The 67186-nt window shown below is 33.7% G+C and overlaps 1 protein-coding gene across 1 annotated transcript; it reads right to left on the reverse strand.

Annotated features, from left to right (window-relative positions):
* Window positions 1–51183: 51183 nt before the first annotated feature.
* LOC114756537 (MDIS1-interacting receptor like kinase 2-like) lies at window positions 51184–60011 on the reverse strand. The gene is made up of 3 exons (XM_028945487.1): window positions 59886–60011; window positions 51525–52143; window positions 51184–51410 (listed from the first exon to the last, which is right to left on the reverse strand). Exons 1-3 carry the CDS (start codon window positions 60009–60011, stop codon window positions 51184–51186), a joined length of 972 nt encoding a protein of 323 aa, XP_028801320.1.
* Window positions 60012–67186: the final 7175 nt, after the last annotated feature.

Genomic DNA, 67186 nt, shown 5'->3' on the forward strand with positions numbered 1-67186 from the left:
AAGATATGTAAGTCACCAGTAAGAGTAAGACTATTAGAAGACAAGTCCAAATAGGTGAGATTTTGAAGAGCTCTTATCTGTGATGGAATAATCCCTGTCAATAGAGGTATTAGTTTGTGTGGAAAGAGATACAATATATTATAATTTAGTGAATTTGCAAGGTAAGAGTAGAAATGAAAGATATGCAAGTCACTAGTAAGACTGTCAGAAGACAGGTCCAGATAAGCGAGATTTTAAAGAGCTTCTATTTGGGATAGAATGATCCTAGTCAACAGAGGTATTAGGTTGTGTTAAGGTAAATATAATATTTAAAAATTTAGTGAACTTGTAAGGTAAGAGTAAAAATGGAAGATACATAACTCACCAGTAAGATTATTATAAGACAAGTTCAAATAAGTGAGGTGTTGAAGAACTCCCATCTGTGATGGAATGACCCCTGTCAATAGAGGTATCAGATCATGTGGAGTTAAATACAATATTTGAAAATTTTGTGAATTCACAAAGTAAGAGTAGAAATGGATGATACATAACTCACCAGTAAGATTGTTATAAGACCAATCCAAATAAGTGACATGTTGAAGAGCTCCTATTTGTGATGGAATGATCCCTGTTAATAGAGGTATTAGGTTGTGTGGAGATAAATATAATATTTTAAAATTTAGTGAATTTGTAAGGTAAGAGTAGAAATGGAATATATATAACTCACTAGTAAGACTATTAGAAGACAAGTCCAGATAAGTGACATTTTGAAGAGCACCTATTTAGGATGGAATAATCTCTGTCAATCGAGGCATTAGATTGTGTGGAGGTAAATATAATATTTGAAACTTTAGTGAATTCACAAGATAAGAGTAGAAATGGAAGATACACAACTCACCAGTAATCCTGTTAGATGACAAATCTAGATAATTGAGATTTTGAAGATCTCTTATCAATGATGGACTGATCCCTGTTAATAGAGGTATTAAGTTGTGTGGAGGTAAATACAATATTTCAAAATTTAGTGCATTTACAAGGTAAGAGTAGAAATAGAGGATATATAACTCACCGGTAAGATGGTTAGAACACAAGTTTAAATAATTGAGATTTTGAAGAGCTCTTATCTGTGATGGAATGATCCCTGTCAATAGAGGAATTAGGTTGTGTGGATGTAAATATAATATTTCTAAATTTAGTGAAGTTACAATATAAGAGTATAAATGGAAGGTATATAACTCACCAGTAAGATTGTTAAAAGATAGGTCCAAATAAGTGAGATTTTGAAGAGCTCTTATCTGTGATAGAATGATCGCTGTCCATAGAGGTATTAGGTTGCGTGGAGGTAAATATAATGTTTCAAAATTTAGTGAATTTGTAAGGTAAGAGTAGAAATAGAAGATTTATAACTTACTAGTAAGACTGTTAGAAGACATGTCTAGATGGATAAGTTTATGAAGAGATCCTATCTGGCATGGAATAGTATCTATCAAACCCATTCCAGAAAGTATGAGACGTTCCAGATTGGGAAATGTAGTGAAATTGAAATCTGCTAGCTGATGGTATTGTGTAGTCATCTACTGATGATTCATCTCAACAAGGCTTCCAAAATCATTGCAAAATATGCCTTCCCAGTGACAAGGGTCTGACAAGTTATGGGCGCTGTTGCAAAAATTCCACCATTTGGTTTGAAGCAAAGCACGTTTCTCCTCTTCTATCATGGCAGCTAATGCTACACCATTAATGTGGAAGCAAGTTATTACGGCAAAGCATAATAAAATACCACTCTCATCACACCCATCTTCGGTTCATTTGTCTACACAAAGCGATCATAAAATGAATGCATCCATAGAGTCTTTATATATAGAGCAATATTATTGAATCTCCCTTCGACGCGTCAAAGTGGTTGGAGTATGTCAATTAAATGGCAAAAGGAGATAATCATATCATGTGAGATTGTCCTAGTTGTTAATAACTGGTCCTGGTCAATATTAAAGTCTTTAGTCTTTGGAGTTATTATAGTGAAAATAGACATGAAATTGCCAAACATGAGATGATGAATGCCACAGCATAGTTGTCACACCTCTCTTTATATCCTATTATACATTAATTAGAACCAATATAAGTTGTTTCGTAACATTTCTAGATGAAAAGTTTGAAATTCAGGATTTTACTGTTCATCCTGTCCGTACATTATTCATCCGAAAATGGGTCAGCTTTGAAAATTCATAACTAAATTTAGAAAATTTGAAACGAAGTGGTTCCAATTTTCATGTGAAGATTGCTAAGAGTTATATCGAATAAAAATACTCATTAGGCTCAATTCTATCCAGAATAATTCCAGGACATTCGTCAAAGTGTAGTGTTTATTTGGTAAACTTTTGAATTTTCAGTATTTTTGCCCAAATCTAGAAGGGCATAGCTCCTAGCGCACAACTCCAAATTTAATGAATTATCACCTGTTTAAAGCTAGAAATGAGATCTATTTTCCTGTAAAATTTCATTCCCAAATTCGAACAATTGCCCATGATTTCATGTGCCACAAGTTTTATCCCCTTCCAACTTGTATATTGCCATCTGAGCCTTCCTCTCTGACGAACACTCTAAGATGTTGATAATCTTTTCTAGCCGATTTATCTAATCCTTGGCTACTTGAACATTGAAAGTTCGCTCAAAAGTATAAGGGTTGTGTTTTGTAAACTTCACAATCCACTACTGTAGCGTATCAGGTTCTGTAGCAGGTTGGAGTCTCATAGGAGCAGGTTCTTATGGTTGCTGTGGTGGTATGGGCTGGCCTATCCTAGCTATTCCTTGCCCGGGTTGTTGTAACTGTGCTAGTGTAGTTGCTACTGCTGTAGCTATAGCAGCATCCCTCTCTTGCTCCTGCCTAACTTGTGTGGCTTGTATCTCAGCCATACTCCTTTGTTGTTTCTCTAACATTTCCATTATCCATTCAATCGGATCAACAGGGGGTGTTGATGACTCTCCCCTGGTATCGGGTCTCCTACCTCTTGATCCTCGTCTTCCTCTTACCATTTTGTTATTTTCGTCTCAACTATAAGAGGAACAGAATCATTAATTTATATAAACACTACTTGTATTACTTTTTCAATATATATACACGGCACAGTTAACAAAAAGTAAGGTCACAGCCCACCACATACAGTATAATATACAGTCATCCTATAATCACGGCACAGAAGCAAAAAAAAGGAAAAGTAGTAACAATAAAGAGCTCTAAGTCATCTAATAACTAATGGAAGGTACGGGACACGGAGCATCCATAAATCCTTTGGATCTCCTCTTGCCAAACTCTAGTTCTTGGTAAAATCTCCATCAGTGATCGGCTCTAAAGAGCATCATTAGTATTTGGATTCTCCTCAATGACTTCATTGTATAGTAGTCTCACATAAAGGAGAAAATCCAAATAGGTGATACCATACTGATTCTGGGTCTGGTCTATATGCCTTCCCGGTTTTCGTAGCTCCCTTAGGATGCTATCATAGTCTTTAAACTCTTTCTTTGTCAGTAAGGGTCTCTTCTTGACTGGTAAATCCTTAACCTTGATCTATTTCGGCTTCATAGGTCGAATAGGCACTGCCTTGATGGCACTGGGACCCGCTTCGTCATGATGTGGCTGAGGTCTTGTGGTGCTCTGTGCATCCCCTTTCTCTAACCAGATCAGGTCATTAGAGTTCTCTTTCGAAATTATGTCCTCTATCTCCCAAAGAGGTTGGTAATATCCCGGTGGTAGAGTCGGGTCATCGAGGTCGGAAACATGTGGATGGTACCAGTCTAGGTACGGCTTCCTCGGCATCCTCTGGTTTACAGTTTCCACAGAGTCATCACTACAGCAGGCCATGGCTTATCCTGCACTCAACTTAGTCTATAACACACCATTCTACCTAGATATAATTCAACTAGAAGCATTCAATCAATAATCAAACAAACAGTTCACAATCAATTAACAATATTCAATCATTGTGCACAATACATACAGTCAATACAGTGCACAGAAACAGAGCCAAAACCTGGCTCTGATACCAAAAAATGTCACACCTCTCTTTATATCCCATTATACATTAATTGGAACCAATATAAATTGTTTCATAACATTTCCGGATAAAAAATTTAAAATTTAGGATTTTACTGTTCATCCTGTCCGTACACTGTTCATTTGAAAATGGGTCAAATTTGAAAATTCATAACTAAATCTAAAAAAATTGAAACAAAGTGGTTCTAATTTTCATGTGAAGACTGCTAAGACTTCTATGGAGGAAAAATACTCATTAGGTCCAATTTTATCCAGAATAATTCCAGGAAATTCATCAAAGTGTACTGTTTATTTGGTAAATTTTCAAATTTTTAGTATTTTTGCCCAACTTTAGAAGGGCATAGCTCTTAGCACACAACTTCAAATTTAATGAATTATCATTTGTTTTAAATCTAGAAATGAGATCTATTTTCCTGTAAAATTTTATGCCCAAATTCGAACAATTGCCCATAATTTCACGTGCCACAAGTTTGACACCATTTAGGGAGATTTTATCCCCTAATACTACTTTCTTTAATTTATTTCTCCCTTTCCTTTTTCCTATGCTCTTTTGACATTATACCATTTATAATTTGAGCATGAGGGCATGTCACACAAACATAATTTGCATCACATAATCATTCATAATCTACAATCTCAACATAAAGTTCACTATTACCTTTCACAACATAACATAATAGCATCTATTCCATAATGCTCCTTTATCCTAAGATTATCTCCTTTCCTTGCTCCATACTTGGTCCACTTCCTAATTGGTGTATAAAATAACATAGGAGGAATGAGATTTCAAAGAAATCTCAGTAGCATATGAATTATAATTATCATGTAAATCAATGCAAGTTTAATTATGACATGTTAATGCAATCATTCCCAACTCATAGGAATACATACCAAAGACCATGCAAGGAGAGGAACACCCTATTATCCACATTGACATACCACAAAGCATTTGGCCAAAGCATAACCAATGTCAATCAAACAATTAAGGTCACCACAAAGTTCCTCCCATCCAAGCAACAACAATCACAACAAACAAGCAAGATAAACAATCAAATTATAATTCAAAGCTGCCTTTGTAAAGCTTGTCCACTTAATTCCTCCAAGGAGCAATGTTCTCCTTAATCCCTCCTCTAAATGCCTTAGTGTTTCCTTGAAGTAAGTTAGATGATTCCTTGGCTAAAACTCTTCAAAATTTTTGAAAAATATGGCTGGATGAACAGTGGCAGAGTTTCCCCTTATTTTCCCAATTTTCTAATAGTTTCTTTGTATTTTCAAGGGGTATATATAGAAAAATGTGGTTCTGCCCTTCCTCCTCCATGTTTGGCCAAATTGGACAGCTCATGGAAGTTATGTGGCAATCATCAAGTGTCCAAAATATTCAAATCACTCCAAGTGGCCATAAACTAGATTTTTCCATGCAAATATCTCTTAATTTTTGCATTTTTCTTTAATTAATTGAAGCCTCCAGATTCTGCACAAAATCTGGCCCTTATTGGTCTCAATGTGGGCCCCACAAATGGTTTGCGCTGGTCCAAAAAGATGGCCCACAAACCGAATTACAATCTCAAACCAATTTGAAACTTTATCAGTTAATATTCACTAGTAACATTCCATAATTTTTTCAGACCACCAAAAATTCATTTCTCTCCATGATAACTCACCTTTTAATATAAGAACATGATCTGAAAATTTTCAGAATTTTTTGCCACCTTTAGGTATTTATTTTGAATTTTTCCGGATTGGGCCTTTATCGGTGTCACTGCGGGAAAATAAATTTCCTAAAATTAATTCTTGAGTTTCCAAGGCCTAAAAAAAATTTTATAAATTCAAAGAAACATTTAGACGAATTTTTCATCAATCTCCCAAATTTATTGAGGCCTCTAACTAATTAAAATAATTATTTTCTTCCAATTTTCCAATAATTTCCTGAAAAACTCTGTTTACGAGAAATTCTGTAACAATTCATCTTTACCGGATTTTCACCTTTTGGACCTCAAATGAGTTTCCAAAACCTCTACTCTACATTTTTCCCATTTTTCAGAGATTTTCTGGAATTTTTCTCAAATTTTTCTTTTTTGTCCTTCCTAGACCGATGATTATGAAAATGTCAGTTCAGACCTTTTTGAGGTTTCATATCAAAAGTTGTTTTATCTCCCTGTCTAGTTCCTACATTGACCCTCATCCCAATTTTTGATCCTTTATTGTTAGATGAAAATTTTTGGGATGTGACAATAGTGGTCCCATGAAACTTCGAATTATATAACCCATTATTTTTAACTTTTAGGATTATACCATCTCTAGGTCCGTAATATAAGAGTTCATTTGACTTTTATTTTGCTCCTAAATATAAGATTTTAATCCACTTTGTCTTTCATATTTATCTTCTTTTTCCCAAGATGGTCCTTGTAACAATGGTGGTTTTAACCAATATACTTGATTATTAAGGATATTTTAGGAAAAACAACTATTTAATATAAATAATTAACATAACTAATTTTTTTAATCTATTCAAATTAATCAACTAGCTTTTATATTAAGGATCAGAGGTAGTATTTTTAAAGACAAAGCAAATTATATATAGAAATATACCTTTTCTTACCACTAGTTGCTATGAAACAGAGCATGTTTCTCCTCTGCTATCATGGAGGGGGCAATATTATGGAAGAAATTAATGGCAAGGCATAGTTGTAAAATCACTATTACTATCGCTGTGCTTATTGTTGGAGGAGTCGACATAATATTGGAGAATGTCACTGATTCATGTAACGTGATCACCAAATGAGTGCGGAGGCTGAGTCTCCATAGGAGCATAAATTTAGTTTTCTTAAAATTATAACTTTTAGCTGACATATAAAGAAACGTGTTAAATAACTTTTACTATTAATGTTTCTATGCTCAACTTTAATGTTTTTATGCTTGTGTGATTTTATGCTCAACTTTAATATTTTTACAACTACTTTTAGAATAAGTTTTGAATGCAGAAAATAAATAAAAATATAATATTCTTTGTCTCTTCCCTAATTTTGTAAAACAAAAGGGAGCAAAATAAAAAAAAATGTTTTGATTTTTTTTTGTTTTTAGAACAAATTTTAATTTTGTTATGGAAAAGCTTAATAAAAATACTGCTATCACACCCATTTTTATTTAATTTGTTTCCACAAAGTGATGATCACAGAATAAATGCGGTCTCAGAGTCTTCATATATTATAGAGAAGTATTGAAATGATAGAGGGCAGACGCGTGTCATAGCTTTGCATGTATTGTTATGCGCTCTTTGTTTCTCCTTTACAATGAAAGTTATGCACTCTTTATTATTCACTTTGGTTATTAACTGATAGGGTGTTTATTAGTATTATGATAATCATATTTAAATTATTCACATCATAAATTATAGAAATGACTTTTAGATATTATTTATCACATTTTTAGTTTACTCAAAATATGTACTTTTTTTAATCATAAAAAATAGGGTTAAGGGTATTTTATATCAAAACTTTACCCAACATTATAAACTTTCTTTAGGTTCAAATATATCAATCTAAGTTTAAAAAGAAGTCAATTATGTTAGTGTTGTTAAAATTAATAAACGCTCTTTTTTTTTGGCTGTGGGACTCAATTTTTTAAATAAAAGTACCAAAATACCCTCAATTAAAACCAAAAAAATTAAGGGTCACATGAACTTATACAAAAAATCCACCAAACACCATATGATATTTGTAAAAATACCAAAATGTACTCAATTTCGAGGGGCTGGTGCATTAGAATGTGGTAGAGATTATTAACTATAATAAATTTTATAATTAAAATAACTAATATAAAAAAGTTTAAGCTTGAATTGAATTGCCTTTCAATGATAAGTTTTTTATATCCCAATCTTTTTTTAGTAGATATTATGGGTATCTTTTGAAAATAACTTATTTATATCAACCACATATGAAGTTGTATGTTTATCCTTTAGTCTATGTTATCAACTTTAACAGTCAACTTGAAATTTTTTTTTACATTTATATTTAATTATTTGAGATAATTTAAGGCTACTTTCAGTAGTTACAAAAATATTTAATTATTAGATATAATATTTATGCTATTAAAATATTTTCATCCATAAGAATTAATAGAATAACTATAACAATTAGCTAGTTTTTATAGAAAGAAAAAATTGGCTCATAAAAAAATTATTGAGAAAGATTAATGGGATGATAAATTTGACAGTCCTTCTAGTTTTACTAAAATTTGAATCAGGTCCTTGTAAATTTTTTTCATTTTATGGGATCCTTATTGTATGCTCAGTTTGGATAGGAGTCCTTCTGTCATTAACTCCGTTAATTTGTATCAGGCGGCATCTTCTTTTCCAGCTTTTCTCCTCTCTCTCTCCCCACTCCTTCACCCAGTCTCCTATCTCTTATTCTCCGGTCTCCATCATTGTCTTTTTACATGCCCCCTTTTCCCAACCACACCCCCAGTTTATGGCCTTCTTCCTCACTCTTCTTCCATTCTCACTCTCTCTCCTTTCTCTCTCTCTCTCTACTACCTTTATGGCGATGAAGAAGAATAGGAGGGTACAAGGGACTGACACGTTTCAAATAATCACCATGCTGCTGTGACATGAATCCCATTCCTTCAAACCTCCTTTTTTATTATTAATTAAACATGTTTTTAATGACGCAATTACAAAGTGACAGCGCAATTAGTTTTAAGGGACCAAAATTTGAGACAACATAAAAGGAGATGGGGAGCAACATTATCGTGATTATCACACAATCCCTTATGCCCTCATCCTATTCTTCTTCATCACCATGAAAGCAGAAGAGAGAGAAAGGAAGGAGAGAGAGTGAGAATGGAAGGGGAGGGGGAGCGAGGAAGAAGGCCGAAGGTGGGGGTGAGGCTGGAAATGGCTTTTATTTTTGTTGGCGAAGGGGGCGCAGAGAAAGAAGATGCCATGCTAGCATAAATCAACGGAGTCAATGACGGAAGGACTCCTATCCAAACTGAGTATACAAAAAGGACTCCATAAAAAGAAAAAAATTTACAAGGACCTAATTTAAAATTTAATAAAATTATAAGGACTGCCAGATATATTATCCCTTTTTTTAATTATAAAGATTGGGGATATACAAATTTATTATAATTAATAATCTTCTAACACACTTTAATGCAATAGTCTTTCAAAATTGGTGGCATTTTGGTATTTTTATTAAAAATTATATGGTATTTGATAAAATTTTAATATAAGTTCATGGGTATTTTTTATCCTTAAACTTTTTTATTTTAATTGAGAATATTTTGATACTTTCATTAAAAAAAATCATGGATCTCATTGCTAAATAAATGAACATTTGTTAATTTTGATGGCATTGGCATTATGGAGCTCTTTCTAACCTTAGATTGATAAATTTAAACCTAAAGAAAATTCATGATGTTGGATAAATCTTTGATATATTTTTATGGATATTTTTTATCATTAACCCGAAAAAATATAAACAGTATGGAAACTATTTTTTCTCTTCACCCAAATTTGATCTATTTATCAAATTGGTTTTTTTTTTTAAACTTTGTACGTGTATAATCTGTGAGATATATAGATGACTGTAATAATTGTAATAGATAGTAGAGTTTTTTTCCCTTCTTTTTTGAGAAATCAAAGAAGAAATAAAAAAATAAAAAAATAATTTTTAATGGTCTTCATCAATATTGAGGTCTTGTACAGTGAAAATGGACATGAAATTGATAAACATATGAATGCCGCAACATATATAGAGGTCCTGCGAAAATTAGCAAACTCATTATTAAAGACGTGTAAGATGGGCACAAATTAGAGTCAAAAGTCTTTGGAGAACATCCAAATTAAGACAATAGACATAAACATAACGTGTGAGAAGGGCAAAATTAAATACAAAACTAGTCTATTGGGTCCCACATAATTGGAATTGGAATACAATAAAGTCTCAGATATGCTTAATAGATTCACACGAAGTAGATGACAATTAATTAGAAAATGCCTAAATTTTTTTAATTAATTGTTTTGAAAAAAATTACCACCCTCCATTATCTTGTAAACCAAATGGGGCAAGCTTACCCTTAACCTAATGTCTAGCTCTAGTGGCCTGAATAGTATCTGCAGCTCCAAGTTGATCAAACACAAAATTTGAACATTTTTAAAATAATAATATTGTAGTCTAGTGGCATACGAAAACTCTATTTTAAATAGAAGGTTACGGTTTTGATATCGCCTGTAATATGATCTTAGGCCTTTAGTAACTACTCAGCTGCCCTTTTCATTGAAAAAGCAAGCTTCAACATCTTTAAATATATTTTTATGCAAGCTAAAAATATACTAACTCCTGATTTTTTGGTTATAGTAATGCTTAAATTTGTATGTATCAATAGTTGGAGATTAGGGATTTGGATGTCCTGTAGTAGGTTCTGTGTGCTCAAGTGTCCCCACCCAGGAAAGAAAAAAAGAAGAAGATAAATGTATTATATAACTAAAAGAATATAAAAATATCATAAAAATGTAGAAAGGAAACTCATGCCCGAAAACATCAACTTTTTATATCTAAAAAAATATTGCTAAAAGATGAGTTACAGATATAAGAATTAGAGTTGTAAATAAGGCATTTAAGTCCCAAGTTTTACTCAGTTATTTACAATTAAAACCGAGATTCTTATATTTGTTAATGTTTTAATAAATATTTGTAACTCATCGTTCAACAGAGAATTTTTGGAACCCAATTATTAAAAAATCAATTTGTGTGTTCTTTTTCTTATATAAGAACAAAATAAATAAGGATAAAGGACCATCAATTTCTTCTTAAGTAGGCACATATATGAACAACAGGGGGGTAGTATTTTCTTTGTAAATCACGGTCACAAATTTTGTCTATTACAATTCATGCAAAACTGCAAAGGATTCAAAAGTCTACAACTAATATTGGTATGGTCTGATCTTAAAAACCATTCCAAACGCGTTTTTTTTTTTAACCTTTTTATGGGTAGATTTGCGACTATGACAGTTTTGTAAACTTAATTATGTGCAACTATATAGAATTATTATTCAGTTTTTATTCCATTATTCATCATTTTAAAGTAATAAAGTGATAAGAAGAATATTTTTATTCAAAAAGATTAAATGATACTCCTTCTAGTCCTATATAGAAGCTTCAAATAACCGAATCATGTTTAACTAACTAACAGTTAAAATTAGTTAAAATAATAACTAGGACATAAACATATTTTTTCCTCTTAATTTTGCCCTTATTTATTAAAAGAGTAAATGCAAGAGGCAATAAATGGAAAAAATAATGAAAGAGAATATATGAGAGTATTTGACCAAAAAAAGAATATATGAGAGTAATATTAATAAGAGAGGGGGAGTATTAAATACAATCAACTAAGGGTATAATAGAAAAAATAATAAATGTTCAGACAAACTAAAAAATAAAGCTTATATTTTGGACTAGACTCTTTCCCAAACGTAAAATTTATGTATAGAACCGGAGGTAGTACCAACAACCAAGTTAAGCGTTAACACACTCTAAATTTACGTAAGAAGCAACTTAAAACAAATATTAAAAGGAAATAAAATCTACAAGGTCAAGAAAGAGGAAATAAAACCTAGCTACATCAATAAAGTAATCTAGACTACAATAAATGTCAGGAGGGATTGGAAAAAATAACTTGAATAATTGTAGCCTCAATTATATAAGTGATAATAAGCTGAGAGAATTGCTATAAAGTCCCAAGTAAAATGAGGAATATAATTACTAGAAAATTCCAGTAAAGTAATGACCTGCAATAGAAACTTTCAAAGTAATAAATAGCAATTATTCACTTGTTACAGGGACTAACTGATAATTATCTTTTTTTCTTGAGACCTCATCGTAATTCTCCCTAATAAATTCCTACAAAATTAATGACAAAAATGACATCAAGAGACATCAATGAGAAAATGGTTGGAGACAACATAGTATGCAATAAGCTCTGATGTAAAACAAAAAAAAAATCATGACATATTAACAATCAAGAAAATTTTTAATAATTAAATTATTTATGTGGGACTGCAGCATGATTTTCCCAAAATACGACATGTGGAATGGGCACAATTGGATACAAAAGGTAGTCTATTGGTCTATAGTTGGTAAAACGGACTAGCAGTACAGATACAGGCTAAGCCAACCCGTGGCGGTGCAAACTGAAGTAGCCTGCAACTTAACACACAAGCCCGCCAAGGCAAGTTGGCAGGCTACTTATAGATATTTTTATTTTTTTTAAAAAAAATTCTAAATTATTTCCGCACACTAATAAATGATCTATCTATTTGTTTCCTTATCTTTGCAATGTATAGCCATATATTTAAAAACTGATAGGAGTGGGCGAGTTAAGAAATATAAAGTTCCCGAGCAATTCAAGTTCAGTTTTAACATAAATTGAAGGTACCCTTTATTATAAGAATGCAAGTAGTGGGCAATTTTAACATTTGTTTTTACTTAAAAACCACATGCTATATACTGAAATCATCATCAAACACAGATTTATTTCTCCATGTCCCTAAAAGCCAAACAGCAACTCCCCAAATGAGTCTCCTTACTGTCATTTTTCTCACAACACAACAAGCTCTGGCATTTGCCTTTGATAGTAACATCTTGAAAGAGCTAAGTGAACTAATTCACCATCCCTCACATGCCATCTGCTTCCTTGGTCAATTATACCTTTTCGCTGACAAATGAATCTCCACAATACATTTAGAGCCCCCCGCTGGGCATTAAGCAGATTCACTTGGCTCCTAATCATATACTTATGATGCAGCACCTTATTATTAGCCCATTGTGCATTGGAGCCCACCACTAGTTTCACCAAACCAATTTAGCTCCAAAAGCCCGGTTGACTGAAGCTAATCTCTTAAATCCTGAGCCAGCTCCATAATTCTGTGGAAGAGTATTAATTCTCTCCCATCTAATCGGATGAAAGCCATGCTGGAGATGATTCTCCCATCTATTTCATTGCAAATACTCATCGGTAGCTTTTAGCATTTTAGCATTTTAGCATCCCCTCAAGCATACTCTGTGCAGAGGAGATTTTCAAGGCACTCTCGTTACTAATTGCAATCCCCCCCCGGGGGTGAGCTGGTATATAAATCAAAGATTCTCAACGGTACTTCGTGTGACACGAAAGAGGATGCCAAAATTTATTTCATAGAGCTGCAAACGTGTGCAGAAACAAGATGTATCGAGTAAGCAAAGATTGAACCATCATTGTAGAAGGTACTGCAAGGAATAGGTTGACTGCACCTTAACATGGCCTGAAATTAGAAAAGCTTGCATTAAAATCAGAAAAGCATCTACAAAACTTGATTAAACCAAAAAGAATGGAATTGAAGATTATGCTGAAGACTGGAGTAGAGGATGCAAAGACCAATAGGTTTCCGCTATTATATCTATATGCAGGTCATGCATTTGATTATGCAAAAGAAATTTTCCCTGAATTCTTTCCATTTCATTGCAAATACTCATCGGTAGCTTAGCAACTTGCGTAGAATATATTGGAACTGTACTTAAGACCGACTTGGCAAGAGTAATTCTTCCTGTAATTAAGAGGCAATTCGCCTTCCAAGCATCAACTTTAGATCTGACTCGGTTGCCTATATATTGAAAGGTCTCTGTAGGTCTTCTATTTCTGGAGAGGGAAGCCCAAGTATATCTACCAATCTCCTCTGCAATCTTCATGCCATTCAGCAAGCTAATTTTCCTCCTTAGAGCCTCAGGAACTTTAGGAGAGAAGAAAATGTGATAACTTGTCTATACAATACGAGACAAACAAGTAGGGTGACTCCTTGGCAGAGTCCCCTCTTTGGAACAAAATAATTAGTAAGATGCCCATTCCAGAGGAGATTATAAGAGGGGGTGGAAACACACTGCATGATGAGATTTATGAAATTACTCTCAGTTCTTGCCTCCGAGAGCACCTTCAGTAAGAAACTCCATTTGATTCAGTAATAGACCTTCTACAAATTAATCTTTAGGGGCATAAAACCTCTCCTGCCTCTGGCTTACCTCATAGTACGCATTAATGAATGCTAGTAAATCTGGGCTGACACTTCAGCTTTTATAACAGAAAAATGAAATAAAATTAAAAATAAAAAGCTCGAGTTTTAAACCTGTTTCACAAAAAAAAATCTTTAATGACAGTTGTTGCAACAAATTTTGAGTTGATGACCTCTGTCTATTTATCATTTTAATTAAGCACTGACCTAAACATGTCATAATTTTAAGCTGTCTATTACTTGTCATTTCAATTAAATACCGACCTAAACGTATTGTGATTCTTTCTCTAATACGCTAATATCTAACGATCACAAGATCTCATTCTCAATACCCAACATTATAAGATTATCCAATTAATTCTGAAGTCCTTCTAAAGAACTGGTGATACGGGATGGGCCAGCCAAAAATGACGAGTTTAGATTGGTAAAATGCCAACCCACCAAGATGTGGGCTATTTCAGTTTGCACTACTTTGAGCCCACACCAATGGGGGCTAGCTCGCGGGTTTGTGGGTTGCCCCACCCACTTTTTTTTTAAAAATCAATCTTTATACATGATCTCACCTAAATATACACTATCTAGTATCTAGTGCAGTGCAACTTTAACATTTCAGATTTTAAAACCCAATTCTCCTTGCCCCACCAACAGTAATAAAAAATAATAAAATTGTAATCATAAAATTTAAAAAAATAAAAACTAAAACTTTAATAATAAGAGAGAGAATTAATGCACATCTTCTTCTCAACATGTTATTTTTATTTAATGCCATAGTTTTAGTTTACACTAACTATCCTCAAAGCATTATGATAATGTATATGTGTGTAAGATTTTTCTCCCAGTAACACGGTTTAATCTTATACCTTGCATGTCGCACCTATATTAGTGCACTAATATGTACAATTATCTTTGGCATAAAAAGCTCAATCCTACATCAAATTAAAAAAAAATTAATACTACGGCCAGTGCTATTTATAACATTTATTTAGATAATTTATATGAACTAAAGAAATATTTAAAAAAATTTCTATTCAAATGACAAACTTATATTCAATAATAAATTTAGTTATTGTTGAAAAATTATTAACTTATGCTTAAAAATCAAGTTTGATCCTCTTAGCTCCTTGGTCCTTGCTTCAATTATGTAACAACAATTTAAAAATAATAATAATAATTTAGGCTAGCTAGCATTTTGCGAGCCCACCAAGATGCTTGAATTTGAGTTGGAATGGTACCGGTTAAAGAGCCAATCATTTAGGTTACAAATGTGTTGTACATTATTTCTTATCAAATAAAAAATTAAGGGTTAATCTACTCTATTAAGTTCTAGACGTAAATACAAATCTAAATTGAATAAATTTGAAATGTGAGAGTAGAAGGTCTATACATAAATCATCAATGATATTGCTATAAGACAAGTCCAGATAAGTGAGATTTTGAAAAGCTCCAATTTGAGTTGGAATGATACCTATTAAAGCCAGTCATTTTGAGTTGCAAACGCATTGTAAGTTATGTCTTATCAAGGTTAATATACTCTGTTAAGCAAGAAACAAAAAATCGGATTCGACACTAAATTGATTAAGGTAGTAGTTCAAGGGTTAATAGGTTAGACTAGGATCAACTTGGAGTGAAACCGGTTATATTAAAATAATATAATTTGATTAAAAATAATAAAATACAACAACATTGATAATCACTAGCAACAAAATATAAGGAAATGCAACAATAGTTTGATTGCAAGAACAACAAAATATAATAATTTTGATAATTTTGATTTTTACAATTCCTTAATAACTAAAATTAGTAGCCATTGATACCAAAAACATTATTAAAATTTATTCAAATTTATAATGAATGAGATATTAAGAGCTAGATGAGAAAAAATATGACTAATAGCAACATAATAATCCAAACTAGGTCATCAGTGGTTCACAACGGTTTTTGTCAGTTTTCATTAGTTCATCCCCCTGTTTGACCATGTTTATACTAGTTCAATTTCTGGCCAATTTATTACTTAAACCAAACCAAACCACTAGTCAATTCATTGATTTGCTGATTGAATTGGTCGGCTCAGTCCAATTTTTTCACTGCTATTAAGCTATAGACATAAATACAAATCTAAATTGAGCAAATTTAGAAGATGAGAATGAAAAGGGCATAACTCACTAACAGGATCTTTGTTAGACAAGTCCAAACCAATAAGATTATGAAGAGGTCCAATTTGAGTTAGAATGGTATCTATCAAATCCAATCATTTGAGTTGCAAATGTGTTGTAATTTATTTCTTATCAAATAAAGGAATTTTAGAACAATTGTGGATTTCTTTTTTTTTTTTTCAGTATTTCTGCATTACCGTTAAAAATGTAGTGTGGGAAAGAGCTAGAAAATTCATTGTAATATTGCCACTGGGAAAATTGTATCGCAAGCTAATGTGTTGCAACTTCAATTTCCTAGTTTTCTAGGATCCTATTTGAATTGGAACCATACCTATCAATCCTTATTTCTCTAAGGTCCAATTCTGTAAAGATTGGTAAGTGCAATAAAGTTGAGATCTACTAGCCAAGGTCTTGGCTTGAAATGGGTCCATATATAAATGGGTGTTATCGAAATAACACTTCCATTATCATTGCAATATATATGGCATCCCCTTCACAAGGGTCGTCTGAAGAGTTGTAGCTATTCCACCAGTTGATCAGAGGGAGTATTATATATTTTGACGCTTTTAATTTGATATAACAAAAATTACACAACCTTACAACTTCTCTTTCTACGTTTTAAACACCTTTTTTTCTTTAAATTCTAGAAAAAGGAAGTGATAGATCATCAATATTTTTCAAAATCAGATAACCGGAGTTCACAGATATAATACTCTTCGTCCAACTGATTAACGCATAAAAAGTCACTGGGGGAAGCTGGGATGGCACCTTACCTATCAAGCCTCTTCCCTTGAGTTTCAAATATTCCAAATTAAGATTGGTATCATTAAGAATAAATGGCAACTTATACCAGCGCATGAGTTGAGTGAGTTTGGTAAGCGTAAATGTTAATTAACTTACTCGTGCATTGTTTTGAGATAAATAAAGCCTGATCAGATTTTGAAGAGTTCCTATCAACATTGGAATGGTACCTATCAATACATGTATTAGATTGTGTGGAGGAAAATATAATAATTCTAAATTGACTGAACTTGCAAGCTGGAAAGAGTGGAAATGAAAAATACATAACCCATTAATAAGATTGTTATTAGACAAGTCAAGATATATGAGACTACGTATCTAAGTTGGAATAGCACCTATTGAACCCCTTTGAGTATCAAATATTGTAGGTTGGGAAACGCAGTAGGTTGAGATCTTCTAACCAAGGGTGCTTTGGAGTGATCCTTGGTTGATTCATCTCATCAACGCTTCCAAAATCATTGCAATATATCTCCCCCAGTGACAAAGGTCTGAGAAGTTGTGGGCACTATCGCTAAAATTCTACCATTTGGTCTGAAGCACAGCATGATTCTCCTCTTCTATTATGGCGGCGGCGGCGGCACCATTAATGTGGAAGCAAGTTACAGCAAAGCTTAATAAAAATACCACTCTATCACACCCATCTTCAATTCATTTGTTTACACAAAGTGATCACGAAATGAGTGCACCCATAGAGTCTTCATATATATATATAGAGAGAGAGAGAGGAATATCAACATCACAAGAGCTTAACTACCATGGCTCTGCAAGTATTGCTATGCGCTCTTTATTTTTAATCACTCTGGTTATTAAGTGATAGTGCGTTTATCATCATCATCATATTTAAATTATTCATATCATAAGTTTCAGAAATGACTTTTAGATATTACCTCAAGTCCTTAATATAAGATTCAATTGCTTAATTTGGATAGATTAAGAAAGCTAATTAATAAATTATTTTAAAGTATTTACATTTTTCATTTTTTTAAAACTAATTTGCCTAACTTACAAATTGATATCTAATATAATTATATACATATATGGTTTTATGAACTCATGCATTGTGATTATGAATATGTTTAAAATGTGTCATAGGCCTATGTGTTTTATGGTTAATGCATAATGGTTATCAAACATGTCACTATGTTATAGAAATGTTAAATTGCAAGCATGTTATGAATGCCAAATTTGCCATGTATGTTTGGGTAGTAATTGTTTGCTAGTGAGATTCTCTCGAATCTCACCCCTCCCTAACTAACCATTTAGGTCAATCAATGATACACAATGACTGCATGAAGGAGAGCATGAAAAGGAAGGAGAAGAAAGCGGAGAATTATTAATGTTAATGATTGGTTAAGGATTTATGTATAATTCTCCTATTATGTAAATTATATATATGAATGCCAATGATGCCATGTATTTTTTTAGAATGTTTATGGAATGAATGGAAATGTGTGAGAATGAATAGGAAAGAATAAGGCCAAGTTATGCATGCCAAAACAATAAAAAGAATTAAAGCAAGAATTGTTTAATGGTTAAAACGTAGGTCCTGGAACAGTCAACTTCTAGATCTAGTTTGACCTATCAAATGAATGAGCTAAACCATGAAATTTAGTGGACGTGTTCTACATCCCAAGCTTTAAAATGAGATATAACTCCTCAATTGGATGTATACACAAGGAGATATGAATTTCCAAAGTTGAGGCACAAAATCTGGAAGTTCCAGAATTAACCAAATGAATAGTAATATTTAATGAATAAATTATATGAATTGGGTAAGCATAAGTCTAGTTTCATTTTTTTTTTCCTTGTGGAGAATTAAAAGAGCTTCAAATAGAATTTTGAATCACATCAATATGATTTTTATAGAATTAGTTATGATTTTTCGAAGTTGGACCTGTAATCCGAAATTTAAACAGTAAATAGTAACCCAAGAACTAATTGAAAAATTTTCAATGTACGGACTTCTTTCGTGATCCGCTTGAACTATAACACTTCCAAACGCATACTCTGAGGGGTTAAAGGAAGGATGTTTCAAAATTTGCTTTGAAAGTTTAAAATTATAGTAATATTACCCCTGCTATTAAAAAATTAGCATTGACTGTTAATATTTTTAACAGTAGGAGGCAACAGTGCTATGATGTTAAACTTTCAGGACGAATTTGCTCTAAATAAAACTTCCAGATGCCCAACGCTTCTAAATGAAAATTTTTGGAGCAAATTTACATTTTAAACCTATATATAAAGGATAGGATAAAGTATGTACAAAAAAGAAATGGATGGCTTGTAATTTATTTAGGCTTCTTCTAGTAATTTTTACTAATTAATATTTTGTTATAAGAAATAAGGAGATTAGAGAGTAGAAAAGAGGACAAGAGATAGAAAAGACAATAACATTTTTCTCATTCACTTTGTTTTATAGAACAAATGTTTTATGCATGGCATCTATTTATAAGCCTCGAAGTGTTGAAGTCCTATATTGTCACATTCCAAATTTTAGGCCTAGAAGTACCAAAATTAGCCTGAAATGAGCAGGTTTTGCAGACCCTTTATGGCAGAGGTCCCAGAGATTCTCTGGAAGGACAGTAGGATTCTCAGAGACTAAATCGAAAAGGAAAAGTTCTCTGGGATTGAAAAAAAGGAAGTTAGAGACTCAGAAGAAGTCTCAAGGCCCAGGAATCAGAAATAGAGATAAATATAGGTCAAAGGTTATGTTGGAGGCCTCAATGAGGTGAATTTTGCGGTTAAGCCAAACCAGAGACAAAATCATAATTTTATAAAGTTTGGGCTGGAAAGAGCAAAAATGAAAATTGTGCCCGAAAATCCTAGAAAAATCTTAAAAAATGAGAAATGCTAGTTTAAGGCCTGAACACTTCAAAAAAAATTCCAAAAAAAGGGGAATAAGGTTCAGAGGCCTGTATGAAGCTAAAAATGATGAAAATACCCCTATAAGGAAATTATGGAATTCTCGAGGTTTTGACTAATTTGAAATATTTTTAAAAATAAATTATTTAAATTATAGAGAGGCTTCAGATAATTGGAAGAAAATGGAAAAAAATACTTGAGAAATTATCACAAGTTTTAAAAATAATTCCATCCCCAAAAAACGAGAGATTGGCTTTAATAGAATTTAAAACCTATTTATACACTATCCGGAAAAAGTCAAAGTCAACTGTCTAGAGATTGACTTTTGACTTAAAAAAATTAGAGAAATTTCCTGTGATGAATAAATAGTATTGGTACTCGGAAATAGATTCTCGGAGTTGTGGATCAATAGAAAGAATTTGGTCAAGATCACTCCAAAACAAATATTATTAATTATTTTAATAGAAGAACAAGGAAAGAGCATCACTCTCTCTTTGAAAATGTTATATAATGCCATGTGGATTTATTTGAGGTGAGAAAATGGTACCATAACATGTCCCAGTAGTCCCGAGAAAGTTAGGACCCCAAGAAGGACCCTATACGATGCAGAATGGCAAGATAAGTAGAGGAATACCTAAGGGTTGTATTTTATATGAATTTTACATTAGTTTCCTCCTTATTTTAATGCCAAAATGATGAAGGAATATGGAGGAGACAATTGTACGATTAGATAGGAAAAGAAGATATTATGTGTACGGTCGGATGCAAGACACGTGTATGGTTGGATTAAAGGCATGTGGCTTGATGATGCAAGCATGATGTCATCAAGATGATGTAAGCATGATGTCATAGGACACATGTTATCACAAGATAAAAAGAGAAAATGGACAATACAGATCAAGCCACATATTTTTAAGATCAACAGCCCAGATTTAGTCTTATTTTTTATAAATACCCCCTCCCCACCCCTCATTTTCATCCAACCTAGAGGAAACCTTGGGGAAGCTCTGGCAAAATGGTTTTTAGAGAGAGAAAGAGGAGGGAGAAAGAAAGGCCAAGTGGTCCCATGCAAGATCAAGCTCTAAAACAAGGTATGTTCATGGTTTTTGATGTAGTTTTCACTACCCTTGTTATTGTTGAGCTTGGTTATGAATTTTAATAATTTTTGGGAGCTTGAAACTCTAGTGGGTTATGCTGCACGAAATTCTTAAGAATAGGAGAAAATAAAATTGATGTTAGAATAATGTTTAAAGGCTTGAAAGGAGCAAGAATAAAGTGGTTTTATATTGAAATTGGTTGAATTTCTTGATTATGTAACTTGAGTAATATTTTGGCTAGGGCTGGTTTTTGGGGCTAGGATTGGATTTTGATGATTTTGATGCTTCCAATGTATTTAAAACGAAAAATTGTGCAAGGTAAAGGTGAGAAACCAAGTTTGGAAGCATTAGAATTGAAAGTGGAATGTTGAACCCTAAGACCTTATGTTCGGCCCGATCAAGTTGAGTAGGGAGGAGTTTGATTTTGATTATTTTGAGCTTGGAAATGGATTTTACATGTAAAATTATGTGGAAATTGTATGTGGAATTAATTTTAGAAAGGTTGGAAATCAAGCTCAAAAGTTAGAACCTAATATAGCTCAAAGAAAACAGAGTATTGATGTTGTTGATTACCATGACTCTAATGAATGAATGGAAATAATGTGTCAGTATATTTAGGGCCATGAGACATCAAGGGAAAGGAATGGCAAAGGTTGAGGAAGCAACTTTAATGGTTAGAAGCAAAAGGAAGCAAGTTGAAGAGCAAGAGAAAACTTATGATAGAAGGTGGTGAACTCACCTTTCTTGTGTGCTTAATGTGTATGTGTGTATGTGTTATGAATGCCATGATGTGACTAAGCTATGCTATTGAATTATGATTGCTATGTTATGTTACGCATGCCTTGGCATTATGTTATGTGAAGATAAATGAATTGGCTTATTTTCCATGGCATTTCACCATGCATAAACGATAAAGTTACATGCACAAAAGCATGTCATACACTTACATCCATCTTGCATGCATAAATGGTAATGTTTGCTACTGAGATTCTCCTGAATCTCACCCTCTCTTAAAAAACCATAACAGGTGATATGATCAAGCGAAGGATACATGAAGTGGAAGCAAGGAAAGAAGAAAAGATTTAGGGAAGTTTGTTGTATTACATTGTATACTGTATATACCAATGTATGTTGTAAATGTGCCATTGACGTTATGTGATGATAAATGATGATGTTGGCTTGTATAATTAGCTATGATAATGTATGGGAATGGTTAGTATATGAATGGAATGGTACTGCATATGGAAAGTCCTAATCATGAATTGTTAGTGCAAGTTAGGGGATAAGCTATCCCTGATTGAGCAACAATTAGTGATAGAGTAGAAGTATGACAAATAACTGACTCTGCCCATAAAATTTGGCAGGATTAAAGTACGCACCTTGAACTTTGAAACAAGTGGTAGATAACTTAAAACAGATGTGTGTGTTAAGAGTTATGATTGCTCAAAGTTGTACTGAAAATCTGGAATTTAACCAGTAAACAGTAACCTGAGAACCAATCCTAAAGTTCAATCTACGGGCTTATTTTGTGAATTGCTTGAACCGTAACACTTCCAAATGTATACTTTGAGGGGTTAAAGATAGGATGTTTCATATACTAAGGTTACAAAGGAATAAAGAATATCATAATAGTATGAACAATAAGAAACTCCTCCTAAGTCATTCATTAGGGAGGTTATGTAGTTTATGACACTTGAAGGTAAGAAATTCTATGAGAATTCCAAGGATCAGAGGTTATGGACATCCACTCATGCAATATTCATAATATATTTCAAGTTCTGGAATCTAAATTATCAATATAACGTGATAGGCGGGGTAGTAATTTATTTAGTGGCCAATAATTTATTGCATGAAGTTACTTCTCTCTTACAATTCAAGTACAAATTCAAAATTCTACAACTACTGCTTAATACTATTATGGTCTTGGTCTTACTTAAAGAGTCTTGCAAACGTGTTCAGCAAAAATTCAAATACGATTTTGAAAACAAATGTCACAACTATTATAATCTACTTTTTTCCTAGTCGCTTTGAAAAATCAAAGGAGAAGGAAAGGATCAGTGTTAATGGTCTTCATCAATATTAAAGTGTACATTAATTAATGGTCCTCATCAATTTTAAAAAACTAATATTAATAATTAAATTAAAATAATAATATTGATTGTTAATATTTTTAACAGTACAGGGACACAATTGCTATGATCTGGTTTTGAACTTCATGAGCAAATTTATACCAAAAAAAAAAAAGTGCCCAGCGTTCCTAAATGAAAACTGCCTAAATAAATTGGTACACCAACCCTTTGTTTTCTTAAATTCAAACAAATGTTTTAACGTCCATTATATTCGTAATAATAAAATTATCTAGCACTTCGATCTATTTATCAAATTGTTTTTTTAAAAACTTTATACGTATTTAATCTGCGTGATATATAGATGAATGTCATAATTATAACAGACAATAGATCTCTTTTCTTTTTTTACATTTTGAAAAATCAAAGAAGAATTAAAACATCATTGTTAATGGGCTTTGTCAACATTAAAGTCTTGTCAGCGAAAATGGGCATGAAATTGCTAAACTTGAGATGAACTTCACAACGTTGTTGATGTTTAAATTCGTATTAGGATTTGCATGTCCTGAAGTGAGGTTTGTGTGCAGTGCTCAAGTACCCCACATCAAAGGGAAAAAAAGAAGATAAATGTACTCTAACTGCACTTGACCATCGCGCACAAAACTCACTAAACTCACAGCAAGGGATCCATATTCTTAAAAAGAAAAAAAATATTGACGAAAGGAAACTAATGTACCCAAACATCAACTTTTTATATCTCGAAAACTTTTGCTAAAAAAATGAGTCACAAATACAAGAATGTAAGTCGTAGATAAGCTCTTATTTAGCTCTCAGATTATTCTCAGTTATTTACGATTAGAACTAAGAATTTTAGATTTGTAACCATTTGAATCAATATTATAACTCACCGTTCAGCAAAATTTCTGGGGTCTAGTTACTGAAAGAAATCAATTCGTGTATTCTTTTTCTTAGAAGAATAAGGGTGAAGGCTCTGCGTGTGTGCGCGCGCGCCTAGGACCATCAATTTCTTCTTGAAGTTGCACATATATAAAGAACTGGAGGGAGTGTGTACCAAGGAAATGGATGATGTGTAATTTATTTAGACTTCTTCCAGTAATTTTTCAGCAATGTATATTTTAAGTTTTGGAATCTGCATTATGAATAACATGATGGATGGGGTCATAATTTCTTGGGAAAATGACAGCAAAATACCATGTGAATTTCAAAAAGACAAATAAGGCACCTGAATAAACAAAATGACAAATAGGGCACTGGGTACCAATGGAATTTAGATTTTTGGCCTAATGACCGAATTGCCCTGATTGTCTCTAAACACTGAGCAGTGTATTCATGCGATAGAGAAAGGGAGAAACTGTTTTCCTTCGACAAAACTAAATCCAATTTCCAACAGTCACCAAAAAGGGTTCTTCGAAATCACGTTGCCGCCGTCGTAGGAGTAGATTGCTGTCGCTGAATTTGGTTACCATCGCTGAAATACACTGCCCTATTTGAAATAACTCGTACTTCCTGAGATTGTCGTCGTCGAAGAGGTCGCTGCAATATTTGGATTATTCATGAGTGGGTAGAAGTTGATGGCGGGATTTGGATTATTCATTTTTGTGGTTGTTTCATGGTGAAATAGGAATAGGATTATTGCATTTGAGGATTCATATTCAGTATTTGGTGAATGATGAAGAAAAATCAGAAAATAGTGGCAAGCAATTAAGTAATGTAATTGATGTCATGTGCTTGCTGGTTTTTGGTAAATCCCATTATGTGAATGGTAGATTTTATTATACATGTAGTTAATTATGAAAGTTAATAGTTCAATGTTTATTGTGATGTACTTCAGGTGCACATTCACTGAATGATTTATTTATGCTTACAAGTTGTCATTCCGATGAAAACAGGTTTACAAAACCCATTGAAGAAGTGGTCACTTTCACTATAATAGTTGTAAATCCCATTATGTGTTTTGTAAAATTCAGTGTGAAATTTTATTGGTGGTGAAAAGTAAGTTACTCATCCCCCGAAAATATGTTACAAAACCTATTAACAAAGCTGTCACTTTTATCACAAAAGTTGTAAATCCCAATATATGTTTTGTAAAATTCAACGTGAAATTTTATTGGTTTTTAGAAACAAGTTACCCATCCCTTGAAAACAGGTTGCAAAAGCCATTTAAGAAGTGATCATTTTTACTATAAAAGTTGTAAATTTCACTCTGTGTTTTGTAAAATTCAGCGTGAAATTTTATTGATTTTTAGAAACAAGTTGCTCATCCCTTGAAAAGAGGTTGCAAAACCCATTAAGAAGTGGTCATTTTTACTACGAAAGTTGTAAATCTCACTATATGTTTTGTAAAATTCAACATAGAATTTTATTGGGTTTTAGAAACAAGTTGTCAATCCCTTGAAAACATGTTGCAAAACCCATTTAAGAAGTGATCATTTTCACTACGAAAGTTGTAAATCTCACTATGTGTTTTGTCAAATTTAGCGTGAAATTTTATTAGTTTTTAGAAACAAGTTGCCCATCCCCTGAAAACAAGTTGCAAAACCCATTGAATAAGTAGTCATTTTCACTACGGAAGTTGTAAATCCCACTATATGTTTTGTCAAATTTAGCGTGGAATTTTATTAATTTTTACAAATAAGTTGTTTATCTTCTGAAAACAGGTTGCAAAACCCATTAACAAAGTGGTCACTTTCACTACGAAAGTTATAAATCACAATATGTGCTTTGTAAAATTCAGGACAAATAGTTTAATAATACTAGAAAACCAAACAGCTTCACATTCTCTGAAAATGGTTTTATGCGAAGAATAGAGACAGAACCAAAAAGAGGAATGCTAGGCAATAACATTTTAAGCTATGTGGAGCTATCGAAAATGCTCTATGAAGAATAATATTCAAGCTTCCTACTTGTTTATCACAGTTGGTGTTACTTCAGCGACCTCTTTGACGGTGACAATCTCAGGGAGTACGAGTTCTTTCAGACAAGGCAATGTATTAACTTTCATAATTAACTACATGTATAATAAAATCTACCATTCATGTAATGGGATTTACCAAAAACCAGCAGGCATAAAACAGCAGTTACATTACGTAATTGCTTGCCACTATTTTCTAATTTCTGCTTCATCATTCACCAAATACTGAATGTGAACCCTCAAATGCAATAATCCTGTTCCTATTTCACCATGAAACAGCCACAAAAATGAATAATCCAAATCCCGCCATCAACTTCGACTCACTCATGAATAATCCATATTAGATATGATTAGTTTTGATGATGTCAAATAATAGAGCAAAAAGTTTACATAAATTATTTATCTCATATTTTGACTAACTATCATACTTAATATCTTGTGTAGTTTCCTCAAGAAAAGAAAGGAGTTATTATGTTGCACTTTGAGTTATGGAGAATGATCAAGAGGAAGAAGAAGAAGAGAGATTGAGAAAAGAAGAACTTGCAAGATCAAATGAAAATATCAAGATTCAAGTTCATAGATTTGATGTTAAATGTTGCTATACTCAATCAGAAGTTTGAATGGCTCAGTCGGAAGCGAAAATATACAATCGGGAAGTTATACCATCATATATTGAGTCACCCTTCATATAAACATGGAAAATAAGCTTCAGAGGTGATTTTCATGGGCAATTATCGATCACTTGATCGATCATCCATTTATCGATCAAGTTATCGATAAAATACATCCTCTGTTATGCTCTGTTCTTCGTTCAGCTCTGACATAGGTTCGGTATTTCTTCAATATCTCTCAAACCATAAATCCGTTTGAGGTGAAACTTGATTCATATGAAACTAGACTCAGAACACGGTTCATGGACACCAAAATCAACTTCAAAGAGTTTCATATGAGGGAGATATGTTGCTCAAAACATTGCAGTAAGGATTAACGCCTTGATTCCGACCTTTAGTCATTGTGATGAAGATAACTTTTCAACCACAACGAATTTTGGGGTGATTCTTGTTGCATTAGAAAGTAGACTCAAAGAGATTTCTGGGGATAGGTCATTTTCAAAATTTGGAGTTGAATTGGAAGATTTATGATCACCCAAAGTTGACCTTCGTTTTGCTGGAATCAGACTTCGAATTTATTGAGGCAAAGACCAGAAGTTCTACACTGAACGATTAAGTTCTCAAGCAACATGCTACTCAAACATGTTATTGAGTAAAAGCTCCAGAAGAGATGAAGAAATGAAAAGCCATTATCATATGTTACTCGAGCCTGATCAAGCGACTACATACTCATCGAGTTACTGGTACTATCTCCTCAAGTCTTCTCTTCTATCTTCATACATATTATTAAGGTTTTATCAGTAACATATTGGATAAATGATTTTTGGATAATATTATAGATGAATATGTTTATCGATCACTTGATCGATAACTGTCAAGTTTTATCGATCACGTGATAGATAATTTAGTCTACTCAATAACTTGCTAGATTGATCGATCAACTAATCCATCATTGGTATTGCTGCTTAATATAAGATGTTGCAGGAAATAATCGATCAGACCTTTATCGATAACTTGTTCGAATATTACATGTCTTCTTACTCGATATAGTGCTCTGTCAAAACCATTTTATTCAAAATCTTTTATCGATCAATTGATCGATCAAACATTTATTGATCAAATGATCGATTATTATCTTCACTGCATTAACTTATGTTGAATCATTTTTTCGATTACCTAATCGATCATTGATTTATCGATAAAACGATCGATTATCCGATTTCCTAAAACTCTTGTTTTCACATAACATGATCGATAAATCAGCTTTTTGGTTTTACAAGAATAGATCTTTTTATCGATAATATTATCGATCAACCTTTTATCGATAATCTATTCGATTAACTCACATAGCCTGTGTTTTCACTAAATATACTTTTGCTTATTGTTTATCGATAACCTTATCCATCATCCATTTATCGATAATTTGTTCGATCATTAATGACTGAAGTTTCATTTCTGTAACACTTAGATTATCGATAACCTGATCGATCAACAAGTATTCGATCACTTGTTCGATCATTGTACAAGTTCATTTCATAACAGCATTTCATGATGATTTCGAAATCTTTTATCTTTTTATCTTCAAGCTTTTCTTAGCCTTCCTTTTACACATAACTCTCTATTAAAAGGATACGAAGGCAAAAGTAACTTGAAAATGTTTATTCTTGCATAAATCATTTTTGGGTCACTGTATTCATGCTTCATCATTTATCGATCATTCGTTCGATAATCATATGATCCATAATCTATTCGATAATTGCATCTATCTGCTATATCTTTTCTTCATGTAATTAATCGATAATATAATCGATCAAAGCTTTATCGATCAAGACATCGATCAAGTAAGTTCATCTTACTTTCTGAATATCTGAATATCTGATGCCTGATTCCATGTTTTCCAACTTATTGTTTCTAAGATTATCGATACTTATCACTTGATTTGAGGAAGATTATTTCAGGTAAAGAGCCACAACGAATTTATGAGGTGAAGAATCGACTTTCGTCAGAAGCTTCCAACGACTAGTTTCAACGGTCATATTCTTCAAGCCAAACGGGAAGAAAATGCTCAACGGTCAAGTACCCAACATCATCCATAAATAGAAGAGTATTCAAAACAAGAAAAAAGAGAAGAGTCCGAGCTTACAACATCAAATGCTAAAATGCCGAATCAATATATTCTCATTTAGAGCTCCGAGAGAAAACTCCGTCTCTGTATTTCATACTCTAAAACTTATGTATTCGTGAGATAGAGAGGAGAGTTTCCAAAACGTGCTTAAGACTCATCTATCACTTCTTTGAGAGAAGAAATATTCAATCTTCCTTATCATTATCAGATTGTATCCCTACGGTGTGTAAGGGGGAGTTTTTACCTCAGTGTGAGGTTGCTGCTGAATAGACTGGTTAGTCTAAAAAAATTGTAAGTGGCGTCACAAGTGCCCGGATCAAACTTGTGGTTGTAGTGGTTCTCAAGTACCCGTGTTAAACTTGAGGGAGATAGTCGATTGAAAATCTCAGGGGGAGCCTGGGGACTGGATGTAGGTCAGTGAGGACCGAACCAGGATAAATCACAGTTTGCATCTTCTCTTCCCTTACCTCTTTATATTTCCAGCTAAACCATTTTACTACTGTGATTATGCTTACCTCGATTCATTGTTTTTTATACTCAGAATTTCTTATGAATTATGACATTGTGAAAAGATTTTTATTTTTAATCAACACCCAATTCACCCCCCCTCTTGGGTGTTCAGCCATTCCAACAATCCAAATACTTCAGTGACCTCTTCGACGACGACAATCTCAGGGAGTACGAGTTATTTCAGACAGGGCAATGTATTTCAACGATGGTAACCAAATTCAGCGACGGCAATCTACTCCTACGACGGCGACAATGTGATTTCGAAGAACCCTTTTTGGTGACTGCAGGAACTTGGATTTAGTTTTGTCGAAGGAAATCAATTTCTCCCTTTCTTTATCGCATGAATACACTGCTCAGTGTTCAGAGACAATCAGGGCAATTCGGTCATTAGGCCAAAAATCTAAATTCCAAATTGGTACCCAGTGCCCTATTGATCATTTTGCTTATTCAGGTGCCTTATTTGTCTTTTTGAAATTTACATGGTATTTTGCTGTCATTTTCCCTAATTTCTTTGTAAGTCAGAGTCACAGGCTAAAGTAATTATTTGCCTCTTACAATTTATTCAAGCAAACATTCACAATTCTACAACTACTACTATTATGGTCTTGTCTTGTCTTAAAGACATTTCCAAACGAGTTTAGCAAATATTCAAACAGGGATTTGAAACAAGTGTTGCAAGTATAATAATTTACTTTTTTTCTTTAATTATTTTGAAAATTCAACGAAGGAGGAAAACATAATTGTTAATGGTCTTCATTAATATTAAAGTGTACATTAATTAAATGAACATAAAGTATGTATTAAAATTGGATATTTGTATGTTTAAAGTCCTTCATATTTCAGCTACACATAAGGAGAGATTTCATATCTACCCGTTGTTTGGCTTAGTTTTTTTGAAGTAATTTTACAATGTACTAAATAAATATGTAATAAAATTTTTGTACTGTGACTTGCATGTTGTTGTTATTGCTGCTCGAAAGCACTTTTTTTACATTTTATGCTCGAAACCAAGCCTGTTTTGCAGGGAACCTTCTGCTCCTCATGCATCTTACCAGAATTCGAGAGAGATCACATGACCTGTTTCATATATTGCCTTTGTGATCTTTGGCTTTTGTTCGGGGGAACCATAGTGGCTTCTATCTTTTAGCATTTGCAAACTGAACCAAGCTACAAGAGTAGTATCTACGAAACTTTGGTTTCAACCCCAGGAATTCCAATGATTTGCTTTTAGAATCCCCTGTGCGACTTGGTGACCAGCATGAGCAGCTGTGGCCTGTGGGCGTTAAGAGAGTACCATCATTACTTATAAGAAAGAGAAGAGGGCGGAGAAGGAAAGGAGAAGGGAAAGCAAAGGGTGAAAAGGGAATGAAAGAGTCAGAAGGCTCTAGATACCGTGCGAGTGGAAATATTTTGATAATGAAAAATCTTATTTCTCATTATTGTATAATAGATACTTTTCCGGTCTTTAATGTAATACTCATTTAACTAATTTGATTATATTAAGAAAATTAGGTAAATTAGTTAATTATAAGAAAAGTAACACATTTTTTCTAAAACACCATAATTATCTTTCTTAATACCCTTTCTCTCCCTTCTATTTAATTATAGTTGAGAGAGTATTCATAGGGGTAATTTAAAGAAAATTGATAAATATAAGAAATAGATCTTATATTTAGAACCAAAACCAACTCAAAAATTAAGTACTACAAAAAAACGGAAGAGTATATATTTATATACAAGAGAGATGCCTAATTTACATAACAAAAATCATAACAAACTAATATGATAGTGAACGAGAGAGAGAGAGAATGATTTTGCCGACCTTGGGAGGGCCGCGGCTTTGAAGTTGACGGCAACGGAGGAGGAGCGGGATGCGATAGCGAGAAGTAGGAAGAAAGTAAGAAAGGTAGAAGAAATGTTTGATTCATAAGATTTTTCGTCACTTTCAAAGGCTGATGGAGGGGGCAGAAGTGAGGATAATAGAAGATCTTATAGGGATTCAGTTATGGACGGAGTAGGGTTAGGGATGGAGGGTAATGCTCTTTTGTTTGGCATGGAATCGGAGGATTGTGTAGATATAGGTTTTGCATCCTTACAGGATAAAGAGGGGGACTTCAGGTTGACAGATCTAATCCTATGAAGCTTAATTTCTTATCGTCCAGTCAAGAACATCAGAGGCTGTGCGACTCGTTTGCGCAAACCTTGGTCATGAAATTGCTCGGGAAGAGGACTACACTCCCCGTGATGAAAAGGAATCTGCTGTGACTGTGGGGAAAGAGGAGGAGAGTGAAGGTTTCTGATGGGGAGAATGGTTTTTTCCTGGTAGGCTTCCGGAGCAAGGAGGATTATATGGATGCTTTAACTAGAGGCCAATGGATCCTATTCAATTCCTATTTGAGTGTGGCGAGGTGGTCACCAGATTTTGAGCCAGATCTGGAGGAGATCACTAGAATTGCGGTATGGGTGCAGTTGCCAAGTATTTCTCTAAAATATTATGATAGGAAATTTCTGTGGAATGTTGAGAGTGCGATTGGAGTTGTGTTAAAGGTCGATACTAGTACGGCTCTAAGGGCAAGGGGACTGTATGCTAGAATGTGTTAAAATTGATCTCACTAAGCTCCTGCGCTACTACAACACATGCCTCTTATTTTTGTTCTAAGCGACTTTTTATTTTTGTTTTTGTGGGGACATAGAAAGAAGGGTAGGAAAAAATACTTTTTTTTTTAATTTTTGTTTTGAATAGAAGAGAATAGTGTCCTTATTCTTGTCTGTTACAAATAGAAGTAAAAGGTCCTTATATTGACTTCTGTTTTGGTGAAACATGTCTCATTCGACAATAGGGTAATTAAAAATAAAGAATATTGCTAAATAATTAAGGATCAAAGATGACAAGGAGAAATAGAAGAATTTTGGTGAAAAATGATTATTATGATTTTCGAAGCCAATTATGAAAATTTAGCTAATTAAGAAAAATTAGTCCAAAATAATTATGAAAAATATGTCCAAGTCTTGGAAAATTAAGAAAAAATAAGGATAATATCCTTTAAGAATTATCTGGGATTATAAAATTGGTTTTCTAACCAAATTACCCTTAGAGAAATTATAAAGGAGTTTAAAGGTAATTTAGCATAATTTAAGGGTTTTTATTTGGAAAATTCCAAATAAATATTTTTAAGGAGAATAAAATTTCAAGAAAATTCCTATGATACCCCAAGGAATTATAAAAGATTATGGAATTAAAAGAAGACCCTTAAGTATCAAGGATTTTTCCTAATTCTTTTGAAAAGTGAAAAAATCAAAAAAGAGAAAGAAATTAGTTTTCCTTTTTAGTTAATTATTGAAAAATTTAATTTTGAGACAAAGAGGGCATTTTAGAAAGAGAAAAATGAGAAAAATAATTTATGAATCTGACAGAAAATAATTACAGAGGCCAGAGTATTGTAATTATAGAAAAGAAATTAAATTCGGAGTAAAAATGTACCAGTAAAGTGTAAATTAGAGTCTTGCACTTTACTTGGCTCACAAGTTGCCACTTGTCAAGCCACCAATAGAGAGGATTTAAAGTTGCCAAGTGTCAAACCACCAATAGAGAGGATCTTGACTTTTAAAAATTAATTACATTTGGAATTACTTAATTAGGAGAGAGATTACAAGGAGGCTTAAGCTCTTGAGACATGGCATCTCATTAATTATGGTGGTTGAGATATTTTCATGGCATTAATGAGAGCTTATCCTCCCCCTTTTCAAGACTAAACTTTCGGCCAAAGGAGGAGAAAGAAGAGCAAGAGGAGTTTTGAAGCTGAATCAAGAGAAAGACAAGCTATTTTGATCCACCAAGTTAAGATCTAAGGTTAGTAAGTGGTCTTATATTGTTGCTTGCTTGTTTTCCTTGAAATTGATGGTTGAAAATTCTTCTTTTCTCTCATTTGTTGCTGGCCCGAAATGATCATTGGTTAAGAGAAAGAAGTTTTTTGTTAAATCTTGTTAGAACACCTTAAATCATGGTTGATTCAAGTGGTTTTAAGTGGTTTTTGAAAAGATTTCTTGGTTGATTCACTAGAGGTTCAGTTCAGCTAAGATGAGAACCCTAACCTAGGATGAGTTTTTCAATGTTTTAATGCTTCCATGGTGTTCAAAATGGAAAATGGTGTAGGATAAACCTAAAGAACAAGTATTGGAAGCATTAAAATCAAAGTTGTGATTTTTAGAAAACCTATGCCCCTTTTTGGCCAAGCTGAAACTGGAAGAAAGAATTTTCTTTTGTTAAATCCAAGCAAGAAAGAAGAACAAGAAAATCAAAGAGTATTGGATCAAGATAGTAAGATTTAATTAACCTTAATGTTGAGTGTTGCATTGATTGCTATGCAATTTCATGTGCTATTATATGGTTGAGCTAAATGATGATGATGATGATGATTGTATAGCTATACTCCTTACTTTATGTGCCTTGGCTATTGTATGTTAGAGTGCTACATGTATGAGGTAAATTAGTTCTCTATTAATAACAAAAGGTTGGAATGCTTGTAATTTATGCATATTGATATTTTGGTTGATTGATCTTACTACTGGGATTTCATTGAAATCTCATCCCCCATATGTAACCTAACATTTTAGAGACTGAATCATCAAAAAGGAGGCTGCAAATCCAAGGATAAATCTGGTGATAAACCATGAGGAAACATTTATATTTGATTATGTATAAATATGTATGATTGGTGCGATAATCCCTAAGCAGGACGTCAAATTAGAGCCACATTTTTATTAAGTTCTAGAACGAATTTCTTTACAAAATTTGGTATTCTTAAAGTTCACATCATGAGCTTCAAATCAATAAGCAGCACATTAAAAATGACTAACTACACGATTTATAATGATTTTTCAAAATTAAGGTCTAGAATCTGGAAAAAGAGTTTTTACCAAAAGAACAAAGGTGACTTTCACAAAAATCTAACACTTTTTCAAATGGAATTGGTTTACAAGATTATTTTTTCTTGAAAGAGCATTTAAAGATCTTTCTATAGAATTTTGAATCACTCTATTTTGATTTTTCTAGATTAAGTGATGATTTTCTAAAATTGGACCTGAAAATTGGATTTTTACCCGATAAACAGTAAAAATCTGTAAATCAACGTTTTTCATAGATTTTTTAGCTCAAGACCATCTAATGTGGTCTAAAATAGCTCAGAATAAATTTTAGACCATACTAAAAGTAATGTGTAACAAAACGGACGAGAATAGTGCCATTATTCTCGTCTGTTTTATCCAACAGAAGTAAATATAAGAACCTTTTACTTCTATTTTTCAAGAACAGCGGCAAATAATATGACTTTTTTACTTTTGTTTTTAAAGTTCACAGTTTTCACTTCCTTATTTCAGCAACAGACGTGAATAAGCCTTCTTTTTCTTTTTCTTTTTAAGAAAAAAATCATTTCTTAAATAGCTTTCTTGCCATAAGTTGCACTTTCGACATATACAACAATAACAACTGCTTTCCAAACAATTTATCAAGCAAGTTAGATATCCAGTCATCAATACATTAACTAGTCAAGAACCACAATAAAGCATCAATACTAAAATGGACGTACATTCTCTTCTAGTCTAAACTCAAGTATATGCCCATCTTTGGTTCTGTATGACTTTAGCTCTTCAATCACTCCTATCCCTCCAGAAATCCATTTATTTGTAGCAAAACTTTACCCCTTGCTCTCCTTCAACTTTCTTGTTTGACATATAACTAGACGTCACTAATGCCGGTAAGGGTTAAGGAAGTTCCTTTATGACATCTTTCCGTTGTACCTGCAAAGTATAGTGATATATGAGATATTAAATATAAATGAAAATCCACGCCAAGGGATGGGGGAATTTGGTGTTCCTCTTGGTTTAATTAAGAGACAACAATATTGTACTAGAGAATATTAGGAAAATGAGTGTGCAAGTCTATTAGATGGATGGACATATATAGAATAAAAATATACTAGGCGGGAAATCAATAGATATAGGAGCATATACGGAGCACATGGAACATAGTAAAGGAAGCAAATAACTTTTTCTTAGGTAGGAGCTAAATGAAGAACACATAAAAATATTAACACACAAACACTCACACACAGTACATGTTTGAACCTGTGACCTCTCTCAAAGAGAGTGATTAGTACCGCCCTAAGAGGTAAAAAAAAAAACTTAAATAACAAACATATAGTGTATTTAAATAATACTAATATCAATCGCCAATTTCAATGATATATATGTATAAAAATAATCAGTGAGGATAAACAGCTGGGTCATTTCTAAATTGTAGCCATATTATATCAGGAGACAGGGCAGATGCAGAGCATTGGAAAACTGAAAAATCACATTGCATCAAAACTAAAATTACATTGCATCCTTGCTTTAAAGCTCCGGGAATTTTAGACTAGCAAAGTAATTTTAGAGCAAGTTAGAATATTATGTTAAAAGAATTAATGCTCAATGAAAAATCAAGTCAGATATCAATTGCCAAGTGTTAGAGAACTATACCCAATTACACTCAAATTCAGCAATTATCTTCAAACCAATCTCTGAATGTTAGCAACGAAGGAAAAACAATATAATGACAAAATTCACTCAATTTGTTGTTCCCCTCATCAACATACTGATACAAGCTAATACACCCACACTGCCAAAAAAAAGAAAGAAAGAAAGAAAGAAAAAGGCCAGAAAATACAAAGAGGATAAGAACTTACAGCTGGTTGGTCAGTCTCTTGGACAAGCTACTTCGGGGCCCAATTAGACTATGTTTCAAGCAGCTCTCCACGATCTCTTCTTGTTCTCTTTGTATATGACTATTTTACTGGTTGGGTCTTCTTCTTATCCTGCGGCAATTGAATAATAACAACCTTATAATACTTCATAAGGACTCCTAATCATTAACATAAAATTTCAATAATCTACACCACAAATTTTATGCTATGTGAGAACTTGATGTAAAGCCATTTATCAGCATGTCATTCAACATATAATAGGATCCAAAAAAAGATGCCTTTAAATTTGAAGAAACTAGGCCAGCCATTCCAAGCATGGGCCTCATTAGAACTCCACGATCATTATCAATAACCTTCCGTTTCATCTACATATGCAAGCCAGAAACCACCTAAGGGGCAATCAAATGATAACTAAGAAATATCATCTGTATTTGGCAATTTCTAATTATAGATTTGTTTATCCTCTCATGACACAATCTGCCATATTTATACATCGCCCTATTGGTACCTAATCAGATGTAATGCAACAAGTACAATTACAGACATTTCACAAAGCTTTTCCAAGTCTGAATCATATTTGCGTAGGCCAGAAATAAATCACCATTCAACCAAGAACTTAAGTTGCCACCCAGAATTTATGAATTTATGCTTATTTCAGTAGAGATTCAAAATTTCTGAATCTAATGGCTTAAAATTTTTTCAGCAAGAATTTCGAATTGCAATAAAACTGGACAATATTCTCAAAATTCAGTTTGCACCTTGAGAGGATTGAATTAAAATAATAGCAAGTTCAATTCCCCCAAAAACATAGTGAAGTCAATTTCAGGAGCAATCCAAAGGTCATTACAATTGGAGGAGAAAAAAACTCACCGAAAGTAGATTCAGCAGGGAGAAAGACCTCGTGCTTTGGGGAATAATTATGAAAGATAGCGATCTTGATAATGCATCCACTAGCACTCATATCCTCCTGGCTCTCATCTTTTTGCAGCGTTCGCGAGGTGTCGATTGAAATTAATCAAACTGTAAAACATCAAAATCGGGGCGTTCAAGGATTTATTAGAGATCAAGCAAGGTAGGAACCACCGTGAATTTGGAGGACAATTGATTCAATGGCGGTCCTCTTGAAGCGATCCTACTCATTTGGATTCGAAGGAAGGTTGGTGTCAGAAATGAGTGTTCTTCCATCTGTCGCACAACGAGAGAAAAGAGTGAACTAATAAGAAGAGGAGAGAGCATCGCCCGATGATAGAGGAGAGATCAGCTCGCGGTGCCTGTCAAGCAGTGTGGGTTCTAGGGCTTTGAATGTATGTGTGTGTGTGTTTGTATGAAAATAAGGTTCTCGTCTGATTTTAGAGAACGGACGAGCATCACCTTCAAGCTCTTGTTTGTTGACAAGAAACAGACGAGAATATATACAGCATATTCTCGTCTGTTTTTAAAAACAAAGGTGAAAATCTGCCATTCTCGTCTGTTTTCTGAAACCAGAAGAGAATAACAATGATCTTCTCATCTATTTTTCAAAATAGACTAGAATATGGATTTTCTCCTCTGTTTTTTAAAACAGAGGTGACATGGGGAGGTAAATTGTGCATTTTGTTGTAGTGCTGGCACCTCAATATGCTATTGAGGGGTTAACTAAGTAGATTGTATGAAAGTATAAAGCTCCGGTGTATAGGATGTGGAAGATTCGGGCATTAAAAGAGCAATGCAAGGAGAAATGCGAGTATAGTATGAAAGTAGATGCGTAGGCTGTGCATAAACATACAGGGAGCCAAGCTATTGATAAAGGCAGTAGCGGACCTTGGAAAGTGGTACAGAGAGCTAGATGGGGAAGGCGAGGGCAGAATAAGGAAGAAAGGTTAGGAAGGGGATCAAGGTTTTTAGTGTTGCAGTTGGAGGTTGGAGAAGGGGGAGGCGATACTGTGGAGTCACTAAAAGATATAACTAATGTGATGGTACCTATTATAAAGAGAAAGAACATCCGAGGAAAGAACATTAGGGCACAGAAGGTGGTTACTCTAGTAGAAAATAATGGGAGAAATGATGAGGAAAGTTTTGTTTTCTCAGCAAGAAATAGGGAGCAAGGGGTATGCAAGGATAGAACAAGGAGGAGAGGCAGACTTGTAGTGAAAAGATATACAGAGGAGGATTTAAGGGCACAAGAAGTGAGGCAGCCTAATATAGCTAGGGAACGAAGTACAGGAGGGTGAGGGATTATGGAAAATGGTGATAATAATGGGTTCCATGATCTGAGAAGGAACAATTTGCTTTGGAATGATGTGGATAAAGGGCCAAAGACGTAAGGGACTAGTCTAGAAGATGATGGTGCTGCTAGTTTTGAGGTAAATGAGTTTGAGAGTGTATGGTTGATTGAACATGGGTCGCTTTCTTATACATAATTATCCATGTTTAAGATCATTGTGTGGAATTGTAGAGGAGCAGGCAGTGAGAGGTGTACTGTTGTAGTGAAAGAGTTGAACAAAACCTATAGGCTGGATGTGTTTGTTTCATGTTAAACAAGGGTGAGTAGGAGAAGAGCAAGAGAAATAGTAAAAAGAATGGGGTTTTCTCATTTTGAAAAAGTCAAAGCTAATGGTTATGTTGGAAAGATGAAGGGTTAAGAGTAGAAGTTCTTTGGATGGAGGATGAATTTATCCATGTAAACTTGAGGAAAGAGGATTATGCAGACTAGTACTGCATCTTTGTGTATGCAAACCCACAAGGTGTTAGAAGGCAGGAGCTTTGGGGGAAATGGTCTCAGATTGCAAGAGACGTAGGTGGACCATGGTTAATCACTGGTGACTTCAATGATATTGCATCTCTAAGTGAACAGAGTGGAGGGGTAGGTGCAAGTTTTGCCGAGTGTAATGCATTCAGGAATTGGATCCATGGATATGCTCTCATTGATTCAGAAACAGCAGGTCCTTCCTTTACTTAGAGAGGGGCATAATGGGAAGAAAGGGAAAGGGTTTTCAAAAGGTTAGATAGAGGCCTTTGTAATCTGAGTTAGCAAGAAACCTTTCCTAATGCGGTGGCTAGAGTTTTGCCTAGAGTTCACTCGAACTATCATCCCTTACTATTTGATTTAGATGGGCATAATACTAGACCTCTTCCCAGACCTTTTTGTTTTTGAGGCAATGTGGATGAAGCACACTAATTTCAAGTGTTTATTGGAAGGGAATTGGAGGAAGGAGGAAGAGACTCACAAAGCACTCGAGTTGTTATGTGAACTGTTGAAGAATTGAAATTGGGAAGTGTTTGGTAATTTGAAGAGGAGAAAAAACAGAATCTTGGCTCGACTGGAGGGGATACAAAGAAAGTTGGGGAACAGTAAAAATCCGTTCCTTGATGATTTGAGTCAAGATTTGTAACAAGATTTATTAAAGCTGCTATTTCAAGAGGAAGTTCATTGGTTTCAGAAATCAAGCAGAGCTTGGCTAGCGAATAAGGACAGAAACACTAAGTATTATCATTTGAAGACGATGAGTAGAAGGAGAAGGAATAGGATTGTGACACTTAAGGATAAAGAGGGGTAGTGGGTGGATGAGGAGAATGGTTTGATGGAGATGGTGCAGAAGCATTTTATGGAGCTTTTCTCTAAGGAAATAATAAAGAGAGAACGGCATGTTACTAGACAGCAATGGGGGAGCGTGGGCAAAAATGTTCTATCAGGATTGAATAGAATGATTGATGGAGAAGAGATAAGGAGGGCAGTGTTTAACATAAGAGCTTTCAAAGCACCGGGGGTGGATGGTTTTCGGCAGTTTTTAATCACAATAACTGGGATTTGTTTGGGGATAGTGTAATGAAGTTTATTTGGAGCATTTAGGAAGAGCTGGGGAAGCTGACAGAAATTAATAAGACCATAATTGTGCTGATTCTGAAAGTGGAAAGACCAGAATTGGTATCACATTTGAGACCAATATCCTCATCTAATGTGGTTTATAAGATTATGTCTAAAATTGTTGTAAGTTGACTCAAACCTCTAATGAGTAGGGTTGTTTCCCTTTTCAAGCTAGTTTTGTGCCAGGCAGGTATATACAGCAAAATATAATCATAACTAAAGAGATTTCCCACACGATGAGTAGGATGATGGCAGTAGAAGGTTTATTGCAATTAAGATTGATTTGGAGAAAGTGTATGATAGAATAAGTTAGAAGTTTTTAATGAGAGTTTTGGAGGAAGTGGGAATCACGGGGAAAATAAGGGAAGTTATAGAAGCTTTTGTTAACTCAGCTACCTTTCAAGTTCTATGGAATGGAATGAAATCAGATTAGATTACTCCTGCAGGAGGGGTGTGTCAAGGTGATCGTCTATCCCCTTACCTCTTTGTACTTGGGATGGGAAAACTATCTCATATAATAGTAGATGCGGTGGAAGAAAAGAAGTGGAAGCCTTTGAGGATCGGAAGAAGGAGAGTGCCAATCTCTCATCTCATATTTGCAGATGATTTGTTACTCTACTGTGAGGCGGATAAAGAATAGATTGGTGTGGTATTAGACTGTCTTAAGGTGTTTGCGGAGATTTTTGGGCAAAAAATGAATCCACAAAAGCCAATGATTTGTTTCTAAAAAAAATGCCAATCCTGCCAAGCAGAAAGAAGTGATAGATATTGCGGTTTTAGTAAGAAGGAGGATATTGGAACGTATTTAGGGGCATATGTAAAGGAGGGGAGAAATCTGAAACAGAATTTTAGCTTTCTAATAGATAAAGTGCATAAAAAGCTTAGTGGATGAAAGAGGAATTGTTTGTCATTAGTAGGCAAATTAACTTTAGTACAATCGATAACACAGCAAATACTGATTTTCCATACGTTACATGAGAATATACCCAAAGGTGTGTGTCAGCATATTGAAAAATTATAGAGGGAGTTTATCTGGGAAGAGGAGGATGGAAGAAGAAAGGTGCATCCAATAGGCTGGAAGAAAATTTACTAGGGAGAGGAGGATGGAAGAAGAAAGGTGCATCCAATATACTAGAAGAAAATTTGTTTACCAAAAGAAGTAGGAGGTTTTGGGTTGAAGGATATGAAAACAATGAATGATGCTTTATTATGCAAAGTAGGGTGGGAGATGATTACTAAACCAAATAAATTAGTGTCAAAAGTCCTTGATGCTAAGTATGGAAGAAAGGCAAATTTAACAAAAGAATGTACAGTGAAGAAAGGTGACTCGACTATATGGAAAAAATTAAGAGAGCTATGGGAAAGGTTGGTTGAAAATATGGGATGGGAGGTGGGAAATGGGAAGAATATCAGTTTTTAGGAAGACAAGTGGGTGTCAAGAGATGTCATATTAGGAGTAAAGTGCAGAGAGGTGTTATGTGATGAGATGAAGAAGCTACGTGTGTTTGACTACGTAAATGATGATGGTAGCTGGAAGTTGGAGGAGCTATGCAAGGTGCTATCTAATGAGTTGGTAGAATGAGTTCAAGTAATTCCTCCTCTTAGTCCTCAAGACTCGAGGGATGAGATTAGATGGTTGTATACTATTCACAGCAATTTAGACAAACTTTGAAAATTCATAACTAATTGTAGAAAAATCAAAACAAAGTGATTCTAAGTTCTGTGAAAAGCTCTTGACATTTTCTTTAAAGAAAAAAAAATATTTGGTATCCAGATCTCATACATTATTCTCATATTTTGTTCAAAGTGGTATTGTTTATTTGGTCATTTTTCAATTTTTCAGGATTTATGTCCAACTTTGGAAGGGCATAATTTTATATAAAAAACTCCAAATTTAATGAATTACCACTTGTTTTAAAGCTAAAAGTGAGATCTATAGGCATACCAAGTTTTAGATCTAGATTCATCCAATTGCTCAAAATCATATTGGTCAAACTTTGCTCTTAAAAAGTCAACATTTATCTCTTTTGCATACCATTCTTGCCTTTTTTTTTTTCTTTTCCTTTCATCGAGCTTTTCTAATCATATAACACATACTTAATCATGATTGCTTAACCAATTATTCACATGTAAGGCACCCTTATTGTAAAACCCTTAACCTCAAAACAATATAACTCGTCATAAACCCACTACTATGGTAGAAAAAGAAAGCTGTTAAAATGAGCTACCATAGTAGAAGGAAAATTTCATACTTTTAGAAATTGACTTTCAAACTCGGGTCAACCCGTAATCCGTTGCATGCAACTGAAATCATTCATTCATATACACTGGGCCTCCGAGCCTCCGGCTCGGGTAACAACAGACATCAACATCAGCCCATATAATTGGTTTTCCAACATAGTAGATCAAAGTTTCATAATATTAATAATGGCCTCCAGCCAACCAAAAATAAGGAGATAACATTCTCTCATGTTTACAACAAGGCCGGGTAATCAAAATAATTCAAAGGACCCTACTGTGGCAATATACAACTAGTCATACATAAACAAAGGCTAGAGGCCTAAAGCTAACCAAACTCAAGCCTCTGCGTCTCTTCCCGAAGGCGCACGCCTAGCACCTTCACCTGAAAACATTGTAAACCACGGGGTGAGGCAAAGTCCTAGTAACCAACCTTTCCAATTCTAGGTACTACTAAATAGGTGCTCGTGAGGTATCCAGTGGGGCAGTTCACAAATAATATGATAACAAGGTAGCCACAACAATTCATGCTAGTGAAGTGATGCAATCCCCATCAACCATATCCCTCACTTTGGGGGATTTTCAAGAGCCGAACCCGGCTTATCCCTCACTATGGGGGACGTAAGGAGCCATAAAAGGCCTATCCCTCACTCTGAGGGACGTAGGGAGCCAAAAGGCCTATCCCTCATTATGGGGGACGTACTAAGCCAACCATCATGCATTAATGGAGGCCTTACCACGTGGTAGTAACTATCAAAAACTCTCACCAATTCCCAAATCATGCATCATGCTCAAATCATAATCAAATAGTAATTGAACATTTCATAAGTAACTTCATTCAGTGGCATATCCTTCACAATTTCAAGATTCATCATCAATCAAAACCCCACAAGACGGTTTTCCTTTTTATACACAACATACTCTTTGAACATAATTACTACTTCGAGCACAAAACATAAATCTACTCACAATACCACAGAAGCAAGTACTAAGGATTGGAAAGTGGTTACCTCTCGCCTGAGTAAGGAACAACAAACCAACGATGTGGCCCCGTGCACCACCAAAACTCACAACCGGTCTACACAAGCACACAAACACACCACCAACATATATTAGCTCTCAAACTAATAATGTGGCCAAAACAACACTTGGGGACACAAAATTCCTATCTCCCGTCAAAACTCTACCCAACTCAAAGGGCATAACTATCAAGGCAACACTCCAAGGTCATACCAATCCATTAAAACCTTAATTCCTTTCCAAACATTAATTAAAATTCATAACCTCAAGGACCCACTATAGGAATTCTACACCCAAATATCTATTTTGAACAATTGAAGTTCTAACAACAATCTAAACCGATTAAACATCCAATTTAACCCTCCTTAACATAACCTAATTCACAAAACTCAGAATCAACCTCTACATTATCAACCTCAATCATAAACCTCCCATTTCCATAAATCCTAACTCCAAAAATTCAAGATCCTTTAAATCCAAGAAAACTACACCGATTAAATACTTAAACTAACCCAAAGCAATCAATTAAACTCAAAACAATCGGTCAAAAACCTCAGTTCCATCACAATTTAGAAAAACCTAGAGTTCTACCAAAAATCCTCAGAAATCCCAAGAAAGAAAGTAGATTAGAGGTTAAAATCACTTACTTGAGGTAATGGATCCTTAGAAATGCCCCCTCCAAGCCAGAAATTCGAAACCCTAGCAGAGCTCCTCTCTCCTCCTTCAGATTTTCTAATTTTCGCACAACTGAACCCTCCAGCGATTATATAGATTCGCGACCTTTCACCGCGGCGAACTCCAATCTTCGCCGCGGCGAACTAATCCTGAGAGGGATTACTCGCCTGAAAACTTGATTTCGCCACTGCGAAAGCTTCCCGAGAGGAAACTCTCGCTCACCCAGAAAATCTTCACCGCGGTATGCCCTTACCTTCGCCGCGGCGAAACCTTCCCAAAAGGGAAGCCTCGCTCACCCGAACAACTTCGCCGCGGCATCCCTATGACTTCACCGCAGCCAAACCTGTCCGAAACACAGTCTACCTGGAACCCCCGGTGCGCCGCGGCGAACATACCCTGAGGGGGTACGTTCACCTATTCCTCCAACATACCTCAAATCCAACCCAAACATCAAGATCAAGATTAAATCACTAATCTATCCTCAAAATCAACCGAAAGAGGCTTTTAAAACCCGATAAGACTCAGGATGTTACACTTATCACTCATACAACGATTCAATATAATTTCATACATACATATAACAACGTATATAATTACACAGTATTATTTCAACAACAATAAACTTTCTCCTCTTCCAAGTGAATCCCTTTTCTTTCTCCTTGCTCTCAGTGACACTACCTGGGATTCCCATGACTGTTTATACATTGAGGGGAGTGAGATTTCATAGAAATTTCAGTAGTAATGAATCATAATTATCATGTCAATCAAGCTCCATAAAATATGACATGTTAAAATGCATAATAATCAATTTAAAGACCATGTATAACACATTATTCCATTAAGGAAATTAGTACATATTCACATTTCATATTAATGTGCATTTGGCCAAAGCATATCAAATATCAAAAAGCATTCCATACCCTAGTATAAATCAACCAATGCATGGAAACATAAAGCAAGCAACATATGCACATTAAGTAAGCAAGAAAAACAATCAAATTAGATTCAAAGGTACCTCTTTTATACTTGAACCAATTCAGCCTCTTCAATTCTTTTGAGTTCCTTCTTGTTCTCTTGCACAATGCTTATCAATTCATGCATAAACACATTCTAATTTATCAATGATTCAAGCATAAACACTAATGCTTGACATTAAACTCAATTAAACCCCATTTTCCTTGATTTTTAACAAAATGATTCTTCCTTTAGAATCAATAACCTCTTGACTCATTCCTACACAATTTTTCATAAGGAATTCAAATATGAAATCAGATTTTTGAAAATCAAACTCCTTCCCCATGAATTCATCTTGGCCGAATAGGGGTATATAACTTCTAAAATTTTTATTTTTGATTCCAACGATTTTAAACACTTCCCAATAGTATATCCCTACACAAAAACATGTTTTAAACCCATTGGAATCATCAAATCAAGCCAAAACAATTCGCTTCTATATGGACAGTGCTAGGCTGAAATGAAGCTCTAAAACCCTAGGTGGATTTTCTTCTAAAAACTAATCTATACACCACTTAATCTTGCTTATTTCACTTGGTATTTAAGGTTTCTATCCTTCCCTAAACTTTCCATGAACAGATTGAAATTTGGCAACATCACACTTGAATTTTTCAACTCAAAAACTCAACCAAAACTACCTTAAAGCTTAGGGATAGGAAGGCTCAAACATACCTTGATGTTTCCTTGATGTAAGTTGGATAATTCCTTGTCCAAAAGCCCTTATCAAATTCAGTTTCCAGCTCAAAAACGAAATGGGCAGCACCACCCCTTATATTTTCCAATTTTCTAACATTTTTCCTTGTATTTTAGGGGGTATTTATAAGCAAACAATTCTGCCACTTCTTCCCCCATTTTGCACAACCAAAGGCCACCTAGAGGGGTTATTTGGCAGCCATCCAATGTAAGAAAGGTTCAGATTTATCCATGTGTCCCAATTCTAGATTTTTCCAACAATTATTCCTTAAGTTTGCATTTTATTTAATTAAAAATAGAGCTGTCCAGAAGCTACATGAAATTGGGCTTGAATTGGGCTTAATGCGGGCCCCAAAAATGGTTTAGGATGGCCCACAATCCAAATCAAAATCCCAAACCATTCCAAAACTTTATTAGTTACTATTCACTAGTAATATTTCATAATTTTTCTAGACCTCCAAAAATTTATTTATCTTCATGATAATTTACCTTTTAATATGAGAACATGATCTGAAAATTTTCAGAATTTTTTTCTACCTCTAGGTATTTATTTTAAATTTTTCCCAATTAGGCCTCTATCGGTCTCACTGTGGGAAATAAATTCTCTAAAATTAATTCCTGTACTTTCAAGGCTTGAAATTTTTTTTATAAATTCTCATAAATATTTAGATACTTAATCCATATTTTTTCAGGAATTATTGAGGCCTCTAGATATTTAAAATAATTATTCTCTTTTAATTTTTCACTGTTTTCCCAAAAAACCTCTGTATTCGGGAAATTACGTAATAATTCATTTTCACACCAATTTCACCTCTAGGGCCTTCATTGAGATTTCAAAATCACTAATTCACCAATTTCCCATTTTTAGGAAATTTTTCAGAATTTTTCTCAAATTTTCTCATTTTGTCCTTCCCAGACCGATAAATTTGAAAATGCTGGTCCAGACCCTTTTTGGGTTTCACATTATGCTTAGTTTTCTCAACCAACCTTCTTTCCCTATTGGATCTCAACAAAATTTTTCATTCCTTCTATCAATGCTAAATTTATCGGGATGTGACACATTACATGTGCTACGTGATTGTTCTGTTACTAGGCAATTTTGGGAGGATATGTTGAGAGGGAGAGGGTGGAATGATTTCTTTAGTATGCCCCTTAATGTCTGGCTGTATGAGAATTTATGCAGAAAGAAGGGGAGTTGGCATGAGTGGCATCTTATGTTTGCTATTAGTATCTGGATGCTGTGGAGATGGGGAAACTCTTGTTTGTTTGAGCAGGACTTTTACAGGCCAAGCAGGCTAGTCGATGTGATTTCACATTTTGTCAAGGAAATTAGGGAAGCTAGGGAGGTCAAGAAAGAGATAAGAAGCAGCAGGTGTGTGTTGGTACAATAGGAAAAACCTGAAGAAGGTAGATTAAATGCAATTTTGACAGGGCAGTGGTCGGAGGAAACAAGGTGGCAAGATGTGGGGGGTTGTACAGGAATCATGAGGGGAAATGGTTAGGAGGTTTCCAGAGGAGAGTAGGCAGATGTAATGAAGTGGATGTTGAGTTATGGGCCTATTAACCAGACTGGAATATCTTCAAAAGTTCGGGATAGGGAAGGTGGTCATTGAATCAGATTCTTTGGTGGTCACAGGGAAACTAGAGGACATGGTGTATAATGGGGAAGGTAGTTCTAAACAGGTGGGGGAAGGTGAACAAGATACTAATGATAGGTGGGAGGTGAAAGTCAGACACGTTCAGGGAAGGGAATTTTGTGGCAGATCAGTTAGCTAAGATGAGCCTAAGTCATAACCCTGGTTCATACTGGCTGGAAAGTCCTCCTATTGATATTGTTTTTGGGCTTGATAGGGATAGATTGGGCGGATCCTGTCCTCGTCATAGTCAGTTTTAATTAGTTTGGGCTGTGGCCCCCTTTCTGTATCAAAAAAAAAAAAAAACAAGAAGAAGAAATCATAGCAAACTATTAACTACATAACTTAATAAAAAAATTTATTTAATCCTCGACATGTCCTTTCCGTGAATCCTGCTGCAAACTCATTCGCGTTGTATATCCGGTTGCCAAACCAAAAAAAATAAAATAATTCTCATGTTCATGTGCTACAATGTTAAAATTTGCTTCCTTGGTTTTTGCGTGAAATTTTATATTGAATATTTATATTTTTTATTTATGAATTATTGAATTTTTAAATATTTTTATTTTTTAATAATTAGAATTTTTTATAATAATTATAAAAGAAAAGGTATAGTTTTTATAAGTTGATTTTTTATCGAAAAAAATATTCTTACATTTGAACAAAATCTAATTTTAAAATATTGAGAATTAGAGAGAGGGACCTGATATATATAATATTTATTGGAAAGAATCATAAAAATTATAATTGTTTTATAAGGACCAAATACTAAAATATAGATTTAGAAATACTGTTTTTCCCCTAACTAAATCCCCTATATTCTCTCTCACCATATCCTATAATTATCCTTTTTTAAATGAAATAATAATAACTTATTCATATTAATTCAAACTAATTAGAATTACAAATTCAAAACCAATTATAATTAATCAAATTAAATTAATGATCAACACTAATTAATTTATTTTTCCATCATTTTTAATCAATAAAACTTCGTTTATACTTTCTGAATGATGAATTTATCAAAGTTATAAAAGTCAACCACTTTTTAATTTATTTATTTCATACTCTTATTTTACTTTTTTTTAAAAACCAAAGTACTCTTATTTTATTTGAGGACATTAATTATAAATTTATAAACCCAACCCTTAGAAATAAATTGAATCATATTGGTTAATAAAATTACAAATTTCAAATAAAAATTAACATATAAAAGTCATTATATCAACAGGTATTTATTATAATAAAAGTAACTATAATAATTTGAGCGCCAAAATTCAAATTTGAGTCTACGGACATAACCTAACACGTGATGTGCGAAGAGTTGAGGGGTGTCTGTGTGTTCATGCAAAGGAAATGGATGACGTCAGACATGTAATAATGACGTGAAAGATGGGGTAATAGGCATAATAGTAACAACACAATCACGCCCCCTGTTGGAGGTAAGAGTGTCATTCAAACTTATGGTTAATGGAAGTGATCGCCCATTTGATTCTTTACTCTTTATAGGAAGGAAAGTTGGTAATTATATACATATATTTTGGTGCCTTTAATTTGATGGCAAACGATCATACAACTTTACTTAAAGAGGTTGATGTTTCAAGATAGATCTCATCCGTAATATATTAGGGGTTCGAGTCATGATTAGTTTCCTGGGACATACATTTTGGGGTGAAAATGAAACTTGCTTTTAATTTCCCGAGAGAGGAATCATAATAAATCTGTAGTTAAAAGCTACTCAAATATGTTGTAAATTTCTTACTTAAAAAACATGCTAAGAACTTGATATATACTTCCCATTTGATTGTGATGAACGTAGGATTTGAATAACTAAATTATAAATATTAATAAAATTAGTTAAATTAGATTTTTTTCAAAAAAATATGTTAATTGGTTTTCTTAAAATATCTCATTTAATCACATACGCTAGGAAGCACCTTATTAATAGAAACTCCCCTCTAATGTTTGTAACTAATAGGAATAATTTTGTTAAAAAAATTGTAAATTTGAGAAATAAAATAAATTGAGAAGTCTTACATTTAAGAGCCAAAAAAATTCCAGAACTAAGATCCAAATCCCATATTTGGAACCAAGGAGGGAGTAGTATGGCTGCTGACTTCTTCTGATCTGTAGAAACTCGGGTAATAGAAGTTACAGCCACTATTACTAATATCCACCATTTGCAACAGAATAGAGAGAAGAGAAGAGATCTGACGGATACATTTATTCTGCAATTTCCATTTTCTCTCTAAACCAAAACCCCTTGCTCCATATCTCTCTTTCACCCCTAACCACCTGTGTAATTCCTCCATCATCATGGCTATTTCATTCATCCAAATAGTACTGGTGATCAACCGGAGCATGAATAGCTAAGATCCTTCAATTGTCCTAGCAAAGATTCATTGTTCTGCTTTCATTTCCTTTAATCCACTTGTAACAATGTACTAGCTCTCTTCCAGCTAGTTGAATAATTTGAGTATATTAAAAAAATTAGTTACATTAATTATTTGTAATAAATAGGTGTTGTTTTCCTTAAAATAGCCTTACTAATTATGTGTATTAGCTAGAACTGCTATTTGATGTAATCTTTGATATGTACAATTACTACAAGAACTACTTTAAAAAAATTGATAAATATAAGAGACAAAATGGATCAGAGTCTTATGTTTTAAACTAAATTAAATGTTAAACTAGCTTTTGTATTAAAGACTGGGGTAGTATTTAATTAAATTGGAGGTTTGGAGAATGATTTGACAGTGTTCTATCAATTGAACATTTGGATCTGAATTAGAATGCTTGTAGAACAGTTCTGTTTGTATGACCTGAGTTGGAGGAATAGATTTCTAATTAGGAGTAGATCTAATCTTTTTCATTGAGCTAGTTGTTTAATGGTTTTCTATTAGATTGAATGATTCTATGACACTGCACAGTTGTGGTTATTGACAGAAAATTCAAAATTGCTGTATTAGTGTCCTTACCAATTGAGTCTATCTAATTCTTGGATTATATTGTTGTGATGATCTCGCTCGAGTAGTTGCATTGATCTCTGGATGAGGAGAATTAGACAGTTGTCAATTCTATTCAGATATGTGTAAGAAGATTACATGTAATCCTAATTGAGCTAGGAAAGTAAGGTGAATTGCTAGGGGAACGACTCATTCATAGATGAAATTCTCTGTTTCCATGTTTGGAGTTAAGAATCATAACTCTAAATTTAATTCCTTGAATTCAAAATTAGAAAGGGGAAAAGATAAATACTTTCATGTTGAGACATTAACTCGGTAAATTAGTGGATTAGCTAGGAACTCACGACATTTCATAGGTTCCTCAAAGAGAATGACCTAGGTTATGTGCATCATATTAATAAGGACAATGAATAATATGTAGTTCAATCTTCAAATTTTATCCATAAGCTTGATCAACTTGATGATATGCAATAGTATGATAAATTAAAAGTAAGCTTTACATAAGCGTGTAAGGGGATAGGTAATTTACATTTTTTCTCACTTTAAAACAGAATGTTCTATTCTTCAACAATTATAACATTCATCATGAAAAAAAAGTAATAATTTATGGATATATTTAACACACTCTATAGCCCTCCAAATAATAGAATGTTTTATTTTGAATCAAATTAAATATCAATAAACACACATTTCAATCTAATTAATGAAATTATTGAAAATATAGGTCACTAAGATGTAAATTGGAATTTGTTTTAGAAATCAAAATTTAGGTGTCAGTCTAAAAGTTCTTTACAATCAGATCCTGTGAATATGATGACTTTTGTTCAACTTTTAGCAAAATAAACTAGACAAATATCACCAGCAAGATATTAAGCATATGGCAAACTTCAACATTCAAATCTAGACTTTATGAAAAATCCTAATTAAAGGTTACATTTGCCTCAAAAAGCAAATATAAAGTGAAATCTACTAACTTTTTATTAGACTACATTATTTGCACATATTGATTCGTTAAATGCTGGATCGAAATATCATTGAAAGGAATGGCTAATGGCATGTTGGAGGATAAAAACCTTTGAGACACTGACTACATCGATGGCTGATATTGGGTAGATGGATTATATTCAAGCATGCTAATGCCATTGTGACAAAAAAGTCACATCTCTTACATCTTTCTGTGATGGCAGTAGGAGACATGGGTCTAACACATCTTTTAGCCAAATGCTTTCAGAATATGTCTTTGATAAAGATAATATCAAATCTCCAGGATGTCTTCCCATGACCGTTTCCATTGTCACCACTCCAAAACTATAAACATCACATTTTTCATTTACAACTAAGGTGTATGCAAGCTTTGCAATAGAGCAAAATATAAAGAAATTATGTGATTTTATTATCTAGAGGTAAGTAAATGTAAAAAGAGATACAACAAAAACAAGAGAAGTATAAGAGAAACAGAAAAGCTGACCTAAAGCAACATGGCCATAAGTACCAACTAGAAGAGTTTGATTAGATGTATCCGGATCAATGATTCTAGCTGTGCCAAAATCAGATAGAAATGCCTCCATCTTTGAGTTTAATAACACATTACTACTTGTTATGTCTTGATAGATAATTGCAAGGGCACATTCATGATGAAGGTAGAACAAAGAATTTGCTATTCCTTTGATGGCATTTACTCTCTCACTCCAATCTAACTCTTTAGCTTTGTCATCATTATTCAACACATAAAAAAGGCTACCTCTTTCCATGTATTCATAGACAAGAAACATGCATTGATTATGTAAACAAAAACCATGAAGCTTTACAATATTGTGATGTCGAATTTCACTTAACATCTTCACTTCATTATGAAAACTCCTAGCAAGATATGTGTTTCCATATTCTCTTCTGTGGAGGTTTTTCAATTCCACAATTTTGCCACTAGGAAGCTGTGCTCTATGAACACTTCCATAGGCACCAGTTCCAATACAATACTTGATGTCAAAATCCTCTGTTGCTTCAATGATATCTTTATATGCAATGTTTCCATCATAATTCCATATGGAAAATAAATCTCCATTTTTTGCCTCTCTTGTCTCACTTATGGATTTCTTGTTTGTTTTAAACAATCGAAGTAAAAACCCACGACAAATATGATGACAAGAAAAATTATTAGAGGAATAAAGATTTTCAATAATAAAGACTTTGGAGCCTTAAGAGAATCATGAATCTCTGGACCAAGTAATTTTTTATTCCCATCTAAAATGTCATGAGAGAAATGACTATAAATTTCACTTGGAACATAGCCGCTGAGAAGATTGTATGACAAGTTGATGTAATACAGTCTACCAAGTTCTCTAGGTATACTACAAGAGATATTATTGTAGCTCAGATCAATGCTACATTCTAATAGGAAAGTGCATATGTTAGATGGTAATATTTCATCGAATTGGTTGTGACTAAAGTTACGATAAAACTGCCAAGAATAATCATTTAATTGTATGGCACTTTTCCACCTAAATTATTTTGGGAGATATCCAGCTGAGAAAGATAATTGATGGAACTTCCAATCTGTTCTAGTATGCTACCACCTAAGTGATTTTGAGAAACATCAAAGCATCCTAAAAATGTCAAATTAAAAATCGAAGAAGGGAAGACACCTGCAATGAATGAATTGGAGTTCAAATATAAGTTCCTGAGATTTGTCATTAAGCCCAAAGTTAAAAGAGAATGACTCAAACTTTATTGTTTCTACTCAAATCTAGCAAATTCTTAATAAGTTTGGCAAGAGTGAAAGGTAACACACTTATAAGGTTGTTGTTAGACAAGATCAAGTGATTGAGATTCAAATATACTTGTTTTCATAGATTTGTGAACAGATTTGTCCACAAATATGTCTTTGATATTTGTCATAAAAGCCAATGCTAAAGGAATGGCTGCAACTAGATTGTTTCTATTCCATTTGTGCAAAGATAGAATGTAAGTAAGATTATTGCAATGAAGTGTAAGTTCACGGTCATTATGGAATCTTGTGATCTTTCAAACAATGAGCTAGAAAGAGACATCCCTGTCAGGGGCTCATTTCAATTGTTTACTCTATTCATGTTGTTTTAACAATGCCCTTTTATGGGGTTAAAGCAAAATATGCCATAAAAAAAAAAGCAGTGACAATTTTATAATTATCTTGTGGTAAAAATTACTTTTCATGATAGTTATTCAAGTAACCACCATGAAAAGTATGCTCTTGCGGTGAAAATAATGAGGCTGACACTTGGACTTTCCACGGCATTTACAAAAATGCTATGGTAAACACTTTTAAAGGCAATTACATAGTTAACCACTGTGAAATGTATTTTTAATGGTAGTTTTAAAAAGATTTTACAATGATTTAAAATCCCTAATATCAAAGATAGGTTCTAACTTTTCACAGCAACAGTTCGTAGTCCCCCATTATCGCCCCCACTCCAATTTCTTTCTCCTCCCACCTTTGCCAGTGTTTCCTCTTATTTTTGTCATCTCCACCATGTTCCTCTATTGTCATTGTCATCGCCTCCTCTTCTTTATTCTCATTTGTGAGTTTTTTTGCCCTTTTTCTATACTCTTTTCATTAGTTTCATAATTTTTTATGCTCTGGTTTATTAAAATATTGTGCGTAGTGTTTTCTTTAATTAAAAACATGATTTTGACATTGTATAATATAGTTTTGGTGTCACAACCCGAATTTTGAGCCTAGAAGTACTAGAATTAGCCTGAAATGGGCAAGTTACCAGACCTATTATGACAGGAGTCTTGGAAGTTTCCTGAAAGAATAGAAGGAATCTCAGGGACCAAATTGCAAAGCAAAAGTTTTCTGGAACTGAGAAAAGAGAAAGTTAAAGACTCTAATAGAGTCTCGAGGTCCAAGAATAAGAAATAAAGATGAATGTAGATCAAAAGTTATGTTAGAGGCCTTAATGAGCTGAATTATGGGGTTAAGCAGAATAAGGGGCAAAATCATAATTTTGTAAAGTTTCAGGCTGGTAAGGGTAAAAATGAAAATTATGCCCGAAAATCCCAGAAAAATCATAGAAAAGGGGAAATGACATGTTAAAGCCTGTATGTGAAGTCCGGGGGTCCAGTTTAAATAGTTGAGGTAATTAAGGGCCAAAGGTTGTACTAGGAACCTTCGTAAGAGGATTCCTGAGGCTAAACCCAAGCAAGGACCTAAAACGTAATTTTTGCAAAATTTGAGGCTGAAAAGGGACAGTGATGAAAAGTAGGCCTAAATACTTCAAAAAAAATTCAAAAAAATAGGAATGAGATCTAGAGACCCGTATGAGGCTAAAAATAATGAAAATACACTTAGAAGGAATTTGTGAAATTCTCAGGGTTTTGACTAATTTTGAATATTATTTAAAATGAATTATTTGAAATATAAGGAGGCCTCAGATAATTGGAAGAAAATTAGGAAAAATGCTTGAGGAATTATCACAGGTTTTAAAAATAATTCCATCCCCAAAAAGTAAAGAGGTTGGCTTTAATAAAATTTAAAACCTATTTATACACTATCCAGGAAAAGTCAAAGTCAAATGTCTAGAGGTGGACTTTTGACCTGAGAAAAATTAGAAAAATTTCTCATGATAAATAAACAGTATTTGGTGCCCAAAGACGGATTTTGGAGTCGTAGTTTGGTAGAAAGAATTGCCTCAAGCTCACTCCGAAATAAATATTATTAATTGTTTTAATGGAAGAACAAGGGAAGAGTATCACTTTCTCTTTAGGCATATTACATAATGCCATGTGGACTTACTTAAGATGGGAAAAGGGTGACAGAACATGTCCCAATGGTCCCGGGTGAGTCAGGACAAGAAAAAGTATCCAATACGGTGCAGAATAGCAAGATAGGTGGAGGAATGCCTTGGGGTTATATTTTGTAAGAATTTTCTGTTAATTTCCTCCCAATTTTAATGCCAAAATCATGAAGCGACATGAAAGAAACAAGTGTATGGTTAGATGAAAGACACATGCACGGTTAGCTTGCAAGATGCATGCACGGTCAAATGCAAAACGCGTGTACGGTTGGATTAAAGACATGTGGCTTAATGTTGTAAGCAAGATAAGGTAAGCAAATTGTCATGAGGATACTTGTCATTATAAGACAAAGAGGAAAAATGGACGATCAAGATTAAGTCACATATTTTCAAGATCAAGGGCCAAGATTGAATCTTGTTTTCTATATATACCCCTTCCACTACAAAAAAATATATTTTATAGCAGTTAAAATATGACTTTTCTAGCGGTTACACAAACCACTAGAAAATCAAGTGCTAGAAAGGGATTTCTAGTGGTTATGTGAACCGCTACATAGTGTGGTCCAAACGCCAGAAAATTTCTAGCGGTTAAAATAACCGCTAAAGAAAACAAGTAGCAGAACAGGAATGATACGAAATTTCTAGCGGTTACAAACGGCTAGAAATATCTGACAAATTTATAACGGTTAATAATTCTGAGCAAAATTTCATTTTGCCAGGAAACAAAAATTTTCATTTTGGTGCCATAATTTTCTAGCGGTTAATAACTACTAGAAAATTCGGCAGATATCAAATTTTGTTGGGAATCAAAATTTTAGAATTGGCGCCAAAAAATTTCTAGCATTTATGAACCGCTAGAAATATGGGGGATATTTAAATTTTATGAAATTTGTCCCTCTTTTTTTTTTTTTTCATTTTCTAGCAGTTTGAAAGCCTCTAGAAAGTTTATTCCAGGCGAAAAAAAAAATTAAAATGTTTGATTATTAAAAAATATAATATTATAAATTTAAAAACCATTAAGTAGATTATATTAGAGAATTTTTGTTAATATGTATAATTACTAATGTATTACATGCTATAGATTTGAATTTTGTAATGAATAATAAATAATTAAGTTATGATTGTGTCAAATGAATTGAATTAAATTTAATAAGATAGTTGAATTAAAGATGAGATAGTTTATAATATTGAACCTAAACTGTTATGTTGAGAAGTGCTTGAATCAATTGACGAAGGTATGACAAATGTGAAGAAGAAAATTCTGAAAGAAAAAGAGAAATAAATATGTTAGTAAATTATAAATAAAAACAAATAAAAGATATTAATACTTATAAAATAATAATCACCTTGCCATATAATGAAGAGAAAAAAACCACCACATTAGATAATAAGAAAAAAAGAGAGAATTATAAAGAAGAATAGGAGAGGAAGGAAAAGAGATGGGGTAAATGAATGAAGAGGTGATATGGTATTTATAGATATTAGCGAGACATTTGTAGTGGTTTTTTTACAGCGTTTTGATTCATTTTGTAGCGGCTTTGCATTTTCTAGCATATTATAAAACGCCTAGTATTTGTAGCGGTTTCACAATTTGTAGCATTTATGTAACCGCTACTAATTGTAATTTTTTACCTTTTAAAAAACTGAACCAATTTTAATTTATACATATTTATTTATGAAAGGAAAATTTTTTGAATGATAAAAATTTTTGGAACTGCTATTCTTGATCATCATCCTTCTTGAAAAGAGATATTTAAAAAATTATTATGTTAGAATTATAATATGTTTAGAAAAAATTAGTAATTAGTAGTTAATTATTTAAATAATTTAAGAAAAGACATATACCTGATAATTGCCAAATTATCGTCTCCTTGAGGAAAGAATTTTTCAAAATTCAAGGGTTGGAAGGGTTCACTGTCGTAAATAATGTCACCATCACCCATATCATAAAGATCCCATGGCTTGAGGTGAACGACCATATTCCAGTCTTTATGTTTCTCGTCCTCGACATAGTAAACCTGGTGTGCCTAGAAGTAAGAATATATGGCTCATCGTCTTCATATTCCCCCATATGAATAAGTCTTGAGAAATTAACAGAGGTGATGCCTAAGTGGTCAGTAGCGAGTCCCCAGGGAGTTGTCGTATTTGCCCAGGAGCACTTGAATAGAGTTATAGTGAAAAGCTGGTAACTCAACTCAATGATGTCAATTAGCTTTCCATAGTAAGTGATGCCTCCAAAGCGCATATCATTGTCACTGCTGCTAGCATAACATCTCGTCCTGAATGTCCCGCAAACTCCAGAGTTTTGTGTCAGAAATCCCTGATCACGTCCAACCGTACAGAACTTGAAGCCGTTGACATTATACGCGGTAAACCTTCATGCATGGTCAAACGGATCGAGGGAAAGAGCTTGGAATTCATCTGTGTATGGGCTGTTGTCGTTACATATTTGACATGTAAACCAACTAGGAAACTCTTTATGGACTCTTTTATCAATGTCAGTAGAACGCACATGCCCCCATAGCTGCCGCCTGAGGTAACTTCTAAACTCACTACATTGAAGTATAATTTGTTAGAAGAGTCAATAAGAAACAAATATAAAGTGTAAAAGTTGGTGAGCTTATATAATACTTACTGCATGAAGAGTTCAACGTGGCTGCAATTTATCAAAACATGTCTGTGTGCCTGGAGTTTCTCTGTGTGAGTGAGTCTGAAGAATTCATATCCTCCAATTGGTTTCCCCACAGGAGGAAATAAAGTTGACGTGAAAGGACCAGGAGGAGATCATCTATGCAACACAAGTGGTTAAAAGATGTCTCCATGTCATCAAAGTACCTTGAACAGAAAGTTAGGACTCATCTCTGGAATAACCTTATGCTATTGACCCCTCAGGCCACGCCTTATTCCTAACATATGATTTTAATTTTCCCAAGTACTTGTAGATTAATATTCCATTAATAATTGTGAGCAAATGAAATAACAATTTGAAATTTAAAGAGGCGACCAGGGATAAAAGATAATCAATTGTACCTCTCTATAGGGTACATCCATCGATAGTGAACTGGGCTAGCAACCTTTGCTTCTCGAACAAGGTAGACAGTCAAGTGAATCATAACAGTGAAGAATGATGGAGGAAATATCATCTCCAAGTGACAAAATGTAAGAATTATTTTATTTTGCAGTTGATCAAGCTCTTCCGCTATCAAGACCTTCACACACAACTTCTTGAAAAATGAATACAATTCCACCAAAACCACTGATACATCAGAAGGAAGTGTGTTTTTCAAGGCTAATGGAAGTAACTGTTGCATAAGAACATGGGAGTCATGACTTTTTAACCCAATAACCTTTCAAGCCTGCAGATTGATACACCTTGAGATATTGCTAGAATATCTATCTGGTACTTTTATGTTCTTCAGCATCGAAAGGAAGATATCCTTGTTCTGCTTCGTCAAGGTGAATTTAGTTGGTTGAAACTTGTTGTTTTCATTAGGCCAAGCCTCTTCACGAATTGCCCAGGCCTATAAATCTTTTCTAGCTGCGAGATGGTCTTTAGACTTTCTAGCTTCGTTGAGTAACATATATAGCACATTATCGCACACATTTTTTTCAATATGCATAACATCCAAACTGTGTTGTAGCAAATTAGATTCCCAATAAGGAAGAGTGAAAAATATGCTTCTCTTCTGCCATTGCATAGGTTGCGCATCAAATGTCCCACGAGATTGTCGTCCCAGTCATTCAGGATCCACATTCTTACCAAACTCGACATTAATATCTTCTAACTGCCGCAAAATATCCACACCATGCAAAGTAACATGAGGATCTCTCTTCTCCTGTTTCCCATCAAAGCAAATCCATTGCAATCTAAATCTGTGCTTGGAATTGAGGAACCTTCGATGTCCTATAAAGCACCACTTATGACTGTGTGGAAGGCGACATGGCATGGAATCAAAATTGTACTCAGGACAGGCCAACCCAGTATGCACGTTCCAGCTGGACAAAGTTCCCAAACTTGAAAAATCACTTATTGTCCACATCAAGGCTTCACGGAGATTGAATAGTCGCTTGTCATATGAGTCATATGCCTCAACACCATTCGTCCACAGGTCAATCAATTCGTGTATCAACGGTTGTAGGTATACGTCTGTATCATTTCCCGATGCTTTCTTGCCAGGAATGATCATGGAAAGCAAAAAGGAGCTCTGTTTCATACACATCCAAAGTGGTAGATTGTATGGAATTAACACCACCGGCCAGATACTGTAACTTGTGCTCATGTTTCTGAAGGGATTGAAACCATCAGTTGCCAACGCAAGACGTACATTTCTAGGATCACTGGCAAAGTTGAAAATTTCACATCAAATGTTTTCCACGCCTCCGAATCTCGTGGGTGCCTTAACCTGCCATTTGGATTTTCCTCAGTCACATGTCACCTCATGTGCTGAGCCATTTTTTATACATATACATTCTTTGCAACCATGGTTTCAAAGGAAAGTATCTAAAGAAATAATGTATTAAAAATTTCAAATATCGAATATTTAAATACTGAACAAGTAACATATTATAATCAATTGTATTGAGAATTTTAAATATCGAATATTTTGAGACGGAGCAAGTAACACATTATCATAAATTGTACTTGAGAATTTTGGCTGGTATCTTCTTCTGCGTTTTTCCCTTCCGTACCGACTTATAGAGAGACATCTTATATCTCGTAGAAATCTCCTTGTTTGCATCATCTCCCCAGTACAACATACAGTCGTTTGGGCATGCATCTATCTTTTTGTAGTTCAAGCCAAGCTTGTTAATAATCTTCTTTGCTTCATAAAAAGATGAAGGGAATTCAGCCTGAGGGAAAGCATCTCCCAGTAATTCCAACAGCATGGACATCGCCTTGTCAGTCATACCACACAAGCATTTGATATGATACAACCTCATCAAGAACGATAACTTAGAATACTTTGTGTACCCAGAATAAAGAGGCTTGTCAGCTTCGCTCATAGGTCAAAAAATTTCCGAGCAGTTTCATTTATAAGAAACTCCAGTTGAGGCCCCTCTACTTCATCTTCGTTGGGATCCTCACTTTCATGAACATCAAAAGCATCAAGCATAGCATCGTTCACGACATCGGCTTCATCTACTCGAACTCTCATCCATGAAACTACTAGAACTGACTCAGCAACCATATCTAGTCGTTCCCCATGTAGTTGGCAAAATACATACTCTTGCGGAAGGGCTTAAAGATCAAATGTTCTCTAACAATATCTCTGGGATGCAACTTCTTGAAATTACATTTAGGACATGGACACTGAATCTTACCATTTACGGCGGCATTGGCAAAAGCAAAATCCAAAAAATAGTTTAGACTAGCCAAGTATTACGGAGTCGACTGATGCAAGTTGATCCACGACCTATCCATCACTAATATTGCTCAAATTTCGTAACATATGACATAGGAAGCTCAAAGAAAAGTTAAAATGAATTTCAGATAGAGTTCTTCAGCTTATAGAGGCTGCCAATAGTTACATAACGATCAATTTTTTGTAGCGGTTATAAACCACTAGAATTTCTAGTGGTTTTATGCATTCAGGAGCATTTTATAGCGGTTATACATTTTCTAGCGGCTCAAAACCATTAGAAGTTTCGAGTCGTGACAATGGTTAAATATTTTCCAATAGTTTATTATTTTCAAGGGAGCATGAATTTGATATATAAGAATGAATTTTAATGTTAAAAGAATATATGTTTAGCATGTTTTATATAGTGCAACAATATATTAAGTAATACTTGATATAAATAAAAGTATAGAAATAAATAATAAAAGTAAACAAATAAACATAAAATTTAAATAAATATCCACATAAAACATAAGATAATGAAATCTAAATCAAATAAAATCCTATACAAGCAAGATAGGGGAAATCAGGAGTGAGGGGCAGAAGCAGCATCATCGTGATCGTTAGTCCTGGATCCTCTTGTTGGTTCTACTGGGGTGGGCAGGCAGCTGATCGTGTTGGGGCTGGACTGATTGCAGGTCGTGTAGGGGAGGGATTGGTGGCAGGCGTACGTCAGGGATCTCAGGAATCAGAATGTTTGGATCGATAGTGATCACCACATCACACATGACCATAGCAGCTACCTTCAACTGGTCAAGTTGCAACTGGAACTGACGATAACGCTCTCCATCCATCCTGACCTCCATCTCTCGCCTGAGCTCCTCCATCTCTCGCCTGAGCTCCTCTTGCAGCTCATTTAAGGATAAGGAACCTGACTACTTTGCTCTTGCACTCGCCTGAGAGCTCCCTGCAGTGTATGAAGGGCCAGCGCCACCTAAGCGGGGCAACCTAGTCGGTGTGGGTCCAAGACCGAGCCCACTAACTCGACCAGGGTGCTGTGCTCAGCCACGACCCGCTAAAAGTAAGGTTGTAGGATCCAGGACAGACCCCCTTAAACTCACGCAGCTCGGCAACCAACCTGATTATCCACGCCTATCAAAATTAATATAAGATATTATTAGTATCAAATAATATTATACTACATACGATATGATATTAACATTAATTAATTACTTATCGCCATCTCCTCAACCTCATCCAACACAGGCCCGTCTCGAGATCTGTATAGAATCGGCCACATCTCGCCATAGGTGGGCGTGCATCCCTGCTCTTGTCGCGTCTTTTCCCTCTGTAAATGAAATGAAAGAAATTATTAATTACAAATTAAATACATATATACATTTAACAAATTCTTTTCAAATACTTACAATCTCGTCATAGATGATAGTAAAGCTCCTAGATCCAACCCTATGACGTATTGTCTGATGCCTGACGCTCCCAGTATTTCTTTAGGAAAGAGCCTGAAACAAAATATAAAAAAATTAAATTAAATTAGTCAAACTAGACAAAAAATAAAAAAAAATTATAATTAATGCAATATTATCATACCATCCTAAAATAAACATAACTCGACCAATCTTGCTCTGGGACTCCAACAGGTATATCTACCAGTATCTCCTGTAGAGGTCTCGTCCCGTCACCTTTCTTCTTCCCGCCACAGGTCAATCCTCCTGGTTTTTCATGCCACCCCCAGTCTTTTCTCGTATCCGTCGTCAACTCCTCTCCCAGTATAAAATAAAAAAAAATAAAAAAAACAATAAGCAATTTAAATAAAAAATATATATTCACTTAACTTATTTAAAAAATTATAAATAAAAAATAAATTATATCAATAACAAATCATAATCAAATAATTAAGTATTTTAAATAAAAATATATTTTGATTCAACTAATTTAAAATTATTATAAGTAATAAATAAAAAAAATAAATAACAAAATATTATCGAACGATAAAGTAATTTAAATAAACAATATATATTCATTTAACTAATTTCAAAATATTCAATAAAAATAAATTACAGCAATAACAAAATAATCAAACACTTAAGTAATTTAAATAAAAATATATTTTCATTCAAGTAATTTAAAATTATTAAAAAAATAAATTAATGAAATAAATAACAAGTTATAATCAAACAATTAAGTAATTTAAATAAAATATATGTATTCATTTAACTCATTTTAAAATATATAAATAATAATAAATTACATTAATAACGAATCATAATCAAACAATCAAGTAATTTAAATAAAAATAATATTCATTCAACTAATTTAAAAATATTATAAGTAATAAATTAATGAAATAATATAACAAATTATTATCAACAATAAAGTCATCTAAATAAAAAAATATATTCATTTAACTAATTTCAAATATTATCAATAAAAATAAAGTACAGAATAACAAATCATAATCAAACAATTAAGTAATTTAAATAAAAAATATATATTCATTTAAATAATTTAAAAATATTTATAAATAACAAATTAACTAAATAAATAAAAAAATACAATCAAAAAATTAAATAATTAAAAACAAAATATATATTTCATTTACTTAAATTAAAAAATTATAAATAATAATTTTATATTACCTTTATCATTTCCCAACCTTGTTGCTTTCTTCTCCTGAGTGATTTTCTTCCATTCCATCCTTCACATAAATGGGGAGTAAGGTCTACTACTGACCAAGAAGGCGCACATACTTGTTATACAGCTAGCCACCTTTCTTGGTCGATTGGCCCAATTCATTCAGCGGCAAAACCCAATTCATTCAGCAGCACAACCACTCGTCCGCTAGTCGTCATAGACAGCTCTCTGGCTGTCAGCCTCCTATAGGACCTGTTCCTCTCAGATTCTATAAAATTTAATTAAGAAATTAATTATATAATAATGAATTAAAACAATTCTATATAAATTAAATAGTTACCAAATTTAAAGTTAAATAAATACTTACCCTCAAATTTCACTTCAAAACCGGTCTAGTGTCTGGGAGCAGAATGCTGCTCAGTATGGGGATTCTCATTCCCCTGAACCTATTGCTCCTCCTCCTCCTCCTCCTCACCAGCATCACCATGGGGTTGTTCATCCCCCGAAAAATGAGCCTCCTCAATCTGCTAGATATCATCATGTTCCATAAAGCTCATGTATACTATCTTCGTTAGATCATAGTCATGAATGCTCAGGAATGACTCACCAACATCATGACCGCCGCCACCACGATCCTCGTTGGCTCCTGCTCTCTCAGGATCAATCGGCTCCTTCCCTGGTCGACGACTCATCCTAATAATAGCAAATAGCAATTGAAATTAAAAATATATATTTTACAACTAACAATTATTAAATAAATAATTATATCAAATAATTAATTATTTCCATTAACTCTAAATAATAATATCAAATAATATTATTGAAAAATAGATATTCCTATATCTAAATTTTTCGTTAACTCATCAAAAAGAATATAACTACTTCTATTAACTCTATAAAAAATAGCATACTATTAAAAAAAATTTCTATTAACTCTAACTAAATTAAGCTAGTCTATCAAAGTTAACATAATAAAATATATAAAATAAAGAATAAAAACAAAAATTATTTTATAAATAAATTACTATTCTTACCTAAAAATATGAATCTGCAACTGGATCTGGATTTGGACCTGGATATACTTCGTGAAGAGAATTCGGCAGAGCTCTGCTTCAAAATTGGCCAAACAGTGAAAATGACGCGGTGGGGGTTATATATAGGTCGCGATTTTCTAGCTGTTTCACAGGAACTGCTAGAAAATTCTAGCGGTTTCATTAGAACCGCTAGAAATTTCTAGCTGTTACATCGCGCCACCCCTTGTATTCAACCACGTGTCACAACTCCTCGAGAAAAATAAAAAATTTCTAGCGGTTTGCGTTAAACTGCTAGAAAGTCTGTTGAATTAATAGCGGTTCTTTTAACCACTAGAAAATGAAATGGCGACTTGCATTCTCTAGTGGTTCCATTACCCGAACCGCTAGAAATAAACACTAGAAGTTTGGCGCGAACTTTGTGCCAAAACACGCGAACGATTCTGGCGGTCACTTTCTAGCGGTTTGCCGATAACCGCTAGAAAATTATGGGGCCCACATCATTTTGAGTCAAAGCACTGCGAATTTCTTACGGTTTGCGATCAAACCGCTAGAAATGTTTTAATTTGTAGCGGTTTTATTTAACTGCTAGAAATGTTCTGTTGGTAATTCTACTTTTTTTATAGTGTTCCCTCCCCTCATTTCATCCAAGGACTATAGAAACCTTGGGAAAAATCTTGTAAAATGAATTCTAGAGAGAAAAAGAAGGGAAGAGAAAGACCAAATGATCCCATGCAAGATCAAGCTCTAAAACAAGGTATGTTTATGGTTTTTGATGTAGTTTTCACTACCCTTGTTGTTGTTAAGCTTGGTTATGGATTTTAATAGTTTTAGGAGCTTGAAACCCTTGGGGGGTATGCTGCACGAAATTCTTAAGAGTAGGTGAAGATGAAAATGATGTTAGAATAATGTTTAAAAGCTTGAAAGGAACAAGAATCAACTGGTTTTACGTTGAAATTGGTTGAATTTCATAATTATGTAACTTAAGAACACATTTCGACCAGAGACAGTTTTTGGGGCTAGGATTGGATTTTGATAATTTCGATGCTTCCAATGTGTTTAAAATGAAAATTGGGTAGGTACAAGGTAGTGAGGAAACAAGTTTGGAAGCATTGAAAAAAATAGAATTTTAAACCTACGACCTACATTCAGCCAAATCAGTTTCAGTAGGGAGGAATTCAATTTTGATAATTTTGAGCTTGGAAATGGAATGCACATGCAAAATTGCATGGAAATAGCATGTGGAATTAATTTTAGAAAGGTTAAAATCAAGCTCAAAAGTTAAAAGTTAATATAGCTCAAAGAAAACAAAGTGTTGATCTTATTGATTACCATGGCTCTAATTAATGAGTGGCAATGATGTGTTGATGCATTTAGGGCAATGAGACATCAAGGAAAAGGAATGGCAAGGTTGTTCAAGCAATCTTGGTGGTTGGAAAGTAAAGGGAGCAAGAAGAAAGCTTAAAGGTTACAAGGTAGTAAACTTACCTTTCTTGCGTGTTTGATGAGTATGTTTTGTGTGTCGATGTGCATTATGTGATTGATGACGTTATGAGATGTTAATGCTAGAATGATGCTCTATTTTGTTGATGTTTCCTATGGCCAGCATGTTGCTATGAAACATCGAGCATGGGAATATGTTATAAGTAAGCATGATTAGATCAAGTAAGCATGTCATACACTTGCATGCATCTTACATACATTGATGCTAATGTTTACTATTGAGATTCTCCCAAATCTCACTCTCCGTTAACCAACCATACTAGTTGCAAAGACCATGGGAAAAGAAGCCAAGAAGCGGAAGTGCAAGAATGAAGAGAAGAAGATAGAAAAAATATTACATTATGTTATGTAATATGTTATGATGATATATTCATAAATATGTTGTGGATGGTATGCATTATGTATGATAATATTGACATGTATGACTAAATGATATAATGTATATAAATGGCTAATGCATGAACAGAATGGTATTATACATCGAAGGAATTAATTATGAATTGTTAATGCAAGTAAAGAGGGATAAGTCATCCCTAAAGGAGTCACGAAATGGTGGTATTATGGAAGGAAAGCAAACAGTTGATTCTGCTGTGTAATTTAGCATATTGATTAAGTATACATCCTGAGTTTTAAAACAAATAGTAGATCACTTAAAATAGATGTGTTGTTAAGAGTTATGCTTGATCAAAGTAGGACAGAGAAACTGGAAAGTACCATTTGACCAAATGAACAGTAAACTTCAACAAATAAAACTGTACGAATTGGCAAGGGTTAAGTCCAGTTTATATTTTTTCCTTATAAAGAATTGAAAGGGCTTCAAATAGAATTTAAAACACCTCAATATGATTTTTCTATAACTAGTTATGATTTTTCAAAATTGGACCAAAAATCTGAAATTGAAACTAGTGAATAGTAACTTGAGAACCAATTGTAAATTTTCAATCCATGAGCTTATTTCGTGATTTGCTTGAACCGTAATGCTTTCAAATGTGTACTCTTAGGGGTTAAATGAAGGTTGTTTCATTTGGTGATTAATCACGTTTGCATTCTCTTTGTGTGAATTTGGAGCATGTTGGCTTGGAGATTGGAATACTTTGATTGTTAAATGCATGAAATACATTAATTACTTGCTCTCTACGTCATGAGATGCATGTTGAAACTTTATAATTAATTTTTTTTAAGTTTTTCATTTTCTTCTTGAATTTTTGATAAATTATTATTATTAATCTGTTGAATATTTAGCCAAAAATTTTTTCCGTTAGCAATTTTGATTGATGATGAAATTTTGTGTAAAATTTCATAGCAAACGGATATCATTAGGGTTCCCATTTTAGATTCAAAAATTTTAAGCAGAAAAAGTTTTATTGCTAGTTAAAATTGTTGTATTGTTTTGTTGGTTATAACTGTCGAGAGTTGTCTCGTTTTGTTAGTTAGTGATTTGAACATTAGTGGTCAGTTGGTTGGCTGACTTTGTTCATTTTAATTTATAGGTATTCGACATGGTGCTGAATATGAACCTAACAAAGTCAACTGGATAAGGGATGGTTTGTCAAGAATATTAGTAAGATTATGGTTTATAAATATTTAGTGTTGTTGAAGTTCAAAATTTGGTCTACAATAGTTGATATAGTTTTTTAGTTGATTGTTTATTAAATTAGTTGAACTATGGATTGGTTAAATTATTGACATTAGGATTGAAAACTTTAGTTATCTTAGTGTAGATTTGAGTTTTAGTATTGAATTCATTGAATTTGAGTTTGAGTTGAACATTTAAGTTTATTAAAAATTGCGTTTTAGCTTTGAATTGGTTTGCATTGCTTTTGTTTGTTTTGCTGGCTG

The sequence above is a fragment of the Neltuma alba genome, unplaced genomic scaffold (genome assembly GCF_004799145.2).
Source record: "Neltuma alba isolate B1F8T4 unplaced genomic scaffold, ASM479914v2 tig00010430_pilon, whole genome shotgun sequence".
In the NCBI taxonomy this organism is placed as follows: Eukaryota; Viridiplantae; Streptophyta; class Magnoliopsida; order Fabales; family Fabaceae; genus Neltuma; species Neltuma alba.

Excerpts from the sequence above, each read along its gene's own strand:
- LOC114756537 (XM_028945487.1), bottom strand. The coding sequence starts at position 60,011 with ATGGTTGCTGAGTCAGTTCTAGTAGTTTCATGGATGAGAGTTCGAGTA. Across the intron at positions 52,144-59,885 it reads AGGATCCCAACGAAGATGAA|AAATCCATAAGTGAGACAAG; the intron begins GTAGAGGGGCCT and ends AAAACAAACAAG. Across the intron at positions 51,411-51,524 it reads TGGTACTTATGGCCATGTTG|TTGCAAAGCTTGCATACACC; the intron begins CTTTAGGTCAGC and ends TATTTTGCTCTA.